The sequence below is a fragment of the Henckelia pumila genome, chromosome 3, assembly GCF_033568475.1.
Source record: "Henckelia pumila isolate YLH828 chromosome 3, ASM3356847v2, whole genome shotgun sequence".
In the NCBI taxonomy this organism is placed as follows: domain Eukaryota; kingdom Viridiplantae; phylum Streptophyta; class Magnoliopsida; order Lamiales; family Gesneriaceae; genus Henckelia; species Henckelia pumila.
The window spans coordinates 103,295,398-103,367,486 of record NC_133122.1 but is presented as its reverse complement, the minus strand read 5'-3'; positions in this window follow the sequence as shown (position 1 = coordinate 103,367,486).

Below are 72,089 nucleotides of genomic sequence, written 5' to 3'. Positions count from 1 at the left end.
TTGGTACTCGATTGTATCTGAGTACAGCTTATCATCCTCAGACAGATGGACAGTCAGAGCGGACTATCCAGACGTTGGAGGATATGCTGCGAGCGGTAGTGCTAGACTTTGGCACTAGTTGGCAGGATTCTTTGCCTCTTGTCGAGTTTTCTTACAACAACAGCTTCCAAGCGAGTATCGGTATGGCGCCTTTTGAGGCTTTGTATTGTAGAAAGTGTCGATCTCCGTTGTTTTGGGATGAATTGTCCGAGTCACCAGATTTGGGACCGGAGATGCTTAGAGATATGGCAGAGCAGGTTAAGATCATTCAGACCAGAATGAAGTCAGCTCAAGATAGACAGGCGAAGTATGCGAATGTCAGACGTCGACCTCTGAGTTTTGAGCAGGGAGACCGTGTATTCCTTAAGATTTCTCCGTTCAGAGGCACCGTCAGATTCGATAAGAGAGGAAAGTTATCTCCGAGATTCATCGGTCCGTACGAAATTCTCGAGAAAATAGGTGATCTTGCCTACAGACTTGCACTTCCTCCGTCTTTATCTGGTATTCACGACGTTTTTCACGTCTCTATGCTGCGAAAGTATCAACCAGATATTTCTCATATCCTTCAGCCTGACGAAGCCGAGTTAGACGAGACCCTGAGCTATTTTGAGCGACCGATTCAGATCCTTGATCGGAAAGAAAAGCAACTCAGAACCAAGTTTATTCCATTGGTGAAAGTGCAGTGGAGCCGTCACGGCATCAAGGAAGCGACTTGGGAGACAGAATCTGACATGAGACAGCGATTTCCGGAGTTATTCGGATGACGTGAGTTCTTCTTACTGTCTTTAGTTCTTTATTCTATCTTATGAGTTATGGTTCTTGTGGATTCGAGGACGAAATCTCTTCTTAGTGGGGGAGAATTGTAACGCCCCGTTTTTTTCTTAATTGAATTTATTTGAGTTAATCAGAGATTACAGATTTCTCGAGCCGGTTTGATTTTGATCAGGGTCCTTTTTGCAAAAATTGGATTTTTCAGGGACTAAAACGCAATTATCGGTTTTTATAAATATTTATAAGGATTTTGGACCCACTCTCTTCTCCATCATCTTCCTCTTCACGCCTCCCTCCTCCATTGTTGAAGAAATCGATTCTTCAAGCTTCCAGATTTCATCCCGAGCTCGATCCGGCCGTTGGAATTTATTTCTGAAGGCAGATTATCGATCACTGCAGTGAGAGCTCTGTTATATTGTAAGTTCTTCTACGATCGGATACATTCTAGTTTTTGGATGTTGTTAGAATCATTCGAGATTCGAGTATGTTGTTCTAGACAGAGTTCTGATCGTTTATTATCTGTCAGTTTTGAAATAGAGCGACGTTCGGATTTGTTATGATTTTTGGAAGCCATTTTCGAAAATCTTGGTTTTGAGATTTGTTGGGTTTGTCTTGTTGTTGTATTAGCATTGAATTGAGTTGTTATCAGTATTGAACTGCTGTCTGCGTTGCCGGTTTGTTCAGTTATAGCCGTTATGCCGTCGGTTTGAGTTTTTGGAGATTTTGAACCGTTTTTGAGTTTGAACTTGGCTTGTAAGTTGATCGTGGTTATTGATCAATCATCTCTTGTATCTGAACAGATTCGTTTGGAGTTGTCAAGCCCAGAGTTAGCAGCCAGAGAATTGGACGAAAAACGGTATAAAGAGTTTTCCTTGAACCGTTGCCTTGTTGTTGTTAGATTGTGTAGTTGTTTATACAATCTCTTTTGTAGCTTATCCAGAGTTGGAACTACTGCATTGAAAGGTAAAAGCAGTCATCGTAGCGGGATAGCATACTCGGGACTGTGGTTCTCGAGTTTTCCCTTTTGAAATCTCATACTTGCATCTACACTTGTACTAGCATGAGGAACTTGTGTATTGTTTGATTGTATTGGTTTTTTTTAAAAGTATTATGTTTTATGTTTCTGTTATGCATTCATCTTGAGCCAATCTTGTTTCATCGGGCAGAACCGCCCTTTTTGTTTAGACGTTTGGGAACTATGATTGAGTGGCCCAGGTCGTAGTCGTTTCGTCTGGTGCTAGCATACTCATTATAGTTGCTCAAAGTCTAGAGGAGTGAGATACAAGGAACCACCTAGATTGGGAGAGTCGGTGAGTTGTTACATGATCTTATCCTCGGGATCCCAAAGGCACAACAGCAATCCCTCGTTATCAGATTTGATATCCCTGTTTAAAGACATGCATTTCATTACGATGTTATTGATTTCGTTATTGTATTGAAAGCATGTTTGTTACTTGTATTACTTGTTATGTTGCTTTTACTGGGAATGTCGTTCTCACCGGTTATCCGGCTGTTGCTTTGTTTTGTATGTGTACTTGGCAACAGGTGGGGCAGGAACAAGCCAGAAGAGGCATGGTTAGCTTCGAGGGCAAGTAGTAGAAGTGAGACTCGGTTTAGAAGTCGAATTAGCATGTTTATCTAGTTTAAGATTGAAGCATGTTAGAACTCGAACTTGATATGTTTTGTTATTCGAATTAGTTTGTATTCGGATTGTAATCTAAAATCGAAGTATGTTGTTGTTGTATCGTTTTAGACTTCTGGTTGTTTTTAGGCCTTCTGAAAGCATGACTTGTTATGGAATGTTTCCCTACACCCTGTTATTGCATATGTATTTGAAGGCATGTCGGACCAAGCGCGGAATCCTTTCTTTATTTTCTGCAGCCTGAGCATTTTCTGCCCAGTCCTTCCGCGCGTGGGCGAGGCGTTCCTCGCGCGCGCGCGAGGCCTCCGTTGGGCCTCTGAATTGTTTGCCCGCGCGGGCGCGAGCCTTTGGTTGGTCTCGGTTGTTGAAGCCCGCGCACGCGCGAGCTTGGTTCCTCGCGCGGGCGCGCGGCGTTTAAAAAAAAAAAAAAAAACTTTGAATTGTTTTACTCTTGGATTCTTGTTCGCTTACTTGTTGTTTAATCCGAGATTAGTGGTTTAGAATCGAGGTCTCACAATAGAAAAATCATCCATAAATACTTCAATAAACTTTTCAACCATGTCATGAAAAATAGCCATCATACACCGCTGAAAAGTAGCATGGGCATTACACAGACCAAACAACATCCTTTTATATGCAAAAGTACCATAAGGACAAGTAAAAGTGGTTTTATGTTGGTCCTCAGGTGCTATAGAAATTTGCATATATCCAGAATAACCGTCCAAAAAACAATAAAACGCATGCTCTGCAATTATCTCAACAATCTAATCAATAAAGGGAAGGGGAAGCGATCCTTACGAGTGGCGTCATTCAATTTCCTATAATCAATGCAAACCCGCAACCCCGTAACAAATCTAATAGAAATCAATTCATTATTTGCATTTTCAATAGCAGCCATCCCTCCCTTTTTAGGCAATACTTGAATTGGACTCACCCATTCACTATTAGATATAGGATAGATAATACCTGCATCAAGGAGTTTTATCACCTCCTTTTTCACTACCTCTTGCATAGCCGGGTTGAGTCTCCTCTGTTTTTGAGTAGATGCCTTGTGCTACGCTTCCATCAATATTTTGTGCATGAACATGGTTGGACTAATCCCCTTAATATCCGCCAAGCTCCAACCTATGGCTTTTATGTGTTCTCTAGTCAACCGCAACAGTTTTTCCTCCTCACAACCTGTCAAATAAGATGAACATATTACTAGAAGTTTATCATTCTTTAATAAATAAAAATATTTCAAATGAGAAGGGAGCAATTTAAGTTCAAGAGTGGGGGGTTCCTCGGTGGATGGCTTCAAAGGTTTTGGAGTATGTTCAAGCTCCCCCATCTTAGTATTGATGAGTCTGTCAAAGGGTAAACTCCAATCCAGATATCATGCCACTTCATGAACTTCCTTGCTGACATGCTCCTCATTAGTTGTTCCTGTCAAACATATTTCTAAAAGATCCACAGACAACTGTTCCTGCAAAGAACATTCAACCAAATCATTAGTAATATCAATTCTGAAACAATCAGAATTGTCTGCAGGATATCGAAGTCCATGAAAAACATTAAATATCACTTTCTCATCATTCATATGCAAAATCAACTCTCCCTTATGTACATCAATCAATGCCTTTCCAGTGGCTAAAAATGGTCTACCCAAAATAAGAGGTATTTCACGATCCTCTTCCATATCAAGCACTACAAAGTCCACTGGAAATATAAACTTATCTACCTTAACCAATACATCTTCCACAATCCCCCTTGGATATTTTATGGATCTATAAGCTATTTGCAGGGAGATAGTGGTTGGCTTAACCTCACCAATTCCTAACTTTTCAAAACATGAATAAGGAATAAGATTAATGCTTGCACCTAAGTCTCATAGAGCCTTGTTAAAAAATGAATTTCCAATGGTGCATGGAATTGAAAAGCTACCGGGATCCTTAAGTTTTGGAGGGAGTTTATTTTGTAAAATGGCAGAACATCCTCCGATAACTTCATAGTTTCAATATCCACTAGTTTTCTTTTGTTATACAAAATCTCTTTCAAAATTTTTGCATAACTGAGCATTTGAGCCAAAGCATATGCAAATGAAATATTGATATGAAGCTTTTTGAAAATTTCTAGAAATGTTGCAAAATGATTATCCAATTGCAGTTGCTTTGCTCTTTGGGGGAAGGGGAGTTTACTCAAATTAATATGATCATTAATAATGGGGTTAGAAGACTTACCTTTCTTGCCCATAGGCGTCGAGTTAGCCTGCTTGGTTGCTTCCTCTAGCCCTTGTTACTTGAGTGACTCACTTGCTTAACTCTTATTGATTTACTCTATTTGCTTAACACTCTGAAGAATAGATATGCGACGTTGTCAGGCAATACACTGAAGGAGTATGAATTTTAAAACCTGATTAGTTGATGTATACCTTGATTATGGCATACAGATTGTGGATATTTTTTCTGAGATTGACTGCAGGTTCAGCTTATGAAAATGACGATGTATTTCCATAAACCTGAAGTATAACCGAAAGAGTCTTTTTGCTATTGCTGTCATGAGATTGAGATGACAAGGAGACCATCCTATATCGAGGGAGCTGCTTTATCAGCTTCGAGAATTTATTTGCTGGGATTGAGGTAAAACCTCGAATCTTTAGCATCATGATAACTCCTCAATATGGAGAATGTCATAAATTTACAGCACGTCAAGATATGGTAAGACTCCTCCAGTGTTGAATGGAATTTCTATGCATCTGAATTGACTTATTCAAGTATAAGTTGTAGGCTTTGGAATGATGTGTAAGACACTAGGAGACCAAAACCAGCGATTTGCAACATTTTATCCTGAATAAATGAATCGACTTATCCCTTTTGCTCACCATTGAGATATACCCAGGTAAGACATTGAATTTATGATGTCCTTGGGATTATGCTAGATGCTTGTAGCAGTATGATGATGGACATACAGATTTTGTTTAGCTACTTAGCTCTGAGATGAGTTGCTTATGCTAAATTGATTGAATCTTGAGAAGTGCATACTAATATCAAACCAGGTGAAATCTAGGTGAAATATCTTGAAATGTACTGAATGATGTGATATTTATTTTACATGACGGATGCTAAGATTGAGTTTATGAACTGCAATGACTCGAAAAGATAGTTAATGAAATGGGAGAATGAAGCTGACATGTTTCTCCTCTACTTATTGAGAATGAGAAAATGAATTTTGATGCCTACCTTAAGTAGCGACGATTGATGTGAAGAGCAATAGTGAATTCAGTTACAGTTGAGCCTTTCTTTAATTCTTTGAAGATATTTGATGCATGCACTTCTTGATTCACATGCTATTGACTCATTGATGAATTGCATGATCTTTTTGAAGCTTCTCATTATTCAGTATCGATTACGAAATCTTAATTCTGGACATTGATATGAAATGAGGTGAACTTTGAATAATTGAATCCGTCAATTTGAATTATTTCTGGTGATCTAGAGTTCCTATTGTACTATCTGAATATGCCCTAGGATGGTGTCCTAATTGATTAGTGTGTGTAGATATCTCATCGTAAAGCCACGCTGTCAACCTTGATTTGGGGTATATTGGGAATAGTACTGATATGGACTTGGATCACCGATGTGATTATTTTTCCTTGACTCGTATTCTTTGATTTATTGATCCTTGATTTGATTTTTATCCGAGTTTTGAAATGCAAGTGAGTTGTTTTCACTTAGCAACGATTTTCGTCCAGAATTTATTTGATTTTACGATCCTACGTTGAGCATTGTCCTTTGATGCTATCTGATTCTTGATTTATCAATTTTCCTTGGTCATTGTTATGTTATCTTTCATCTAATTGGATATATTGATTCCATATATCCAGATATTTTTGGCTCGTAACTGATAGAGACTGATAGTATTACTCGATTTGAGTGTTTGATGAATATCAACTTGAAGCTTGAACAGCATTGATATGAGATCGAACGATTAGAATTTGATTGAGAATGCTAAATTACGATGTGAGATAAGACAATGAATCAGAATGAATGGAATTGAAGTGCATACTCTATTGATTTTGCGCGATATTCTTGATATGGAATATCAGATGTTGAAAAAGCACATGTTCACAGAATGAATATCCATTCAAGTGTCTACCATGTGTATGAATGATTGGGAATGATGAAAGAAAATGAAAGCAGATATGACAGAATTGACTTTAAACTACTTAAATTTACAAGAAATGAAGTAAAAAAGAAGAGATGAGATGAGATGATCTATGAAATAGATTAGCAACTATCGAGTCGAAATATGAGAAACTATGCGAAAGATTTTTCGTTTCCAATTACTCGAATCGTCACGAGTTTGAGATTTACAGTAGAGTATATTTCGACAAATTCAAGAATGTGCTATAGTAGATGTGATACAGATATGAGTAGCTAGCTGTGAAGAAGATACTGATGTGATGAGATTTCAGGAATTGATTGCAATCTATGGTCAATATCGAGACTATAGATTTATTTAATAGATTGTGGCACTGATTTTTCTAAATTCTGAGTATTTGGTTGAATGTGATTGCATTGTACCATCCTTGAACGATGGATTGTCTGAGATGACTATCCATAGTTTCGAGGAAATGCCCAGAACTATAGTATCTGATTTGATACTATCTGATTGATTTTACCACTTGATTTTGATAATTCATGTGACAGTTATGTGAGATGAGAAGAAAATCAGAAATTCTTTGTGTTGAGATAGAATTTTTGAAGTATCAACTATCAGACCCGATATGGTTTGAGAAAAAATACAGAATGTGAAGACTGAATTGTATAGATTACGACAGAACAAATTAGATAATGTTGAGAATTGAATGATTTTAAAGCTGAAACAGAAAGTTCAGCAAGACATAATTGTTCTGAAGCATTGTTTTCTTTTGAAAGAGATTCCAGAAATGATCTGATAATGGATTCTAGTGAGTATTAATCCGGAGATGATAATGTCACTCATTGATGTATACTCTATCTAGTATGAATTGTGTGATACATGAGATATGATCCTTGATCTTCATGTGTCAGTTGAAGAACATCAGCTAAATTTTTATCTGTGAACTGTATTCAGATGAAGTCGATCAACCTTTGAGCTAATCTGAATAATTGATACTGATTGTGATTTAGAAAAAGAACAGTTTAAATGTGACATCATTTAGTGATTACTAAAGAATGAAATTAATATGATTATATAAGTAATCAGAAAAATGAAGAAGAAAATATATCTGAAAAGACATGTACAACACACAACAATGAAATGAAGAAGGGATACTGATCTTGAAGCTATGAGTAGGGTGACAATATAGACTTGATATATGTTCTTTGCAGAACAAGATAGCAGAAGAAATATGTCATCATCGAAAATGAGTTACACTATCTACGATGTTAGACAAAGTTGAGGGTTCCATTAACAGAATTGATCGTACTTCAACCCAGGAAGATCTGATTTGTTCTATGTGTCTATATGAAGGAAGTATCAATGATGTTTTTCCTATGTATTTTCATCAGTCAAGTCAGAGTCTGATATGATTCTGAGATACATTGAGTATATGATAAATCCTTGATTGAGCAAAAGTACAAAATAAAATAGACACAGAATGAAGAGATAGACTGGAAAGATATTATGAAGTGATAGAAGAAGTCTGAGATGGATGATTGAAGTGAGAATTACTTCGGATAATCATTCAGTTTATTAGATTTGATAGACCGATTGAATGTGATTTCGAGGACTAAATCATTCCTTAGAGGGTAGAAAATGTAAAGCCCTGAAAGATTAAGTTATTAATTCTGGAATTGAGATTCAAATCCCGAATTTGGAAAAATATCAATTGGATAATTTATGAAAATTAGAGATTTAATTTCTGAGCAGAAAATATTTAATTTGAGAATTTACGGATTTTGAGATTTAAATTCCGGGATTCTTAAATTAAAATATGAAAATATTTGAATTGGATATTTATGGAATTTAAGAATTAAATTCCGAGTTTCGAGAATGAAAGAGGATTTAATTCGAAGGTGAAATCCGAGCAGGGATCAATTTGCAAATATTTAGAAATTCAAGGACTAAAATGCGATAAGTCCGAAATTATTTAATTTAGATCCGAGATTATTTAATTGGAGAATATATGGAGTTTAGATTAAAATTCTACTATTCTTAAATTATTTAGGATTGAAATTTAATTAAATCGTTTGTTCGGGGACTAGTTTGCAAATAGGCCAAAGTTGAGGGACCAAAGTGCAATTTCCTTGCAAATGGGCTTAAAAACATGTAAGCTGGATAATTTCACTCAGATTTTGAGATCACATTAAGAAACAAGTCGAGAGAAAGGAAAAGATAAGGGTTGAAGCCATTTTCAACTTTCAAAACTTGATATCTTATGATCCGGTTATCCGATTTCAATTTCGAAAATAGCATTGCGATCCTTGCGATGAGAGATTCGATTAGACGTAAGTATTTTTATATGTTCCGCATGTTTTTAAGGTTGGAAGTTGGGAGAATTCAGAAATAATTGTGGATATGTGTTCTTGCGATTATATGAATTGTTATATCGCTACCGAATCGAAGAACGAATGTTGTATATATGTCTTATGATTTCCAGACATGAGTTTGATCCCATGCACATCTGATAGACTGGGATTTTGGATGTAATCTTGCTAGTTTTATATGTTAGATGCTGATATGAGAGTGATATGCAAGTTCGAAATTGTTTCGATTACCGATTTTATTCCGTTATGTCGTCGGTTGCGGTTGCTATGATTTTCAGAGGTTCTCTTCGATTCTATACCTACTTATGTAGCTTATATATGATGTATTATGGCTGATACAAGGTGTAGATGACATATATTTAAATGATAGAGTTGATAGAAATGAATCACGGTTGCCGAATTTTAATCGTCATGTCGTCTAGTCACGATTTGGCTAGTATTGCATTATCTGTGATTGAGCTGAGTTTGAATTGAGTTCTTGCCGATATAAATGGTTTGTAAACACTTTATTTCAGATTAGGATTGAATGATTTTGAGCTTGAGAAGTTTAATTTCGAATCGGCCAAAATTGAGCAACATTTGTGACTTTTTGCCTTGAAGATTAGATGATGAACTTGAGGTGATGAACTTTAGCAGACTTTTGTGATTGTCCATATTTGGAGCATCGCAAACATGACTGACAGGTAAAAGATGACATTGAGAGTCAGGGATTTGATACTCGAGAATGATGATTCTTGAGTTATCCTGAACAAATCACATACTTGTTTATTTACTTGTTCTTGAGTTAGAACGTATGTTATTATCGATCCATCATAGGTAGTGGATCTTTGATTTTGATTTTGATATGATATGAGATATGAAATGATTTTAATGCCAAGGTTTGATGAACCTTATTTTCGAGTCTGATGAGACGACGATAGATGGATATCAATGTCAAAATCGGATACGAATCTTGATGGCAATGATTTGAGATGAATCAATTCTTGATAGCACGCTATATAAATATTTTGATTTAAAGTATTGATTTGAAGTCTTGATTGATATGTTTTGAATTAATATATGCATTATATTACTCTATCCATGAAATGTATTTGTTAGAGTTGACATGTTTATATGTTAACGCATGTATATGTCTTTTATACGATGAATTATATTCTTACCGGAGTTTATCCGGCTGTTGTCTTGTTTTGTATGTGTGCATGACAACAGGTGGGGTAGGAGCTAGTCAGAGATGACATTGATAGCTTGGGAGAGAGTTTTAGCACGGGGTGTCTCGGGTTTGTAGCTGAAAGGATGTACTTAGTTCTGTCAAGCATGTTAGAAAACACTTAATGTAGTCACCCTTACCGAGATCACCTATTAAACAGAACTTAGCCATACAATTAACTTAATTAAATAGGAATCAAAAATAAACTGCGGAAGCAAAATTATACAATCCCAAGAAAAGGAATCTGTAAATACCAAAATATAATACAACCAAATCGAACAGTTGTTGTCACGCCCCGAGACCGAGACGTGCCACTGGCGTTGTTTCAATTTCACACAAATTATAAAACAACCAGCCTCGTAGTACAATATAAACCAAACATGTAGTGACCCGTAATTAATCAAGGTAATTAAGGAAATTAATTACTAAATTTTGCCTAAAATTATCCGAAGTGGATCGGAAGCTCCGAAGCACGGATCGGAAGCCCCGATCGGGATCCGACGTTCCGTTGGAGGATCGGAGGTTCCGTTCTGGCTAGGGCTGGCATCATCACCGACGTCAGAAAGATGACATCACTGCTTACGCACGTGAGGTGACATCGGACGTTCCGATGTCACGATCGGACGCTCCGTTTGCGATCGAACGTTCCGATGAGGGATCGAACGTTCCGATCGCCGTCTATAAATAAGGGGTCCGAGCCCTCATTCTGTGCACCGATTTCCCCTCCTTTCCTCTGGTTTTCGAACCTTCTTACTTAGATCTACGGAGTTCTAGACATCCTATTGGGAATCCGGAAGTTGCCTAGCGATCTCGGCGTCGTAGCGGAGGTGTGCCTAGGTTTTGAGACGATTCTACACCAGCGGGCTGACGACGGACGAAGGTATAATTTGGCCTCCTAAAAATATTTAGGAGTATGAAATAGCTTAGTTAAGGCTTTTAGAGCGTTTATAGTAATGCATGGACTTTTGCATGCGTAGACGCAATAGAGCAGACTTGTAGGCTTTGGACCTAGATGGGTGTGCTAGGAGTTGACCTGCAGTGTTAGAGGTACGTAAGTACTGACCGAGATAGCCGGCATGATATTTATACATTTTTGTTTGATGCATGATGTATGTGCTGTATTGGCTATGTTTTACTATTTTTAGAACATGCATATATTTTTACGGAGACTGCATCGGGTATGATGTGAGTCATGATAGTTTCAATCAGTCGAGGCGATTCTTCCTGAGGATTCGTGTCTTGGGAATATACGAGTACCACGCAGAGTCTCTCTCTTGCCCGGTACTGTGTATTCCAGGCGCCATGAGTAAAGTGATTTAACCCTGATTTTTAAAGTCATGTGCATGCTCATATTTGTATTTATATCATTGCTTCCGTATTGAGCGTAGTCGCTCACGCCCTTTATGTTTCGTGTTTTGGGACACCTTGTGGCGGGTCAGGTTTGTGGGTGGACGGTCCCGGTGGTCCCCAGCAGGGTTGAGGTTGCTATCGTGCAGAGGTAGTTTGTTAGGGATTCTGATACCCTAATTTCGATTTGGTTGTATAAAGAATTATACACTGTTTCTATCGTCGGTTGTATTCTGCCGATTGGATTTGTTGTACTTTGGAATTATCCGCTATTTAACGCTTTAATTATTATTGCTTGTGCTAATCACTCTGATTAGGTAGTGGATCCGGGTAGGTTCGCTAAATTCATTGGTATCAGAGAGCATTGCAACTGGGAATTAGTAAAGCGGATTTTAAGAGTTGTCTGTTGTTATTGACAGATGGCAGATGATGATTACGAGAGTCAGTCTAGCGGTTGTCGTTGGGGTGATCCACCAAGGAGACATCACCGTAGACATCATCATGAGGATCATAGGCGTTTTAGTATGAACCATTTTCTTCAGATGGCTCCTAAGCCATTGGTGGGTGGCGAGGCTCCTGCAGTTGCTGAGGACTGGTTGGAGCGTATGGAGAGTTGTTTTCGGGAGTGTAACGCCCCGTTTTTATCTTAAATAAGTTTATTTGAGTTAATCGGAGATTTCAGAGTTCTAGAGCCGACTTGATTTTGATCAGGGTCCTTTTCGCCAAAATTGGATTTTTCAGGGACTAAAACGCAAATTGTGGATTTTATATATTATCTACACTTAGATTTTTAATTGGGAAAACTCACCTTCCTCCCCAAACCGTGAAGAACCATTGAAGCTTGGGGAAACGCCTTTCAAGCTTTTCCAATCTCGGTTTCCGGTCGATCCGTCCGTTAGAAATTATTTCTGAAGGCAGATTAGTGATCACTGCAGTGAGAGCTCCGTTATATCGTAAGTTTTTCTACAATCGGATACATTCTAGTTTTTGGATGTTGTTAGAATCGTTCTAGATTCGAGTATGTTGTTCTAGACAGAGTTCTGATCGTTTATTATCTGTCGGTTTTGAATTAGAGAGACGTTTGGATTTGTTATGATTTTTGGAAGCCATTTTCGAAAATGTGGATTTTGAGATTGATGGGTTTGCTTTCTTATTGTTGTTTTGGGCATTGATATGAGGTTATATCAGTATTGAACTGCTGTCTGCATTTCCGGTTTGTTCAGTTTATAGTCGTTATGCCGTCGGTTTGAGTTTTGGGTTTCGAATCATTTTTGGTATTGAGTGAAGCCTTGGCTTGTGAATGATCGTGGTTGTTGATCAACTCTTGTATTCGTACAGATTCGTTGGAGTGTGTCGAGCCCTGTGTTAGCAGCATTGTTCGTCGAGAGTTGGACGAAGAACGGTAAAGAGATTTCCTTGAACCGTTGTTTGTTGTTTAGGTTGTCTAGTTGTTGATACAATCTTTTGTTGTAGCTTGTCCGGAGTTGGATCTACGGCATTGAAAGGTAAAAGCAATCTTTGTAGCGGGATAGCATACTCGGGACAGTTGGTTCTCGAGTTTCCCTTGAAATCACATATTGCATTGATACTGGTTCTAGTTTATGGAGCCTGTATTTTGTTGATTATTTGAATGAATTATATGGCTAAGTTCCTTTTGTTTCCATATGCATTCATATTGAGCCAGCACTATTGTTTCGATGGGCAGAACAGCCTTTTTGTTAGACGTTTGGGAGCTATATTCGAGTGGCCTAGGACGTAGTCGTTGCGCCTAGTGCTAGTATACTCATTATAGTTGCTCAAAGTCTGGAGGAGTGGGATACGTGGCACCACCTCGATTGGGAGAGTCGGTGAGTCGTCACGTGATCTCATCCTCGGGATCCCAAAAGCACAGCAGCAATCCTTTGTTATCAGATTTGATATCCCGGTTTAAAGACATGCATTTCATTACGTTGTTATTGATTTTGTTGTTGTCTTGGAAGCATGTTTATTGTTGTATTACTTGATATGTTGCTTTTACTGGGATTATCATTCTCACCGGTTATCCGGCTGTTGCTTTGTTTTGTATGTGTACTCTGCAACAGGAAGGGCAGGATCAAGTCAGCATAGACCTGGTTAGCGTCCAGAGCAAGAGATAGAAGTGAGACTCGTTTAGAAGTCGAATCAACATGTCAACCTAGTTATGTTTTGCGATCATGTTTAGTTATTCGAACTTCTCGTATATGTTTTGTAAGCAAGAAACGATGTAGGTGCTATCGAATTGAATGTTGCTCTTCCCTAAACCTTTCTTGTATTGTTATTGGAATGTCAAATACTCTTAATGCAAGTGTTTAGGTTTTGATTGAGTTTATTACAGTGCCTTAACTTTTCTGGGCGAGGGGACGGTGCGGGCGCGCGGTTGTTGGCGCGGCCTCTTTGCGAGGTATGAGAGCGGGCGCGCTGGGATTTGCGGGGCGTAGGCGCGGGCGCGCTGATGTCAGCGCGGGCGCGCGAGCCTCCTTTTAAAAAAATATATATTATATTGGGTTCTTGGTTACTTATCACTTGTTGTCTAATATTAGTTGATTAGAAACGAGGTCTCACATTAAGTGGTATCAAAGCGTTAAGATTCTTGGTCGAACTAGAGTGAGCGGGTAGATCGAGTCTGCGTGTATTGGCTCCTCGCATGTGTTTGAATTATTTTAACTATGTACTTAATTCCATGCGAGCATGCTTTATTATTGAGAATTATTGAATTACATGGTTATGTGATTTAATTTATAAAGCATGATCTACTTGAGATATAACTGTTTCTGTTATCGACTGGTATCCGGTATTCCAAGCGGTTGTAAGGGCACTGATTGTAGCGATTGAGATATCTCGTGTCCTAACCTTTGATTATTAGATGGGTCCTCGTCGAGTGATAAACAGAAACACACCGCTAGTTATCCCTGCGACTGAGCAGGCTAGCACTGAAGTTGATCAGTTGGATGCTTCAGCAACGCCTATGGAAACCTTGCTGAAGAGGTTTCAGTCGTTCAATCCGCCGTTATTGATGGGTTCAGAAAATCCAGTTGACTGCGAGAGTTGGTTGGTTGATATTGATCAGCTGTTCGATTCCATTGATTACACAGATGACCGCAGAATCAGGTTAGCCATTCATCAGCTACGTGGGGTTGCTAAGAGCTGGTGGATCATGACAAAGAAAGCAATGGAGAGTAGAGGTACGGAAGTTACTTGGACTCTTTTTAAATCTGAGTTTTATAAGCGGTTTTTCCCTATCTCGTATCGCAAAGATAAGGGAGCAGAGTTTGCCAATCTGAGGCAAGGGAATCTGAACATTGAAGAGTACGTGGCTAAGTTCGATAGTCTGTTGCGTTTTGCACCGCTAATTGCCGGAGATGAAGAAGCTAAGGCAGATCAGTTCATCAATGGTTTGAACCCCAACATCTTCACGTTGGTAAACACCAACAGGCCTAACAACTTTGCGGATGCTATGAATTACGCAAAGGGAGCGGAAGCAGGCTTGTGGAGGCAAAGAGGTAACCAGGTAGCACCTCAGCAACAGAGGCAGTATCAGAACCCACCATCTCAGTATCAGAATCAGCCACCGCAGCATCAGAACCAGCAGCAAAGGTATGAAAGAGGAAACAGTGGGGGAAGCAGAAAAGATCAGTACAGAGCAAGAGGTAAACAGTTCAAAAGGCTGGGGAACAGTTCGTCTAGTTCCAGTGGTTCGAAGCAATTCGGTTCAGGACAGAGTTCTGGATCTTCAGCCATGTACTGCAGCAAGTGTGGGGGAAGACACTCACCGGATCAGTGTGTGGGAGTCTTCGGTAATTGTAACACCTGTCAGCAACCGGGACACTTCTCTAAGGTGTGCCCACAACGTAACAGAGATAGAGCTCAGAGTGGGAGTTCGTCTAGACCTACAGCTCAACCCGAGAGGCAGTCGTCTGCAGTGCACTCTTTCCAACCTCAGCAACAGCAGAACAGACAGGGAGGTAGCACTAGTGCGAACCAGCCTCCGAGACAGCAAGCACGAGTCTTTGCTCTGACAGAGGATCAGGCTCAAGAAGCACCTGATGATGTTATAGCAGGTAACTGTTCGATTTTCGGTTATTCTGCTTATGTCTTGATAGATACAGGTGCTTCCCATTCCTTTATCTCTGAGAAATTTGTGTTATTTCATGCTTTTCCAACTGAATTGTTGCCTATAGTAGTAGCTATTACTTCACCTTTGGGTGGAGGAATTGTTTCTGTCAGGAACTGTGAACTTTGTTTCGAGGGGAATTTGTTAGAATTCGACTGTATTGTGCTTGGGTTGTCAGATTTTGATTGTATTGTCGGTATAGATGCTTTGACCAAGTACGGGGAAACAATTGATTGTTTTCTGAAAGTTGTCAGGTTCAGACCTGAAATGGCAGACGAGTGGAAATTCTTTGGTAGGGGTTCTCGATCTAGAATTCTTTTGATTTCAGTATTATCTATGACTCGTTTGTTACAGAGAGGTGCAGAAGGATTTTTGGTTTATGCGGTTGATGTACTGAAATATAGCCCAGCTTTGGTTGACTTACCAGTGGTTAGAGATTTTGCTGATGTGTTTCCGGAAGATGTTCCTGGATTGCCACCCATTCGAGAGGTTGAATTCAGCATTGACTTAGTGCCAGGTACTCAACCTATTTCAAAAGCTCCTTATTGTATGGCACTTGTTGAATTGAGAGAGTTGAAGGAGCATCTTGAGGATTTAATGAAAGAGTGGGTGCCCGGTGAGCCAACTTGTGGCTAAGGGCTTTTATGACTCTATGTATAAACGATCTTTTGTTTAATATAATTTACAATTTTATAATGGCATTTACTTTATCTTTTATCATATTATTATATTGTGACATACTATAAGATGTTTAGATGAAGACCTTGAATATACTATAGTATATGTAAGATGTGGTGGCACATGGGGATGGCTATCATGAAACACATCTTATAGTAACTGTATATTCTAAACAGTTCCTAGTCGATTGAGCCGTCCGTTAATAAGGATAAGGATCGCTCGAGATTGAGACTAGCATTTGCGATGCCGAGTACCACGTTTCATTGGTATGGAACATAGAGATGTTCAAAGCATGCAAATGGATATTCATACGATGAATGATCGAACTACCCTATCCGGATTTTCCAAGTGGTTATCACTTAGCGAGGGATAAAGTCCGCAGTTTTGGTTGTACACCATTAGTCCTTAATACTTGAAACATCATTGAGACTCTATATGCTAGTATTGTACTTTGACTCGTTTACCGACTCTATTGGGGTCATCAGGTGTTGGGATTGGGTACAGTTACGACACATATAGGAGTCGATGCTTTGTTGTCAAGGATTCACCACATACTTACGAGTGTGGATATCCTATGCAATCTGAGGAGATATTAGTGTGACGAATCTCTGGCCAGAGTACATGATGTGTTTTAAGAAATGGTTTCTTAGTAGCACATGCGATGTCACTATTTGATCTTCAAGATGCATTGCATAGTTATCGAATCTCGAACGACTCTCGATTTACCAATGGTTGTTGATTCGATCGGGATATATGGATGAAGGGACCGTACTGTACGCTAACCAAAATCTATTGGTTCTTGCAGGCACTATCAGTGATACCTAGGAAATCATGGGGCGATGTTGCAAGGAGCTCTTACCATGATTCGATGGGCAAGTCGGAAATTGTTGTTCCGAGTCACAAGGAGTTGTGAGCCCACGGCTAGCTGTATTCCTGAACCATTGAGGGTCACACAAGTAATGAATTTTTAATCCCCGTTGAGATAATTAAATTTAAAGAGTTAAATTTAGTGAATAAAGAATTGGGACTTCTTATTTAAGAGTAGAGGAAGTAAGATTTCCTAAAATGACATAGTGATGGACATTTTTGGAAACCACTGAATTCGGATTCAGAAAATTTATCTTAATTTTAAAAGATGCAAAAATTGTTTCTGTGCACATTGGTGAAATTGGTTTATCAATCTGAGTCACGATGAATTTTATATTAATTTTTGAACATGCGGGCTTTGCTTGTCAGGCTTGAACTTAGGACTAATGGGCCCTAAGCTGTTAGCAGCCCACATTATAAATAAGTTATTGCAGTACAGAAATTACATACAACTTACACTCAGATTTTCGAAAACCCTAGCCTCCAGTCTAGGAATTTCGGCCGCCCCCTCTCTCTCTGTCTTAGAGAATTTTCAGTCTGCGAATTTCTAATTTGCAGTCTGAATTAGAAGATTATATCTATTTTATCTCTTCGCAGAAACTTCTGATAGATTTTCTAGTGCAGTCTATCAGAGGGATTAAACTTCTGTTCGTGGACCTGATTGAAGAATTGTTCGTTCATCAGTTCCTGGGATATACAACAAGAGAAGTTTAATCTGTTGGTGTCCATAATCTCGTTTCGAGATTTTAAGGTAAAATTTATATTGTTTAAATTTTATATTATCAATTTTAATCGTAGGAATTTGATACCCATATGGAATCGTTCCATATAAAATTTTAAAATTCCGCTGCATCGGGTATCACTTTCTTTTTGATCCGGAGAACGACCGTGTTCCAACATTTAATTGCCAAGGGATACATCAGACCTAGTGTGTCGCCTTGGGGTGCTCCTGTGCTTTTTGTTCGGAAGAAGGATGGTTCTATGCGGCTCTGTATCGACTACCGCCAATTGAATCAGGCTACAGTTAAGAACAGGTATCCTTTACCCCGAATAGATGACCTTTTTGATCAACTACAGGGTTCTTCTGTCTACTCTAAGATTGATCTGAGGTCAGGTTATCACCAGTTGAGAGTGCGAGAGGAAGACGTTCCTAAGACCGCATTCAGAACGAGGTATGGTCATTTTGAGTTTATAGTCATGCCGTTCGGTTTGACTAACGCTCCAGCGGTTTTTATGGGTTTGATGAACCGTATCTTTCAGCGTTATTTAGATGAGTTCGTCATTATCTTTATCGATGATATTCTTATCTACTCGAAGAACCGTACTGACCATGCAGAGCACTTGAGGACCGTACTGCAGATTTTGCGAGTTGAGCAGTTGTTTGCCAAGCTGTCTAAGTGTGAATTCTGGTTAGATCGAGTTGTCTTTCTCGGTCATATCATTTCTGGAGATGGGATTTCTGTCAATCCCAGCAAGATTGAAGCGGTTATGAATTGGCCTAGACCTACTTCAGTGCCGGAGATCCGAAGCTTCATGGGTTTAGCTGGTTATTACCGTCGTTTCATCGAGGGTTTCTCGTCTATTGCCAAGCCTATTACCCAGCTGACTCAGAAGAATGCGTCTTTTGTCTTGACTTCAGATTGTGAGGCTAGCTTTGTTGATCTGAAGAGGAGACTGACCAGTGCTCCAATTCTTTCTATTCCGAAGGGTACTGGAGGTTTCACAATCTATTGTGATGCTTCTAACCGAGGCTTGGATTGTGTTCTTATGCAGCATAAGAATGTGGTAGCGTATGCATCGAGACAGCTGAAACCGCACGAGACTCGTTATCCGGTTCATGATCTTGAACTAGCTGCGATCGTCTTTGCTCTGAAGATCTGGCGTCACTATCTTTATGGTGAGTCTTTCGAGATCTTTTATGACCATAAGAGCCTTAAGTACTTGTTTTCACAGGCAGAGCTGAATATGAGACAGAGAAGATGGTTAGACCTGTTGAAGGATTTCGACTGTGAAATCAAGTATTATCCGGGGAAGTCGAATGCAGTTGCAGATGCCTTGAGCCGAAAGCTTTGTTCCTTATCTCTTTCTATTATTGGTGTTTCTCAGTTGATCGATGATTGTTGCACTTCTGGTTTAGAGTTTGAAACAGACATGGAGACTATCAGAGTGTTTGCTATTCAAGACGAACCGGAGTTGTTTGTTGCAATTAGAGAAGCACAGAAGTCTGAGCCGAGCATTCAGGTTTCAGTAGAGAAAGTCAGATCTGGGCATCAGTCTGAATTCCAGGTTAGAGATGATTTACTGTATGTGAATAACCGTATTGTTGTGCCTGATATTTCGGAGTTGAGGCAGCGTATTCTTCGAGAGGCTCATTGCAGTCGGTTTAGTATTCATCCTTGAGGTCGTAAGATGTACAACGATCTGAAGATTCAATTTTGGTGTCAGCAGGTGAAAGCAGAACGGAAGCGACCAGGAAGTCTGTTTCACAGTCTATCTGTTCCTGAATGGAAGTGGGATCACATTTCCATTGATTTTGTCACGAAGCTACCACAATCCGTTCTAGGATGCAACGCCATTTGGGTAGTGATCGACCGATTGACGAAGTCTGCGTGTTTATTCCGTACAGGATTACGTATCGTCATGATCAGATGGCTGAGTTGTATGTTAGCAATGTTGTGAGACTGCATGGTGTGCCGAAGTCGATCGTTTCAGACAGAGATCCTAGATTCACTTCTCACTTCTGGCACAGTCTTCAGGGGGCACTTGGTACTCGATTGCATCTGAGTACAGATTATCTCCTCAGACCGATGGACAGTCAGAGCGAACTATCCAGACGTTAGAGGATATGCTGCGAGCGGTAGTGCTAGACTTTGGCACTAGTTGGCAGGATTCTTTGCCTCTTGTCGAGTTTTATTACAACAACAGCTTCCAAGCAAGTATCGGTATGGCGCCTTTTGAGGCTTTGTATGGTAAGAAGTGCCGATCTCCGTTGTTTTAAGATGAATTGTCCGAGTCGCCAGATTTGGGACCGGAGATGCTTAGAGATATGGCAGAGCAGGTTAAGATCATTCAGACCAGAATGAAGTCAGCTCAAGATAGACAGGCGAAGTATGCGAATGTCAGGCATAGACCTCTGAGTTTTGATCAGGGAGACCGAGTCTTTCTGAATATTTCACCTTTCAGAGGCACTGTTAGATTTGGGAAGAGAGGAAAGTTATCTCCGAGATTCATCGGTCCGTACAAGATTCTCGAGAAGATAGGCGATCTTGCCTACAGACTTGCACTTCCTCCGTCTTTATCGGGTATTCACGACGTTTTTCACGTCTCTATGCTGCGAAGGTATCAACCAGATGTTTCTCATATCCTTCAGCCTGACGAAGCCGAGTTAGACGAGACCCTGAGCTATTTTGAACGACCGATTCAGATCCTTGATCGGAAAGAAAAGCAACTCAGAACCAAGTTGATTCCGTTGGTGAAAGTGCAGTGGAGCCGTCACGGCGTCGAGGAAGTGACTTGGGAGACAGAATCTGACATGAGACAATGATTTCCGGAGTTGTTCGGATGACGTGAGTTCTTTTTACTGTCTTTAGTTCTTTATTCTATCTTATGAGTTATGGTTTTTGTGGATTTCGAGGACGAAATCTCTTCTTAGTGGGGGAAAATTGTAACGCCCCGTTTTTATCTTAAATGAATTTATTTGAGTTAATCGGAGATTTCAGAGTTCTAGAGCCGAATTGATTTTGATCAGGGTCCTTTTTGCAAATATTGGATTTTTAAGGGACTAAAACGCAAATTGTGGATTTTTTATATTATCTACACTTAGATTTTTAATTGGGAAGACTCACCTTCCTCCTCAAACCGTGAAGCACCATTGAAGCTTGGGGAAACGCCTTTCAAGCTTTTCCAATCTCGGTTTCCGATTGATCCGTCCGTTAGAAATTATTTCTGAAGGCAGATTAGTGATCACTGCAGTGAGAGCTCCGTTATATCGTAAGTTTTTCTACGATCGGATACATTCTAGTTTTTGGATGTTGTTAGAATCGTTCTAGATTCGAATATGTTGTTTTAGACAGAGTTCTGATCGCTTATTATCTGTCGGTTTTGAATTAGAGCGACGTTTGGATTTGTTATGATTTTTGGAAGCCATTTTCGAAAATGTGGATTTTGAGATTGATGGGTTTGCTTTGTTATTGTTGTTTTGGGCATTGATATGAGGTTATATCAGTATTGAACTGCTGTCTGCATTTTCGGTTTGTTCAGTTTATAGTAATTATGTCGTCGGTTTGAGTTTTGGGTTTCGAATCGTTTTTGGTATTGAGTGAAGCCTTGGCTTGTGAATGATCGTGGTTGTTGATCAACTCTTGTATTCGTACAGATTCGTTGGAGTGTGTCGAGCCCTGTGTTAGCAGCATTGTTCGTCGAGAGTTGGACGAAGAACGGTAAATAGATTTCCTTGAACCGTTGTTTGTTGTTTAGGTTGTCTAGTTGTTGATACAATCTTTTGTTGTAGCTTGTCCGGAGTTGGATCTACGGCATTGAAAGGTAAAAGCAATCTTTGTAGCGGGATAGCATAAAAGAGTGGGTGCCCGGTGAGCCAACTTGTGGCTAAGGGCTTTGATTACTCTTTGTATAAACAATCTTTTGTTTAATATAATTTACACTTTTATTAATGGCAATGACTTTATCTCTCTTCATATTGTTATATTGTGATATACTATTGTTGTTTTGATAAAGACCTTGAATATACTATAGTGTATGTAAGATATGGTAGTGCATGGGGATGTCTATCATGAAACACATCTTATAGTCACTGTATATTCTAAATGGTTCCTAGTCGATTGAGCCGTCCGTTAATAAGGATAAGGATCGCTCGAGATTGAGACTAGCATTTGCGATGCCGAGTACCACGTTTCATTGGTATGGAACATAGAGATGTTCAAAGCATGCAAATGGATATTCATACGATGAATGATCGAACTACCCTATCCGGACATTCCAAGTGGTTATCACTTATCGAGTGGATGAAGTCCGCGGTTTTGGTTGTACACCATTAGTCCTTACTACTTGAAACATCATTGAGACTCTATATGCTAGTACTGTGCTTTGACTCGTTTACCGACTCTATTGGGGTCATCAGGTGTCGGGATTGGGTATAGTTACAACACATATAGGAGTCGATGCTTTGTTGTCAAGGATTCACCACACACTTGCGAGTGTGGATATCCTATGCAATCTGAGGAGATATTAGTGTGACGAATCTCTGGCCAGAGTACATGATGTGTTTTAAGAAATGGTTTCTTAGTAGAACATGCGATGTCACTATTTGATCTTCAAGATTTATTGCATAGTTATCGAATCTCGAACGGCTCTCGATTTACCAATGGTTGTTGATTCGATCGGGATATATGGATGAAGGGAGCATACTGTACGCTAACCAAAATCTATTGGTTCTTGCAGGCACTATCAGTGATACCTAGGGAATCATGGGGCGATGTTGCTAGGCGCTCTTACCATGATTCGATGGGCAAGTCGGAAATTGTTGTTCCGAGTCACAAGGAGTTGTGAGCCCACGGCTAGCTGTATCCCTGAACCATTGAGGGTCACACAGAGTAATGGATTTTTAATCCCCGTTGAGATAGTTAAATTTAAAGAGTTAAATTTAATGAACAAAGAAGTGGGACTTCTTATTTAAGAGTAGAGGAGTAAGATTTCCTAAAATGACATAGGGATGGGCATTTTTGGAAATCACTGAATTCGGATTCATAAAATTTATCTTGACTTTAAAAGATGCAGAAATGGTTTCTTTGCACATTGGTGAAATTGGTTTATCAATCTGAGTCACGAGGAATTTTATATTAATTTCTGAACGTGCGGTCTTTGCTTTTCAGGCTTGAACTTATGACTAATGGGCCCTAAGCTGTTAGCAGCCCACATTATAAATAAGTTATTACAGTACAAAAATTACACAACAGAGGCTCACAATTTTCGAAAAACCCTTGTTGTTTTTATTAAAAGTGGCCGCCCCCTTCCCTCTCTACTCGGGAAAATCCAGCTTGTGAATTTTGAATTTTCAGTCTGGTTTAACGGATCAAATTCGTTAATTCTCTTCGTAGAAACTTCTGATAGGTTTTCTAGTGCAATCTATCAGAGGGATTAAATCTCTGTTCGTGGACCTGATTGAAGAACAGTTCGTCCATCAGTTCCAGGGATATACAACAAGAGCAGAGTAATCTGTTGGTGTCCATAATCTCGATTCGAGATTGGAGGTAAAACTTTATAATTGTTATTTAAGTTTTACACACACAATTTAATCGTAAAGTTTTGATACCCATTATGGAATCGTTCCATATAAAATTTTTAAACTTCCGCTGCACCGGGTATCAATCCTGATTGATCTGATCATCGTTCTCCAACAGTGGTATCAGAGACAGGTTGCTCAGATCAAGCGATTAAATTAATCGGTTGTACAAAAATTTTTAAGCCTCGGTTTTTGAAACAAAATAAATTTTTTTTTAAAAAATAAAATTTTTCGGGCAAAACACGGGCAACGGTTGGATCGCTGCCCGGGGGGCAGCGACTGGCTGCCCGGCCCGAGCCCCTTTGGGGCGCGGGTAGCCCGGGAGCGTCCCGGGCGGCCCGCGAAAATTAATTTTTTAATTTTAAAATTAAAACTTTAATATGTTAAAATTCTATTTTTGGTCCGGTTGAAAATTGTTTTTGATTGGTCCACGAGGCATCGGATCAAATTGTTCGAGTCCGAAAATTTTAAAATTGATTTTTGGATAAATTTGAATTTTTGGAAAATTTATAGATTTTATCCGTTAAATCAGATTTTATGAAATTAATTATTTTTGGTACAATTGATGATAAGATCTGATCTTATGGAAATATTGAGTAAAATATGATTTTATGTATAAAATTGGATTTTATATGTAAAATATGATTTTATTTGATAAAAAGATAAAATATGATTTTGTATGTAAAATAAGATTTTATATATGGAATATGATTTTATCCTTTTAAATTTTATTGCCATTGCATGTTATCCAATAAATTAATTTTAAATTAAATGTTATTGGATAAGGATGATCGATTGCCATGACCAATTTTGTAGGTGTATGTTAGGAATTTACATTTGTTTTTATTGTTGTTGGATTTATTAATGGGCCTGGTTTATGGCCCAATATGAATTGTCATATGTAATAAAAGTGGGCCTGGTTTATGGCCCGTTCCCACCCCTTAAAATGTATCCCCTAATTGTCATGGTTATTTATTGTAAATACATTAGACTTAGTGGGAGATGAAGATTTGAAGATGGAGGTGGGCCCAGCAGACAATAAAGACAGAAGAAATGTAAATTGGAAGCTCAATGTAATAGGATTGCATTGCATACCTGCATATTACCTAGGATTGGACTTAGACTCGTGATTGGCAACCACGGGTCGATTAGAAATGGAATCGATCATCCTATATAATATATGATATTATATTTGTATGCATGTTTTAGACAAAATTGTATGAATCCCGCAAGCATACAAATTTTTAAAATGATGAGACAAATTTTAAAAATTAAAATCCCTCATTTTATATATGATTTAAAATTGATATCAAGATAAATAAAAGAAATTTAAATATTGTTTAAATGTTCCTACCTTCCATCAACGATCAATGTATGAGATGTTACCCGCGGTTACGGTCCGGCTCATATTATTGGGGGGGCCCGTTCATCGGAAAGCTGTACATTGGATCGACACATGTTGTAAGTTGGCCATGGGATCGGCTCATATTATTGGGGGATCCACATGGCGACCGTCCATCACAACTTAATATTGATGGGTCATCTTGACATGTAACAATAAACGGCGTCATATTATTGGGCCCTTATTGGACATGAGGTAAAAACGTGGAGGTTTCTTTGGAAGCAATTGAGCTCTACCTTTTGAAAATTATGGTTGGCTGATATTATTCGGGACCATAGTTTGTCAATTGGACTCCATGTTCCCACTAGAGGGTAGTGAAATCGTTAAAATAGTGGGAGTGAGATTCATAAAATAAATTTCGCCTATTTTATGTCTTAGTAAATTAATTAAACAATCACTGATTATTGTCTGTTTCTTTTCAGTATTTCATAAAGATGAATTCGCGTAATCCACTATTCTCTATCCTCGAACAAAATAAACTGACTGGCGCAAATTATACGGAATGGTTCCGTAAGTTGAAGATTGTCTTGACCTCGGAGAAGATGCTCTACATGTTAGAAAAATCTCCTCCGAAGGAAGCACCAGCTGATGTAAGTCCAGAAGAGTTGGCCAAACTTGATACATGGTGGGACCATGATATCAAGGCCAAATTCTATATGCAAGCCTCGATGTCTGATGAACTCCAGAGGCGATTTGAGGATACCGTGAATGCTGCTGACATTCACGTACAACTCAAGGAACTTTTTGGGGCACAATCGAGAGCTGAAAGGTTCGCTACTGTAAAAGAGCTAATGACGTGTCGCATGCGTGAAGGGACTTCGGTCCGTGATCATGGGGTAGGAGTGATTTGGCTCATACAGAAGTTGGTAACGCTTGATTTGGTGTTGGAGCATGAACTCAACGTGAACTTATTACTTCTATCTCTTCCTTCTTCGTTTGACGGATTTGTGGTGAATTTCAATATGAACAAGATAGAGGTCTCCCTTGAAGAGATGGTCAATATGCTTGTAACATATGAATCCACTTTAAAGAAGGATAAACCGGCTTTCTTGGTGGGCTCCTCTTCTTCTGCTAAGAAGGGGCCAAGTACAAAGGGTAAGAAACGTTCTGCCCCACCCAAGAAAACCGAACCGGAGAAGAAGTACAAGACAAAGGCTTCAAACAGGGAAAAATCCAAGGATGTTTGCCATTACTGCAAGAAGCCCGGTCATTGGAAACGTAACTGCAAGGAATATCTAGAGCAGTTGCGAACTGCGAAGGGTATGTTCTATATTGAAATAAATGTTTCACTTAATACTACTTCTTGGGTATTGGATACCGGATGTGGATCTCACATTTGCAATTATTTGCAGGTGATGACAAGAAGTCGCAAGCTTAGAATGGGTGAGACCCAGCTGAGGCTCGGAAATGGTTCTAGAGTTGAAGCTAAAGCTGTGGGAGATGTTTATTTAATTTTGCAGAACGATTTTAAGTTACTTTTGAGAGATGTTTTATTTGTTCCAGATTTGATTAAAAACATTATTTCTGTTTCTATGCTTGATAGAAATGGTTATTCTTGCAATTTTGTGAATGGGATTTGCAATATTTACAAGAATGAATGTTTGATTGGAAATGGACAACTTGAAAACGATCTATATAACTTAAAATTAAAAGACGTTCCAATAAATTATGTTGATAAACCGGTAACAACAAACAAAAGGAAAATCGATAGTCAAAACCCGGCAAACCTATGGCATGCTAGGCTAGGTCATATTTCCTCAAGGAGGATGAACAAGGTAGTGGGAGAGGGCATGTTTGATATGTCTAATATTAACTCTCTACCTACTTGTGAGTCCTGCCTGAAAGGAAAAATGACTAAATCTCCTTTTAAGGGGAAACCTGAGCGTAGTCAAAATCTGTTGGATTTGATCCATACAGATGTTTGTGGTCCATTTAGAATTGGTACTCAATATGGCCACACCTACTTCATTACCTTTACTGATGATTATTCTAGGTATGGGTATTTATATTTAATGAAATATAAGTCTGAAGCATTTGAAAAGTTCAAAGAATTCAAGGCTGAAGTAGAAAACAAGCTAGGTAAAAGTATTTAAGCACTTCGATCGGATCGAGGTGGAGAATACTTAAGTACCGAGTTTTTGGACTATCTGAAAGAGAATGGGATTCTCTCTCAGTGGAGTCCTCCTATGACACCTCAGCTGAATGGTGTATCGGAGCGTCGTAATCGAACTTTGTTGGACATGGTTCGATCCATGATGAGCTTCACTGAGCTTCCACCTTCGTTTTGGGGCTACGCGCTTGAAACGGCGGTGTTGTTGTTGAACAACGTCCACACCAAAGCAGTGGACAAAACACCATACGAGTTATGGAATGGCAAAGCTCCTAAGCATTCGTACTTGAGGATTTGGGGATGTCCTGCTTACGTGAAGCAGACAGTAGGAGATAAGTTGGATAGTCGATCCACCTTATGTTATTTTGTAGGGTATCCGAAGAATTCAATCGGATATTATTTCTATCATCCTGCTGAAACAAAGGTGTTTGTTTCAAGGAATGCCACCTTCTTGGAGAAGGAGTTCTTATTGGATAAGAAAGGCGAGATGATGGAACTCGAAGAAATTCAAGAAGAACCCGAAATACAAAATAATGATCCTACACCTCAGGAACCATTGATGCACACGCCTATACCTAGAAGATCCGAGAGGACTTCTAGACCTCCCATTCGATATGGTCTTCTTCTTGAAGGGGATCAAGATGAACCCGATGTTGGATGTGATCCAAGAAACTTCAAGGAAGCAATTTCTGATGCGAATTCAAATTTATGGCTTGAAGCTATGCAGTCGGAAATAGATTCGATGCATACAAACCAAGTTTGGTCTTTAGTAGATCCTCCCGATGGAATTGTTCCAATAGGGTGTAAATGGATCTACAAGAGAAAGCTTGGGCCTGATGGTAAGGTATTGACCTACAAGGCACGATTGGTGGCGAAAGGTTATACTCAAAGACAAGGAGTTGACTATGATGAAACCTTTTCACCAGTTGCAATGTTCAAGTCCATAAGAATCCTTATTGCCATAGCTGCTTGGTATGACTATGAGATATGGCAAATGGATGTGAAGACTGCATTTCTTAATGGAAACATTAAGGAAGAGATCTATATGACGCAGCCTGAGGGATACACATCCATGGGAAGCGAGCATAAGGTATGCAAGCTTCAGAGATCAATCTATGGTCTCAAACAAGCATCAAGAAGTTGGAACCAGAAATTTGATGAAACAATAAAGGATTTTAGTTTCATCAAGAACCCGGAGGAACCATGCGTGTACAAGAAAGTAGTTAAGGATGCTGTGACATTCTTAGTGCTTTATGTTGATGACATCCTACTCATTGGGAATGATGTAGGAATGTTGCAGTCAACAAAAATATGGTTATCAGGTAGATTCTCGATGAAGGATTTAGGTGAGGCATCCTATATTCTAGGGATACAGATCTATAGAGATAGATCTAAGAGAATGATAGGACTCACTCAAGCAACCTACATCGACACCATATTGAAAAGGTTTTCAATGGATAGGTCCAAGAGAGGACATCTACCTATGTGTCATGGAGTTTCTCTATCCAAGTCTATGTGTCCCAATACTGATGAAGAGATAGAGAAAATGACACATGTACCATATGCATCAGCCATAGGTAGTATCATGTATGGGATGATATCTACCAGACCGGATGTAGCATTTGCTCTGAGTGTCACGAGCAGATATCAAGCTAATCCCGGTCAAATGCATTGGAAAGCCGTGAAGGACATTCTTAAGTACTTACGAAGGACTAAGAATATGTTCATGGTATATGGAGGAAGAGAACTAAAATTTGAAGGCTATACCGACTCTAGCTTCCAAAGTGACGTGGATGACTCGAAGTCAACCTCTGGATTTGTGTTCATGCTCAATGGCGGTGCTGTCTCTTGGAAGAATTCCAAGCAGGACACCACAACGGATTCCACCACTGAGGCAGAATACATTGCGGCATCAGCTGCTGCTAAAGAGGCCGTTTGGATGAGGAATTTCGTCCAAGAGTTGGGCGTCATTCCTGAAGTTGTTGGTCCAGTCCCATTGTACTGTGACAACACGGGTGCCGTTGCTCAGGCAAAGGAACCAAGGTCTCATCAAAGATCCAAACACGTACTGAGGAAATACCACATCATCCGGGAGATTGTGGAAAGAGGAGACATCACTGTCGAGAGAGTGGCCTCTGCAGACAATATCGCTGATCCACTTTGTAGTAGCCCGTGCCCTAATTGAGTAATTAAAGGATTAATGCTAATTAATTGAATTAGGTATCGGACGGATCGGAAGCTCCGAAGGCACGATCGGAAGCTCCGAACAGGATCGAAAGCTCCGATGAGCGATCGGAGGCACCGATGTTATTACGTCAGGCATGACGTGTGGTTGGATCAGAAGCTCCGATCAGGACCGGAGGCTCAGATCACCCCTATCCGGAGTCATCAAGTGATATTTTGACACGTGGCAGATCAGGATCTTCGGAAGCTCCGATGACAGGATCGGACATTCCGATCGAGGTTCGTACGTTCCGATCAAGGATCGAAAGTTCCGATCGTTGTCTATAAATAGAAGGCCGAGACTTCACTTTCATTTGCCAATTCCGAGTTCTCCTTTCCTTTCTAGTCCTTTTGGAGCTGTTCTAGTTTTCTTAGGCTTGGTCCGGAGGTCGGAGAGGCGTTCGGTAGTCGTAGCGGAGTTGTGCCCAAGTTCTGGAGGCATCGACATCAAAGGGCTAACGACGGACGAATGTATAGCTTTTGCTTCCTATAAATATTTAGGAGTATGCAATAGCTTAGTTAAGGCTTTTAGAGCACTTTAATGATAGTAGTATCATTTGGCAGTGTAGAGCAGACTATAGGCGTGGACCTAGAGTTGGTAGAGCTTGCACTGTATTGAGGTACGAAAGTACTGTTCGAGATATCCTGACTGAGTATGCATGTATTATGTGACCGCATGATTTATATGCCATGATATTATGCTGCATTCATTTGCATCTTGCTGTATCTCCTTCGAGATGTCTGTTAGTAGGGTTGTACCCTATCCTGTTAGTGGATGGACTTCCATCGATTTGGGTCCGGCGTTTCCATGGTTATCTCGGTATGGGAGCCACCTCCTGAAGCGACGGCACAACGTGCTACATACCAGGGCCCGGTCTGTCTCTGTTATCTGATCCTTGACCTCGAGTCTATAGGGAGTTCACTTTGCATGCATGTATACTCATACTCTCGCACTGAGCGTTTTATGCTCACGTCTCGTACTCTGTATTTTTTGGACACCCTATTCCATGGGGCAGGTTTGCGATTGGACGAGGAGGGTGGATCCAGGAGGGGCTAGTCAGTGGTTGGCCAGCTGGAACATCGTCTAGGTTTTATTACTGTTGTTTGGGTTTATACAGCTATTCGATTTGGTTGTATATTATTGGATAATTACAGATTCCTTTACTTGGGATTGTATAATGTTATTGGTTTCCGCAGTCTTATTCTGATATCTGTTTAATTAAGTTAATTGCATGCATAAGTTCTGTTTAGTAGGTGATCCGGGTAAGGGTCACTACATTTATGGTATCAGAGCATGCAAAAGATCTCTTGGGATTTAGTCTCATCTTGAGGTATTTTTGTAGATGTCAAATCGTGACGACCAGAGTTCTCATGGAAGTATTGGTGGGCGTTGGGGAGATGCCGACCGGGAGCCTCGTCGAGAACGGCGTCATCGTCACCATGACGACGAGCGTTTCACTGTGCGTCGATTCTTAGCTATGGGTCCTAAGCCCTTAGTTGGAGGTGAGTCTCCGGAGGATGCGGAGAACTGATTAGACCGCATGGAGACGACTTTTCAGACTTTCCAATGCACCGATGAGCAGAAGGTGGAGACCCTTGGCTATCTTCTGGATGGGCGTGCGCGCAGGTGGTGGAGGTTTACTTCTACACCTTTTGTTGCGGCGAGAGGAGTGGCCACCTGGGCCGAGTTTCGCACAGCTTTCCAAAAGTGGTATTTTCCTCCTGCACTCCGACAGTCGAAGGCAGGCGAGCTACTGAGTCTGCGACAGGGAGCCATGTCTATCGATGAGTATCAGCAAAGGTTCTTTGATCTGTTATCCTATTGCCCCGAGATTGCTGATAGCTCAGAGATGAAGTATAATCTGTTTCTTCAGGGCCTTAACCCTGAGATCCATGACCGTGTGGCGGTTGGTGACGACATGTCCTACGAGGGTTTGGTGAGCCGTTGTCACCAGGCGGAGGACAACATTCGGCGGAACAGGTCTTTCTCTCAGTCGAGACCTGCTAGTTCTTTGGGTCCCCGTGCCCAAACTTTCAAGAAGTCTGGATCTTCTTCTTCCTCTGGTTCTGGAGGTATTGTCCGTTTCGGTAAGAAGGACAAGTGTGATCACTGTGGGAAGAACCATCCATCCGACAAGTGCCGTAGAGCTTCTGGAGCTTGTTTCCGTTGTGGAGAGACTGGTCATATCCGGAGGGATTGTCCACAGTCTGGGGGAGGCGGTTCTGGTTCTGGTTCAGGATCGGGTTCTCAGGCCACCGTTCAGCAGAGGTTGCAGGGACAGTCTGCTGGGAGTTCTCATTTGAGGCCACGAGCTTCTGGCCAGGTGTTTGCCCTGAGACATGATCAGGCTGTGGAGGAGAATGAGAAAGTCATCGCAGGTACATTTATGCTTTATGGTATACCTGCTCTTGTACTTATTGACACTAGTGCATCTCATTCCTTCATTTCTGCACGTTTTGTTAAGAGGCATAAGTTACCATGCATTGCACTAGACGTAGTGATGTCTGTTTCTACTCCGACGGGCCAATCTGCTTTGGCTAAGCGTCTAGTGATGGGTTGCCCTTTAGAGTTCGAAGGGAACATTCTGTTGGCGAATCTCATGGTCCTGGCGATGGACGACTTTGATTGCATTCTGGGAATAGATGTGTTGACTACCTATCGAGCTTCAGTGGACTGCTATCAGAGAATAGTACGCTTTCATCTGGAAGGGAGTGAGAGTTGGTTTTTCTATGGTGAGGGAGCGCGACCCCCGATGCCTTTGGTATCCTCTTTGAGAGCCTGTCGAGCTCTAGAGTCTGGCGGGGAAGGCTTCCTTATCTATGCAGTTGATTTGTCCGCTGAGAGTATTGGGATAGAGAGCATTCCTGTTGTGGATGAATTTCCAGATGTGTTTCCTGATGAGATTCTGGGTTTTCCTCCTGCTAGGGAAGTCGAGTTTGGCATAGAGTTGATGTCGGGTACTTCGCCTATTTCTAGAGTACCGTATCGTCTGGCACCGTCAGAGATGCGTGAGTTAAAGAATCAGCTACAGGATCTTTTGGACAAGGGGTACATTCGTCCTAGTGTATCTCCTTGGGGAGCTCCTGTTCTCTTCGTGAAGAAGAAGGATGGGTCGATGCGGCTGTGCATTGACTATCGGCAGCTGAATCGAGTGACTGTGAAGAACAAGTATCCGTTGCCTCGTGTTGATGACTTGTTTGACCAGCTGCAGGGCACATCAATTTACTCCAAGATTGACTTGAGATCTGGGTATCATCAGTTGAGAGTCCGTGATCAGGACGTAGCCAAGACTGCATTCCGTACTCGCTATGGGCATTACGAGTTCCTAGTGATGCCATTTGGTTTGACCAATGCTCCGGCTATATTCATGGATTTGATGAACTGTGTCTTCAGGGAGTATTTGGACAAGTTTGTCGTGGTCTTCATTGACGACATCTTGGTGTATTCGCGTAATACGGAAGAGCATGTTTCTCACTTGCGGTTGGTACTGCAGACTCTTCAAGATGAGCAATTGTACGCCAAGCTGAGCAAGTGTGAGTTCTGGATGGATAGAGTGGTTTTTCTTGGCCATATCATATCCAGGGAGGGGATTTCTGTTGATCCAAGCAAGATTGAAGCAGTACTTAATTGGTCGCGTCCGACGACAGTTGCTGAGATCCGTAGTTTTCTGGGTCTAGCAACCGTCGCTTCATTCTGAACTTCTCTCAGTTAGCTCGACCGTTGACGCAGCTTACCCGCAAGGGTGTGAATTTTGAGTGGTCCTCCGAGTGTGAGGAGAATTTCCGTGAGCTTCGACGGCGGTTGACTTCTGCGCCGGTGTTGGCATTACCGTCAGGATCTGGAGGGTATGTAGTTTACACGGATGCTTCTATTCAGGGGTTAGGTTGTGTCCTGACTCAGAATGGGCATGTGATTGCATACGCTTCTAGACAGCTGAAGCTTCACGAGGACAACTACCCAGTCCATGATTTGGAATTGGCAGCCATTGTGTTCGCTTTGAAGATCTGGCGTCATTATCTGTATGGCGAGAAATTTGAGATCTTCACCGACCATAAGAGTCTCAAGTATTTGTTCACTCAGGCAGAATTGAACATGAGACAGAGACGTTGGATGGACTTGCTTAAGGACTATGATTGCGAGATTAAGTACCATCCGGGAGCTGCTAATCTCACCGCTGATGCTTTGAGTCGCAAGGTGCGACTATCCGCACTTCAGACTTGTTCGATGTCTAGTGCGATCAGTGACTGTTGTACTTAAGGTTTTACCTTCAAGCATAAGAAAGGTATGCAGAGTATCCAGATGTTTGCGATATTATCTGAGCCAGCTTTGTACTCGCGGATCCGAGATGCTCAGATGTCTGATTCGAAGACCCAGCGTTTAGCTCGTCTAGCTAACGAGGGTAGCTCGTCTGGATTTCATTATCAGTCAGATGGCTTTCTGTGTTTGTCTGGTAGGCTTGTGATTCCACAGGATGAAGAGTTGGGAGAGGAGATTTTATCTCAGGCACATCGCACTAAGTTGAGTATTCATCCTGGGAGCAACAAGATGTACAAGGATCTACGTACTCGTTTCTGGTGGAAGGAAATGAAACGCAGTGTTTATCAGTTTGTTTCGAGATGTTTGGTGTGTCAACAGGTCAAGGAAGAGCACCGACGACCTGGAGGATTGCTTCACATTATGCTTATTCCTGAATGGAAATGGAAGTTTATCACTATGGACTTTGTGACCCATTTGCCGGTATCCCCGAGGAACTGTGATGTTATCTGGGTGGTGGTGGACCGACTCACCAAGTCAGCGCATTTCATTGCCTATAGCCGAGAGTACTCTATGGATCGTATGGCTCGGTTGTACATTCAGGAGATCGATCGACTTCATGGAGTGCCTGTGAGCATTGTCAGCGATCGGGACCCCAGGTTTACTTCTAGATTCTGGGGGAGTGTTCAGCGTGCGATGGGTACTACTCTCAGTTTGAGTACAGCCTATCATCCGGAGACTGATGGTCAGTCAGAGCGCACTATCCGTACGTTAGAGGATATGCTTAGAGCGTGCGTCTTGGATTTTGGTTCAGCCTGGCAGGATCATTTGCCGTTGATCGAGTTCGCTTACAACAATAGCTATCACACTAGTATTGGGATGGCACCTTTTGAAGCGTTGTATGGGCGACGTTGTCGTACTCCACTCTTCTGGGAAGAAGTGGGGGAGAGACAGGCTGAAGGACCGGAGTTTATCCAGCAGGCGATAGACATTGTTGATCAGATCAAGAAACGGATTAAGACTGCCCAGGATCGTCAGGCCAGTTATGCTAATATCAAGCGTAGGCCTTTGCAGTTCGAGGTCGGGGAGAAAGTGTTTCTGAGAGTGTCACCTTTCCGCAAGATTCTCAGATTTGGCCTTAAGGGCAAGTTGTCTCCCAGATTTATCGGTCCGTTTGAGGTCTTGGAGAGCATTGGCGATTTGGCTTATCGACTAGCATTGCCACCGCATCTATCTAGTATTCACGATGTGTTCCATGTATCTCTGTTGTGACGGTATGTGGCGGATGAATCTCATATTCTGCAGCGGTCTGAGGTTCAGGTAGACAAGGATTTGACTTATGTTGAGAAACCTCTTCGCATCCTTGATTATAAGGATAAGGTTTTACGGAACAAAGTCATTCCTTTGGTTTTAGTTCAGTGGCAGCGCCGAGGCACTGAGGAAGCTACTTGGGAGCTTGAGGACAGGATGCGTAAAGACCATCCTGAGTTGTTTTGATTTCATTCTTTAAGTTGTATTCAGTTGCAAACTCTGTAAACGTTTGATTTGAATAAAGAATGTTTCTGATTTCTGTATTTGCATTCGGTACTTAAGATCTGATTTTGAGGACGAAATATCTTAAGTGGGGGAGAATGTAGTAGCCCGTGCCCTAATTGAGTAATTAAAGGATTAATGCTAATTAATTGAATTAGGTATCGGACGGATCGGAAGCTCCGAAGGCACGATCGGAAGCTCCGAACAGGATCGGAAGCTCCGATGAGCGATCGGAGGCACCGATGTTATTACGTCAGGCATGACGTGTGGTTGGATCGGAAGCTCCGATCAGGACCGGAGGCTCCGATCACCCCTATCCGGAGTCATCAAGTGATATTTTGACACGTGGCAGATCAGGATCTTCGGAAGCTCCGATGACAGGATCGGACGTTCCGATCGAGGTTCGGACGTTCCGATCAAGGATCGGAAGTTCCGATCGTTGTCTATAAATAGAAGGCCGAGACTTCACTTTCATTTGCCAATTCCGAGTTCTCCTTTCCTTTCTAGTCCTTTTGGAGCTGTTCTAGTCTTCTTAGGCTTGGTCCGGAGGTCGGAGAGGCGTTCGGTAGTCGTAGCGGAGTTGTGCCCAAGTTCTGGAGGCATCGACATCAAAGGGCTAACGACGGACGAAGGTATAGCTTTTGCTTCCTATAAATATTTAGGAGTATGCAATAGCTTAGTTAAGGCTTTTAGAGCACTTTAATGATAGTAGTATCATTTGGCAGTGTAGAGCAGACTATAGGCGTGGACCTAGAGTTGGTAGAGCTTGCACTGTATTGAGGTACGAAAGTACTGTTCGAGATATCCTGACTGAGTATGCATGTATTATGTGACCGCATGATTTATATGCCATGATATTATGCTGCATTCATTTGCATCTTGCTGTATCTCCTTCGAGATGTCTGTTAGTAGGGTTGTACCCTATCCTGTTAGTGGATGGACTTCCATCGATTTGGGTCCGGTGTTTCCACGGTTATCTCGGTATGGGAGCCACCTCCTGAAGCGACGGCACAGCGTGCTACATACCAGGGCCCGGTCTGTCTCTGTTATCTGATCCTTGACCTCGAGTCTATAGGGAGTTCACTTTGCATGCATGTATACTCATACTCTCGCACTGAGCGTTTTATGCTCACGTCTCGTACTCTGTATTTTCTGGACACCCTATTCCATGGGGCAGGTTTGCGATTGGACGAGGAGGGTGGATCCAGGAGGGGCTAGTCAGTGGTTGGCCAGCTGGAACATCGTCTAGGTTTTATTACTGTTGTTTGGGTTTATACAGCTATTCGATTTGGTTGTATATTATTGGATAATTACAGATTCCTTTACTTGGGATTGTATAATGTTATTGATTTCCGCAGTCTTATTCTGATATCTATTTAATTAAGTTAATTGCATGCATAAGTTCTGTTTAGTAGGTGATCCGGGTAAGGGTCACTACACACTTACTAAGCCCTTTGTAGGACCATTATTTGACAAACATCGCGAAGCAATGGGTCTACGTAGTATGACTAGTTAGCTTTAGGGAAAGTGGGAGATTGAAAGAGTGGGTGCCCGGTGAGCCAACTTGTGGCTAAGGGCTTTGATGACTCTTTGTATAAACAATCTTTTGTTTAATATAATTTACACTTTTATTAATGGCAATGACTTTATCTTTCTTCATATTGTTATATTGTGATATACTATTGTTGTTTTGATAAAGACCTTGAATATACTATAGTGTATGTAAGATGTGGTAGTACATGGGGATGTCTATCATGAAACACATCTTATAGTCACTGTATATTCTAAATGGTTCCTAGTCGATTGAGCCGTCCGTTAATAAGGATAAGGATCGCTCAAGATTGAGACTAGCATTTGCGATGCCGAGTACCACGTTTCATTGGTATGGAACATAGAGATGTTCAAAGCATGCAAATGGATATCCATACGATGAATGATCGAACTACCCTATCCGGACTTTCCAAGTGGTTATCACTTATCGAGTGGATGAAGTCCGCGGTTTTGGTTGTACACCATTAGTCCTTACTACTTGAAACATCATTGAGACTCTATATGCTAGTACTGTGCTTTGACTCGTTTACCGACTCTATTGGGGTCATCAGGTGTCGGGATTGGGTACAGTTACAACACATATAGGAGTCGATGCTTTGTTGTCAAGGATTCATTACACACTTGCGAGTGTGGATATCCTATGCAATCTGAGGAGATATTAGTGTGACGAATCTCTGGCCAGAGTACATGATGTGTTTTAAGAAATGGTTTCTTAGTAGCACATGCGATGTCACTATTTGATCTTCAAGATTTATTGCATAGTTATCGAATCTCGAACGACTCTTGATTTACCAATGGTTGTTGATTCGATCGGGATATATGGATGAAGGTACCATACTGTACGCTAACCAAAATCTATTGGTTCTTTCAGGCACTATCAGTGATACCTAGGGAATCATGGGGCGATGTTGCTAGGCGCTCTTACCATGATTCGATGGGCAAGTCGGAAATTGTTGTTCCGAGTCACAAGGAGTTGTGAGCCCACGGCTAGCTGTATCCCTGAACCATTGAGGGTCACACAGAGTAATGGATTTTTAATCCCCGTTGAGATAGTTAAATTTAAAGAGTTAAATTTAATGAACAAAGAAGTGGGACTTATTATTTAAGAGTAGAGGAGTAAGATTTCCTAAAATGACATAGGGATGGGCATTTTTGGAAATCACTGAATTCGGATTCAGAAAATTTATCTTGGCTTTAAAAGATGCAGAAATGGTTTCTGTGCACATTGGTGAAATTGGTTTATCAATCTGAGTCACGATGAATTTTATATTAATTTCTGAACGTGCGGGCTTTGCTTGTCAGGCTTGAACTTATGACTAATGGGCCCTAAGCTGTTAGCAGCCCACATTATAAATAAGTTATTGCAGTACAGAAATTACACAACAGAGGCTCACAATTTTCGAAAAACCCTAGTTGTTTTTATTAAAAGTGGCCGCCCCCTTCCCTCTCTACTCGGGAAAATCCAGCCTGTGAATTTTGAATTTTCAGTCTGGTTTAACGGATCAAATTCGTTAATTCTCTTCGTAGAAACTTCTGATAGATTTTCTAGTGCAATCTATCAGAGGGATTAAATCTCTGTTCGTGGACCTGATTGAAGAACAGTTCGTCCATCAGTTCCAGGAATATACAACAAGAGCAGAGTAATCTGTTATTGTCCATAATCTCGATTCGAGATTGGAGGTAAAAATTTAAAATTGTTATTTAATTTTTACACACACAATTTAATCGTAAAGTTTTGATACCCATTATGGAATCGTTCCATATAAAATTTTTAAACTTCCGCTGCACCGGGTATCAATCCTGATTGATCTGATCACCGTTCTCCAACATAGCATACTCGGGACAGTTGGTTCTCGAGTTTCCCTTGAAATCAAATATTGCATTGATACTGGTTCTAGTTTATGGAGCCTGTATTTTGTTGATTATTTGAATGAATTATATGGCTAAGTTCCTTTTTTCTCCATATGCTTTCATATTGAGCCAGCACTATTGTTTCGATGGGCAGAACAACCTTTTTTTTAGACGTTTGGGAGCTATATTCGAGTGGCCTAGGACGTAGTTGTTGCGCCTAGTGCTAGCATACTCATTATAGTTGCTCAAAGTCTAGAGGAGTGGGATACGTGGCACCACCTCGATTGGGAGAGTCGGTGAGTCGTCACGTGATCTCATCCTCGGGATCCCAAAAGCACAGCAGCAATCCTTTGTTATCAGATTTGATATCCCGGTTTAAAGACATGCATTTCATTACGTTGTTATTGATTTTGTTGTTGTCTTGGAAGCATGTTTATTGTTGTATTACTTGATATGTTGCTTTTACTGGGATTATCATTCTCACCGGTTATCCGGCTGTTGCTTTGTTTTGTATGTGTACTTGGCAACAGGAAGGGCAGGATCAAGTCAGTATAGACCTGGTTAGCGTCCAGAGCAAGAGATAGAAGTGAGACTCGTTTAGAAGTCGAATCAGCATGTCAACCTAGTTATGTTTTGAGATCATGTTTAGTCATTCGAACTTCTCGTATATATTTTGTAAGCAAGAAACGATGTAGGTGCTATCGAATTGAATGTTGCTCTTCCCTAAACCTTTCTTGTATTGTTATTGGAATGTCAAATACTCTTAATGCAAGTGTTTAGGTTTTGATTGAGTTTATTACAGTGCCTTAACTTTTCTGGGCGAGGGGACGGTGCGGGCGCGCGGTAGTTGGCGCGGGCGCGCGGCCTCTTTGCGAGGTATGAGCGCATGCGCGCTTCCTTTGGCGCGGGCGCGCTGGGATTTGCGGGGCGTAGGAGCGGGCGCGCTGATGTCAGCGCGGGCACGCGAGCCTCCTTTTAAAAACAATATATATATATATTGGGTTCTTGATTACTTATCGCTTGTTGTCTGATATTAGTTGATTAGAAACGAGGTCTCACAGGGAGTATCAGTGTACTGAAGCCCAGAAGATGGAGACTTTAGCTTTTGTTCTAGAGGGAAATGCGAAGAGGTGGTGGTGAGCTACTTCTACTCCGTTTATTTCCGCCAGGGGTACCGCTACTTGGGCTGAGTTTAAGTCTTCCTTTGAGAAGCATTACTTTCCTCCAGCTTTGCGTCAGACGAAGGCGAGCGAGTTGCTGAGTTTGTGACAGGGTACTATGACCATTGATGAGTACCAGCAGAAATTCTTTGAGCTTCTTTCTTTCAGTCCCCATATTGTGAGTAGCTCAGAGACGATGCATGATCTATTTCTTCATGGCCTTAACCCTGACATTCATCAGTTGGTTGTCGTGGGCAGAGAGAGGAACTTCGAGAATTTGGTGAACAATTGTCACCAGGCAGAGGACAGTCTGCAGAGGAACAGGACTTTCGGATCTTCTGCATCCAGACCATCTAGCTCTTTGGGTCCAAGGGCCCAGTCTTTTAAGAGACAGGGTGGTACTTCTTCTTCTTCCATATCTGGCAGTGTTCATCGTTTTGGTGATTCACGACGTTGTCGTCAGTGCAAACGGAAGCATCACCCAGGACTGTGTCCTCATATCACTTGTGTTTGTTTTCAGTGCAGACAGGAGGGTCACATGAAAAGAGATTGTCCCACTTTAGCCGGTACAGTGAGTGGTTCGGGGAGTGTTGGTGGTTCTCAGACCGCTATCTATCAGCCACCGCAGAATCAGCAGCAGCCTTCGTAGCAGCAGCGTCAGCAGTCGCAGCCATCGCAACGACATCATTCTCAGTCTTCTTCGAGAGGACAGTCGTCGCGCCCGCGTGCTCAGGGGCAGGTTTTTGCGCTGAACCAGGAGCAGGCTCAGGCAGACAGTGAGAACATGATTGCAGGTACTTTTAGTTTGTGCGGTTTTCCTGCTTATCTTTTGATCGATACCGGTGCTTCGCATTCATTCATATCAGCTCGGTTTGTTCAGAGGCATAGATTACCTTTTGTTTCCTTAGACGTCTTGTTAGCGGTTTCGACTCCAATGGGTCAGGAAGTTTTAGCTAAGCTTCTTGTTTTGGGTTGTATTTTGGGATTTGAGGGACATCTGTTGAGCGCTAACCTGATGGTTTTAGCGATGGATGACTTTGATGGTATCATCGGGATTGATCTTCTGACTTCGTATCGAGTGGTAGTGGATTGCTACCAGAGATTTGTCCAGTTTTGCCCCGAGGCTAAGGATGCTTGGTATTTCTATGGTGAGGGAGCGCGACCCCCGATGCCAGTGGTTTCTGCTCTGAAAGCCCAACGTGCTTTAGAGTTTGGAGGGGAAGGCTACCTGATCTATGCGATTGATGCATCCTTAGAGGGTCCGGACATGGAGGAGATACCAGTAGTCAGTGAGTTCCCGGATGTGTTTCCTGACGAGATTCCAGGGTTACCACATGTGCGAGAGATCGAGTTTGTCATTGACTTGTTGCCAGGGACAGCGCCGATTTCCCGAGCACCGTATCGATTAGCTCCATCTGAGATGCGAGAGTTGCAGCAGCAGTTGCAGGATCTTCTTGATAAGGGCTACATTCGACCCAGTGTTTCACCTTGGGGAGCCCCGGTTCTATTCGTCAAGAAGAAGGATGGTTCGATGCGTTTGTGCATTGACTATCGTCAGTTGAACAAAGTGACAGTAAAGAACAAGTATCCTCTCCCGCGGATTGACGATCTGTTTGATCAATTGCAGGGTACTACTGTCTATTCCAAGATCGACTTGCGTTCTGGGTATCATCAGTTGCGAGTTAGAGACGAGGATGTTTCGAAGACAGCATTTCGTACTCGATATGGGCACTATGAGTTCTTAGTGATGACATTTGGTCTGACGAATGCTCCAGCTGTTTTCATGGATTTGATGAACAGGGTTTTCCGAGAGCTCTTGGATAAGTTCGTTGTAGTGTTCATCGATGACATCCTTGTGTATTCTCGTAGCATGGATGAGCATGCCTTTCATCTTCGTACTGTTTTACAGACCTTGCGAGAGCATCAGTTGTATGCTAAGCTCAGCAAGTGTGACTTCTGGATTGACCGAGTTGTGTTCCTTGGTCATGTCATTTCTAGAGATGGAGTATCAGTGGATCCTAGCAAGATAGAGGCTATTCTTAATTGGTCGTGCCCGACGACAGCATCTGAGATTCGTAGTTTCTTGGGTTTGGCCAGATACTACCGTCGATTCGTGGAGAATTTCTCTCAGATAGCCAGGCCTTTGACATAGTTGACGCGAAAGGATGTTTCTTTTGAATGGTCTTCCGCGTGCGAAGATAGTTTTTGTGAGTTGAGACTTCGATTGACGACTGCTCCAGTACTATCCTTGCCGACTGGATCTGGTGGATTCGTAGTCCACACCGATGCTTCTTTTCAGTGTTTGGGGTGTGTGTTGACTCAAAATGGGCATGTGATTGCCTATGCCTCCAGGCAACTAAAGACTCACGAGGGAAATTATCCCGTACATGATCTAGAGCTTGCAGCCATTGTCTTTTCTCTAAAGATATGGCGTCATTATTTGTACGGTGAACGATTCCAGATTTTTACTGATCATAAGAGTTTGAAGTACCTGTTCACTCAGGCAGAGTTGAACATGCGACAGCGCCATTGGATGGACTTGCTGAAGGACTATGATTGCGAAATCAATTACCATCCAGGATCTTCTAATCCGGTTGCTGATGCGCTTAGTCTCAAGATTTATTTGAGTTCCCTTCGTACCAGTGCAGTGTCACGAATGGTCGAAGAGTGTTGTTACTTGGGTTTCACTTTCCGTCATAAGAAGGAACAACAGGGAGTTCGTGTTGCGTCTGTGCTTGCCGAGCCAGCCTTGTATAGACGTATTCGTGAGGCACATGGTGTTGATCCCAAGATTTAGAGATTTGCCCGATTCACTGAGGGTGAGAATTCAGCTGGTTTCCATTTTCAGGCGGATGGTTTGTTGTGTCTTTCTGGCCGTGTGGTTGTGCCTGAAGATTCCACACTTAGAGACGAGATCTTATCGCAAGCTCATCATAGTAGGTTCTCAGTACATCCTGGCAGCATGAAGATGTACAAGGATCTACGTACTCGATTTTGGTGGAAAGGAATGAAGCGCAGCGTTTATCATTTTGTGTCCCGATGCCTTGTGTGTCAGCAGGTCAAGGCAGAGTATCGTCGACCTGGGGGTCTACTTCACAATCTCGATATTCTTGAGTGGAAGTGGGAGCATGTGACGATGGACTTTGTCACCCACTTGCCTATGTCTTCCAGGAATTGCGACGCGATTTGGGTTGTTGTTGACCGATTGTCAAAATCCGCGCATTTCTTACCATATAACCGGGATTTCACCTTCGACAGGATGGCACGGCTGTATGTGCAAGAGATTGTCCGTTTGCATGGTATTCCACTGAGTATTGTGAGCGACAGAGATCCTCGTTTCACCTCAAGATTCTGGGGGAGTTTTCAGCGTGCTCTTGGTACCACTTTGAGTTTGAGCACAGCGTATCATCCAGAGACTGATGGACAATCGGAGAGGAATATCCGTACTCTTGAGGACATTCTTTGAGCTACCGTAATGGATTTTGGCCCAGCATGGCACGATCATTTGCCATTGGTGGAGTTTGCTTATAACAATAGCTACCATAGCAGCATTGGCATGGCACCTTTTGTGGCACTTTATGGACGTCGTTGTCATACACCTTTGTTTTGGGACAAGGTTGGTGAGCGGCAGGTGGAGGGTCCTCAGATGATTCAGCAGATGACTGATGCAATAGAATTTATCCGACGCAGGATTAAGGCATCCCAGGATCAACAGGCTAGCTACGCGAACACTCACCGTAGGCCACTTCATTTTGAAGAAGGAGAGTATGTATTCTTGCGTGTATCACCTTTCCGGAAGGTGATGAGGTTTGGTCTCAAGGGTAAGTTGTCACCAAGATTTATTGGTCCTTTCGAGATTCTCGAGAAAGTTGGAGACGTGGCTTATCGTCTAGCCTTGCCACCGAATCTTTCGAAGATTCATGATGTGTTTCACGTGTCTTTGTTGAGACAGTATGTGGCGGATCAGTCCCACATCTTGCGTCCGACTGAGGTGCAACTAGACCACGATTTGTCATATGTGGAGCAACCTCTCAGGATTCTCGACAGGAAGGACAAGGTACTTCGTAACAAGCGCATACCGTTGGTGATGGTACAGTGGCAACGCAGAGGTACAGAGGAAGCTACTTGGGAATTGGAGAGTCGGATGTTAGCCGAGCACCCCGAGTTGTTTTAAGATTTTGACCTCTGTTGTATCGAATGTATATTGTTCAGTTTTAATAAGAGCATTGATTTTGCGTACTATGTTTTCCTTAAGATGTAATTTCGAGGACGAAATTTCTTAAGTGGGGGAGAATGTAGTGACCCGCAATTAATCAAGGTAATTAAGGAAATTAATTACTAAATTTTGCCTAAAATTATCCGAAGTGGATCGGAAGCTCCGAAGCACGGATCGGAAGCCCCGATCGGGATCGGACATTCCGTTGGAGGATCGGAGGTTTCGTTCTGGCTAGGGCTGGCGTCATCACCGACGTCAGCAAGATGACATCACTGCTTACGCACGTGAGGTGACATCGGATGTTCCGATGTCACGATCGGACGCTCCGTTCGCGATAGAACGTTCCGATAAGGGATCGGACGTTCCGATCGCCGTCTATAAATAAGGGGTCCGAGCCCTCATTCTGTGCACCGATTTCCCCTCCTTTCCTCTGGTTTTCGAACCTTCTTACTTAGATCTACGGAGTTCTAGGCATCCTATTGGGAATCCGAAAGTTGCCTAGCGATCTCGGCGTCGTAGCGAAGGTGTGCCTAGGTTTTGAGATTATTCTACACCAGCGGGCTGACGACGGACGAAGGTATAATTTGGCCTCCTAAAAATATTTAGGAGTATTAAATAGCTTAGTTAAGGCTTTTAGAGCGTTTATAGTAATTCATGGACTTTTGCATGTGTAGACGCAATAGAGCAGACTTGTAGGCTTTGGACCTAGACGGGTGTGCTAGGAGTTGACCTGCAGTGTTAGAGGTACGTAAGTACTGACCGAGATAGACGACATGATATTTATACATATGTGTGTGATGCATGATGTATGTGCTGTATTGGCTATGTTTTACTGATTTTAGCACATGCATATGTTTTTACGGAGACTGCATCGGGTATGATGTGAGTCATGATAGTTTCTATCAGTCGAGGCGATTCTTTCTGAGGATTCGTGTCTTGGGAATATACGAGTACCACGCGGAGTCTCTCTCTTGCCCGGTACTGTGTATTCCAGGCGCCATGAGTAAAGTGATTTAACCCTGATTTTTAAAGTCATGTGCATGCTCATATTTGTATTTATATCATTGCTTCCGTATTGAGCATAGTCGCTCACGCCCTTTATGTTTCGTGTTTTGGGACACCTTGTGGCGGGTCAGGTCTGAGGCTGGACGGTCCCGGTGGTCCCCAGCAGGGTTGAGGTTGCTACCGTGCAGAGGTAGTTTGCTAGGGATTCTGATACCCTAATTTCGATTTGGTTGTATAAAGAATTATATACTGTTTCTATCGTCGGTTGTATTCTGCCGATTGGATTTGTTGTACTTTGGAATTATCCGTTATTTTACGCTTTAATTATTATTGCTTGCGCTAATCACTCTGATTAGGTAGTGGATCCGGGTAGGGTCGCTACAAAACCAGTCTATTATCATAAATAAATTCCAAAACATCGTCTTTACAAATTGATAAATCCGAAAATAACAAAACAAATGCGGAAGCGTCTAAAAACTTAATAACAAAATATTAATGCAAAAATCCCAATAATAAAAATAACGAAATTTAGTCTTAATATTCCTCTATCACCATCCCCAAAACATATCTTGTTCACGATCTTCTAAATCATCAACTTCATCATCTGGAAGGGAAAAAGTAAGGGGTGAGTGTTTTGGGAAACACTCAGCAAGTGGGGGCCAATCGATCATATCAAATATATACATATATATATTTATTTCAAAAACTCATAGCATATTCAAAACGTAAACATTTCATATCATGTCTTAACATAGCATAGTATGAACATTATCATAACATAATTGACATGACATAACATAACATAACTTTGGCCAGACACTGAAACTTCTCTCATTATTCGTGGCTAACTGATCAGTCCCCTATATGTAATCCCTCTAAGGGCTGAGGTCATTTGTCGGTTATTCTTACCCACCGCATCAGGGCCATAATATAACATGGTTCGGAAATTTTCTTTCCACTCATAATTTGAGTCATAACAGTGCCAAAACATACTCATAACAAATCTTATCATGAATAAGAATTACATAGCAAAACTCCAAAGATTATCATGAACGATCGAATTTTAAATCATACATAATATTTTAAAACAAAGCCCACTTACCAAAATTATTTGTGCAAACGAAACTTAGTAACTCGAGGAGCAAAGATTGATCTAAAATTTCCCAAAAGAAATTTTCGAAAATCAATCTACTGATTATTCAAAAATTAGGCAGCCTTATTGGATGGTTTTCCTTAAGCTTTAGCCTCCCTTAAATCTTTTGCTAACCTTCGAATTCAAGAAAAACAATATAGCAAACTAATAAACCTATTGGTCAACCACACTTCTCGTGAATGAATAGAGGAAGTGGACAAAAGAAAATGATTTTGAGCATATCTCTAACCTTAATCCAGAAGTTTTGGCAGATTAGTGGAAAATAATGAATATTAATCTTTCCAATTCCCCAAGCCACCTCCTTGGAAACTTGAATTGAAAATGAATTGCATCTGATGCTTCGAAACTTGATAGGTGAGGGAATATATTTAAGTGATCGAAAACCAGCAAAAATTCGTAATGAGTCGGTGACTGAATGGGCGATTTCTTGCTCTTAAATAGGAGCTAAAAAATCAGCTTTGATCTCACGCATAATGGAAGGAAATTTGCAGCTTATACTCCTTGATTTGTTTGCCAAAAAAAAATTGATATGGTGTTATGGTTTAGGTCAATATCTTGCACTCCGAGAAGGAAGGATTTTGGCTTCCATGTACAGAGTTTATTCCTTATTGAATATACTTGGGGCCAACGTCTCAGGTTTTACATCCCTCCCTCCTTATGAAAAGTTTCGTCCTCGAAACTTGGGTTAACTTGCTTTTAAGTGTCGCTAATCTAAATAGTTCAGTCACTTTCTCATGTATAAGCCCTAACCTCTTAGCGAACCTCTTAGATATAAACGAAGGTGCGGCACTACAATCAAATAGAATGTATGCAGACTTATTGATTAGAAGGGTACCTGCCACAACTTTATTTGCGTCATCTGCTTCTTCTTGTGTGGTGGCATACACACGAGCATTGGGCTTAGCTTCCTTCGGTGGATTCTGAGTGGTGCCAGGAATTGACCCCGTCCTTGGCTTCATGGGTTTAGGACAATTAGACATCCGGTGTCATAACTTGCCGCAGTTGAAACAAGCGCCAGTTTTCCGACGACATTCCCCTTCGTGTCGAAGGTTGCAGATAGGACATAGCTTAATCTGTGGGAGATTGGGAGCAGAATATGTTTCCTTGAAAAATTCACAAGACTGGTTCGGGCGCTTGGAAATCTGCTCGTTCGAAGAATATTTGTCCGTCAGAGGTCGTTTGTTGTGGAAGTCATTCTCACGACGCTTGATATCCAATTCAGCTCGGATGGCCGCTCCCATCAAGTCTGCAAAGTTGGCAGGCTGATAAACTGCTAATGCCGACTGGATTCGGCTGCTCAACCCCTTCTTGAACCGGTGCAACTTCAGCTCATCATCTCCCATAATAGTTGGGGCGTAAGACCCGAGCTCATTGAACTTGTAGGTGCACTCCACCACTGTCATATCTGAAGATTGCATTAGATTTTCGAAGTCGCTCAGCTGCTGCATTCGAACCTCCACTGGGAAGTATTGCTTCAAAAATGCAGTACTGAACTGTTGCCATGTGACTGGTCCCACGACTAGCATAGCAGGTGAAACTGCTTCCCACCATTTCCTTGCTTTGTCCTCCAAAAAAGGAATTGTCACCTCCACTTAAAGTGCTTCAGGGACTTCAAGTAAACGCAGTTGGTCCTCCATCTTCTTCATCCAATTTCGTCCTACCTCTGGGTCAGCATCTCCCTTAAACATTTCAATTCGGTTCTTACGGAGCGATTTATAATGGAATTTGACTCCATTCTGAGCAGGTGGAGGAGGTGGCGGATTGCCATTGCCGTTGCCATTTGTATTTCCCATCCCCTGGAGGGTCGTCGCCACTATTGTTGCGATAGCCGCAAGGTCTTCTCTACTAAGACTGAGTCCTTGAGGTGGATTCGAATTATCCCTACGATTGTTGTTGCGTGTTCTTGGGGGTTCTCTGGCCATTTCCTGCAATAAAGTAGTTCTAAGAGTTTGTCGAAACACGATACATAAAGAAGAAAGAAAATAGCGGAATAAATGAATCAATAAATACTCCAAAGGAATAAAAGTTATTTTATTGATTCCCAAAATATCATGAAGGTGAACAAAACAAGCTAAGTCTCAAAATTACCAAAATATCAAAACCATGCTGAATAAAAATCAAAACAATGCTGAATAAAAGAACTAATCTAGGTAGTAGCTCTAGTGCGAGGGATAGTCATCTTCCAAAAATGAAGAAGAATGAATTAAGATCAGAATTTAAACTGATGAACAATTTATCATAGGTTACTCATGCAGTATTGATATCAAGCAAAATTTTCGGGCAAATTTTCAAAAAATGGAAATTTTTGAGATTATCCTAGGATTGAAACAACTGATCAAAAGAAGTATGAAACAATCGACGGAATCAAATTTCAAGTTTCCCACAAAAAGTTATAGACAATACCGATATTTCCAAAAATAGAAAAAACGCGAATTCGAGGGCTCAAACGATCGAATATGGGCTAAAAGCGTCACTGTTCATACAAAGTATGAGTTTGACTCAGAGGGTCGTTTCGGCTTAGGATACACTGGGCTTGGGTCAAATTTTGACAACGTCAAATTTTTCGGTACGGAATCCCATCCGGATTTATGAACCTGGCGGCTCTGATACCACTTTAATGTCACGCCCCGAGACCGAGACGTGCCACCGGCGTTGTTTCAATTTCATACAAATTATAAAACAACCAGCCTCGTAGTACAGTATAAACCAAACCAGTCTATTATCATAAATAAATTCCAAAACATCGTCTTTACAACTCGATAAATCCGAAAATAACAAAACAAAGGCAGAAGCGTCTAAAAACTTAATAACAAAATATTAATGCAAAAATCCCAATAATAAAAATAACGAAATTTAGTCTTAATATTCCTCTATCACCATCCCCAAAACATATCTTGTTCACGATCTTCTAAATCATCAACTTCATCATCTGGAAGGGAAAAAGTAAGGGGTGAGTGTTTTGGGAAACACTCAGCAAGTGGGGGCCGATCGATCATATCAAATATATACATATATATATTTATTTCAAAAACTCATAGCATATTCAAAACGTAAACATTTCATATCATGTCTTAACATAGCATAGTATGAACATCATCATAACATAATTGACATGACATAACATAACATAACATAACATAACATAACTTTGGCCAGACACTGAAACTTCTCTCATTATTCGTGGCTAACTGATCAGTCCCTTATATGTAATCCCTCTAATGGGTGAGGTCATTTGTCGGTTGTTCTTACCCACCGCATCAGGGCCATAACATAACATGGTTCGGAAATTTTCTTTCCACTCATAATTTGAGTCATAACAATGCCAAAACATACTCTTAACAAATCTTATCATGAATAAGAATTACATAGCAAAATTTCAAAGATTATCATGAACGATCGAATTTTAAATCATAAATAATATTTTAAAACAAAGCCCACTTACCAAAATTATTTGTGCAAACAAAACTTAGTAACTCGAGGAGAAAAGATTGATTTAAAATTTCCCGAAAGAAATTTTCGAAAATCAATCTACTGATTATTCGAAAATTAGGCAGCCTTCTTGGATGGTTTTCCTTAAGCTTTAGCCTCCCTTAAATCTTTTGCTAACCTTCGAATTCAAGAAAAACAATATAGCAAACTAATAAACCTATTGGTCAACCACACTTCTCATGAATGAATAGAGGAAGTGGACAAAAGAAAATGATTTTGAGCATATCTCTAACCTTAATCCAAAAGTTTTGGCAGATTAGTGGAAAATAATGAATATTAATCTTTCCAATTCCCCAAGCCACCTCCTTGGAAACTTGAATTGAAAATGAATTGCTTATGATGCTTCAAAACTTGATAGGTGAGGGAATATATTTAAGTGATCGAAAACCAGCAAAAATTCGTAATGAATCGGTGACTGAATGGGCGATTTCTTGCTCTTAAAAAGGACCTAAAAAATCAGCTTTGATCTCACGCATAATGGAAGGAAATTTGCAGCTTATACTCCTTGATTTGTTTGCCAAAAAAAAATTGATATGGTGTTATGGTTTCGGTCAATATCTCGCACTCCGAGAAGGAAGGATTTTGGCTTCCATGTACAGAGTTTATTCCTTATTGAATATACTTGGGGCCAAAGTCTCGGGTTTTATATCCCTCCCTCCTTATGAAAAGTTTCGTCCTCGAAACTTGGGTTAACTTGCTCTTAAGGGTCGCTACTCTAAATAGTTCAGTCACTTTCTCATGTATAAGACCTAACCTCTTAGTGAACCTCTTAGATATAAACGAGGGTGCGAAACTACAATCAAACAGAACGTATGCAGACTTATTGATTAGAAGGGTACCTGCCACAACTTTATTTGCGTCATCTGCTTCTTCTTGTGTGATGGCATACACACGAGCATTGGGCTTAGCTTCCTTCTGTGGATTCTGAGTGGTGCCAGGAATTGACCCCGTCCTTGGCTTCATGGGTTCAGGACAATTAGACATCCGGTGTCCTAACTTGCCGCAGTTGAAACAAGCGCCAGTTTTCCGACGACATTACCCTTCATGTCGGAGGTTGCAGATAGGACATAGCTTGATCGGTGGGAGATTGGGAGCAGAATACGTTTCCTTGAAAAATTCACCAGACTGGTTCGGGCGCTTGGAAATCTGCTCGTTCAAAGAAGATTTGTCCGTGAGAGGTCGTTTGTTGTGGAAGTCATTCTCACGACACTTGATATCTGATTCAGCTCGGATGGCCGCTCCCATCAAGTCTGCAAAGTTGGCAGGCTGATAAACTGCTAATGCCGACTAGATTCGGCTGCTCAACCCCTTCTTGAACCGGTGCAACTTCAGCTCATCATCTCTCATAATAGTTGGGGCGTAAGACCCGAGCTCATTGAACATGGAGGTGTACTCCACCACTGTCATATCTGAAGATTGCATTAGATTTTCGAAGTCGCTCAGCTTCTGCATTCGAACCTCCGCTGGGAAGTATTGCTTCAAAAATGCAGTAGTGAACTGTTGCCATGTGACTGGTCCCGCGACTAGCATAGCAGGTGAAACTGCTTCACACCATTTCCTTGCTTTGTCCTCCAGAAAAGGAATTGTCACCTCCACTTTAAGTGCTTCAGGGACTTCAAGTAAACGCAGTTGGTCCTCCATCTTCTTCATCCAATTTCGTCCCACCTCTGGGTCAGCATCTCCCTTAAACATTTCAGTTCGGTTCTTACGGAGCGATTCATAATGGAATTTGACTCCATTCTGAGCAGGTGGAGGAGGTGGCGGATTGCCATTGCCGTTGCCATTGCCGTTGCCATTGCCGTTGCCATTTGTATTTCCCATCCCTTGGAGGGTCATCGCCACTATTGTTGCGATAGCCGCAAGGTCTTCTCTACTAAGACTGATTCCTTGAGGTGGATTCGCATTATCCCCACGATTGTTGTTGCGTGTTCTTGGGGGTTCTCCGGCCATTTCCTGCAGTAAAGGAGTTCTAAGAGTTTGTCGAAACACGATACTTAAAGAAGAAAGAAAATAGCGGAATAAATGAATCAATAAATACTCCAAAGGAATAAAAGTTATTTTATTGATTCCCAAAATATCATGAAGGTGAACAAAACAAGCTAAGTCTCAAAATTACCAAGATATCAAAACCATGCTGAATAAAAATCAAAACAATGCTGAATAAAAGAACTAATCTAGGTAGTAGCTCTAGTGCGAGGGATAGTCATCTTCCAAAAATGAAGAAGAATGAATTAAGATCAGAATTTAAACTGATGAACAATTTATCATAGGTTACTCATGCAGTATTGATATCAAGCGAAATTTTCAGGCAAATTTTCCAAAAATGGAAATTTTTGAGATTATCCTAGGATTGAAACAACTGATCAAAAGAAGTATGAAACAATCGACGGAATCAAATTTCATGTTTCCCACAAAAAAGTTATAGAAAATACCGATATTTCCAAAAATAGCAAAAACGCGAATTCGAGGGATCAAACGATCGAATATGGGCTAAAAGCGTCACTGTTCATACCAAGTATGAGTTTGACTCAGAGGGTCGTTTCGGCTTAGGATACACTGGGCTTGGGTCAAATTTTGACAACGTCAAATTTTTCGGTACGGAATCCCATCCGGATTTATGAACCTGGCGGCTCTGATACCACTTTAATGTCACGCCCCGAGACCGAGACGTGCCACCGGCGTTGTTTCAATTTCACACAAATTATAAAACAACCACCCTCGTAGTACAGTATAAACCAAACCAGTCTATTATCATAAATAAATTCCAAAACATCATCTTTACAACTCGATAAATCCGAAAATAACAAAACAAATGCGGAAGCGTCTAAAAACTTAATAACAAAATATTAATGCAAAAATCTCAATAATAAAAATAACGAAATTTAGTCTTAATATTCCTCTATCACCATCCCCAAAACATATCTTGTTCACGATCTTCTAATTCATCAACTTCATCATCTGGAAGGGAAAAAGTAAGGGGTGAGTGTTTTGGGAAACACTCAGCAAGTGGGGGCCGATCGATCATATCAAATATATACATATATATATTTATTTCAAAAACTCATAGCATATTCAAAACGTAAACATTTCATATCATGTCTTAACATAGCATAGTATGAACATCATCATAACATAATTGACATGACATAACATAACATAACTTTGGCCAGACACTGAAACTTCTCTCATTATTCATGGCTAACTGATCAGTCCCCTATATGTAATCCCTCTAAGGGGTGAGGTCATTTGTCGGTTATTCTTACCCACCGCATCAGGGCCATAACATAACATGGTTCGGAAATTTTCTTTCCACTCATAATTTGAGTCATAACAGTGCCAAAACATACTCTTAACAAATCTTATCATGAATAAGAATTACATAGCAAAACTACAAAGATTATCATGAACGATCGAATTTTAAATCATACATAATATTTTAAAACAAAGCCCACTTACCAAAATTATTTGTGCAAACGAAACTTAGTAACTCGAGGAGTAAAGATTGATCTAAAATTTCCCAAAAGAAATTTTCGAAAATCAATCTACTGATTATTCAAAAATTAGGCAGCCTTATTGGATGGTTTTCCTTAAGCTTTAGCCTCCCTTAAATCTTTTTCTAACCTTCGAATTCAAGAAAAACAATATAGAAAACTAATAAACCTATTGGTCAACCACACTTCTCGTGAATGAATAGAGGAAGTGGACAAAAGAAAATGATTTTGAGCATATCTCTAACCTTAATCCAGAAGTTTTGGCAGATTAGTGGAAAATAATGAATATTAATCTTTCCAATTCCCCAAGCCACCTCCTTGGAAACTTGAATTGAAAATGAATTGCATCTGATGCTTCGAAACTTGATAGGTGAGGGAATATATTTAAGTGATCGAAAACCAGCTAAAATTCGTAATGAATCGGTGACTGAATGGGCGATTTCTTGCTCTTAAATAGGAGCTAAAAAATCAGCTTTGATCTCACGCATAATGGAAGGAAATTTGCAGCTTATACTCCTTGATTTGTTTGCCAAAAAAAAATTGATATGGTGTTATGGTTTCGGTCAATATCTCGCACTCCGAGAAGGAAGGATTTTGGCTTCCATGTAAAGAGTTTATTCCTTATTTAATATACTTGGGGCCAAAGTCTCGGGTTTTACATCCCTCCCTCCTTATGAAAAGTTTCGTCCTCGAAACATGGGTTAACTTGCTCTTAAGGGTCGCTACTCTAAATAGTTCAGTCACTTTCTCATGTATAAGAACTAACCTCTTAGTGAACCTCTTAGATATAAATGAAGGTGCGGCACTACAATCAAACAGAACGTATGCAGACTTATTGATTAGAAGGGTACCTGCCACAACTTTATTTGTGTCATCTGCTTCTTCTTGTGTGATGGCATACACACGAGCATTGGGCTTAGCTTCCTTCGGTGGATTCTGAGTAGTGCCAGGAATTGACCCCGTCCTTGGCTTCATGGGTTCAAGACAATTAGACATCCGGTGTCCTAACTTGCCGTAGTTGAAACAAGCGCCAGTTTTCCGACGACATTCCCCTTCATGTCGGAGGTTGTAGATAGGACATAGCTTGATCGGTGGGAGATTGGGAGCAGAATACGTTTCCTTGAAAAATTCACCAGACTGGTTTGGGCACTTGGAAATCTGCTCGTTCGAAGAAGATTTGTCCGTGAGAGGTCGTTTGTTGTTGAAGTCATTCTCACAACGCTTGATATCCGATTCAGCTCGGATGGCCGCTCCCATCAAGTTTGCAAAGTTGGCAGGCTGATAAACTGCTAATGCCGACTGGATTCGGCTGCTCAACCCCTTCTTGAACCGGTGCAACTTCAGCTCATCATCTCCCATAATAGTTGGGGCGTAAGACCCAAGCTCATTGAACAAGGAGGTGTACTCCACCACTGTCATATTTGAAGATTGCATTAGATTTTCGAAGTCGCTCAGCTTCTGCATTCGAACCTCCGCTGGGAAGTATTGCTTCAAAAATGCAGTAGTGAACTGTTGCCATGTGACTGGTCCTGCGACTAGCATAGCAGGTGAAACTGCTTCGCACCATTTCCTTGCTTTGTCCTCCATAAAAGGAATTTTCACCTCCACTTTAAGTGCTTCAGGGACTTCAAGTAAACGCAGTTGGTCCTCCATCTTCTTCATCCAATTTCGTCCCACCTCTGGGTCAGCATCTCCCTTAAACATTTCAGTTCGGTTCTTACGGAGCGATTCATAATGGAATTTGACTCCATTCTGAGCAGGTGGAGGAGGTGGCGGATTGCCATTGCCGTTGCCATTTGTATTTCCCATCCCTTGGAGGGTCGTCGCCACTATTGTTGCGATAGCCGCAAGATCTTCTCTACTAAGACTGATTCCTTGAGGTGGATTCGCATTATCCTTACGATTGTTGTTGCGTGTTCTTGGGGGTTCTCCGGCCATTTCCTACAGTAAAGGAGTTCTAAGAGTTTGTCGAAACACGATACTTAAAAAAGAAAGGAAATAGCGGAATAAATGAATCAATAAATACTCCAAAGGAATAAAAGTTATTTTATTGATTCCCAAAATATCATGAAGGTGAACAAAACAAGCTAAGTCTCAAAATTACCAAGATATCAAAACCATGCTGAATAAAAATCAAAACAATGCTGAAAACTAATATTTTAAAACAAAGCCCACTTACCGAAATTATCATGAACGATCGAATTTTAAATCATACATAATATTTTAAAACAAAGCCCACTTACCGAAATTATTTATGCAAACGAAACTTAGTAACTCGAGGAGCAAAGATTGATCTAAAATTTCCCGAAAGAAATTTTCGAAAATCAATCTACTGATTATTCGAAAATTAGGCAGCCTTCTTGGATGGTTTTCCTTAAGCTTTAGCCTCCCTTAAATCTTTTGCTAACCTTCGAATTCAAGAAAAACAATATAGCAAACTAATAAACCTATTGGTCAACCACACTTCTCGTGAATGAATAGAGGAAGTGGACAAAAGAAAATGATTTTGAGCATATCTCTAACCTTAATCCAAAAGTTTTGGCAGATTAGTGGAAAATAATGAATATTAATCTTTCCAATTCCCCAAGCCACCTCCTTGGAAACTTGAATTGAAAATGAATTGCTTCTGATGCTTCGAAACTTGATAGGTGAGGGAATATATTTAAGTGATCGAAAACCAGCAAAAATTCGTAATGAATCGGTGACTGAATGGGCGATTTCTTGCTCTTAAATAGGAGCTAAAAAATCAGTTTTGATCTCACGCATAATGGAAGGAAATTTGCAGCTTATACTCCTTGATTTGTTTGCCAAAAAAAAACTGATATGGTGTTATGGTTTCGGTCAATATCTCGCACTCCGAGAAGGAAGGATTTTGGCTTCCATGTACAGAGTTTATTCCTTATTGAATATACTTGGGGCCAAAGTCTCGGGTTTTACAGTTGTATCAACCCAATAATGAAGAATAAACCTAGACGAAGCTCCACCTGGCCAACCACTGTCTAACCCCTCTTGGATCCACCCGCCTCGTCCAATCACAAACCTGCCCCATGGAATAGGGTGTCCAGAAACACAGAGTACGAGACGTGAGCATAAAACGCTCAGCACGAGAGTATGAGTATACATGCATGCAAAGTGAACTCCTTATAAACTCGAGGTCAAGGATCAGATAACAGAGACAGACCGGGCCCTGATATGTAGCATGCTGTGGCGTCGCTTTAGGAGGTGGCTCACATACCGAAATACTAGTGGATACGCCGGACCCAAATCGATGGAAGTCCATCCACTAACAAGATATGGTAGAACCCTAATAACAGACATCTCAAAGGAGATAGCACAAGATGCAAATGTATGCTGTATATAATCATGGCATATAAATCATGCAGTCACATAATACATGCATACTCAGTCAAGATATCTCGAACAGTACTTTCGTACCTCAAATGCTAGGCGCGCTCTATCAGCTCTAGGTCTACGCCTATAATCCGCACTACAATTCCAAATGATACTAACATCATTAAAGTGCTCTAAAAACTTAACTAAACTATTGTATACTCCTAAATATTTTTAGGAAGAAAAAGCTATACCTTCGTCCGTCGTTAGCCCATTGCTGTCGATTGCCTCAAAACTAGGCCACAGCTCTGCTACGACGCCTGGATCGCTACGCCACTTCCGGATTTTCAATGGGACGCCTAAATTCCCTAGATCTGAGCTAGAAGACTAAGGAATCGAGAAAGAAGAGGTGAATGGTGCGACTGAAACTGAAACTCGGCCCTCCTATTTATAGACGGAGTTCGGGCCGTCCGAACCACGCATTGGAGCGTTCGAACGCGATCGGACCATCCGATCTTGACTTCGGGTCGTCCGAACCCAATAATGCATCATTGCTTACGTCAGTACAATGACGTCATCCATGACGTCTATCGGCAGAACTATTGGAGCGTCCGAACTTGCCTTCGGATCCTCCGATCCTCCACTTCGGATCGTCCGAACTCAAGTTTAGCAAATGCGATTAGTTCCTTAATCTCTTTAACTGGTTCCGGGTTACTACATTCTCCCCCACTTAAGATATTTCGTCCTCGAAATCAGATCTTAAGTACTAAATGTAAAACAACAAGTTGAAACATCTTTTATTCAAAAGCAAAATTTACAGTGTTACAACTGAATACAATACTGAGACAAATCAAAACAACTCAGGATGTTCTGAACGAATCCTGCTTTCGAGCTCCCAAGTAGCTTCTTCAGTGCCCCGAGGCTACCACTGAACTTAAACCAAAGGAATGACTTTAATCCGCAAGACCTTATCCTTATGATCCAGGATACGAATAGGTCTTTCAACATAAGTCAAATCCTTATCCACCTGAACTTCAGACGGCTGCAGAATATGAGACGGATCTGCCACATACCGTCGCAACAAAGATACGTGGAACACGTCATGAATACTAGACAAGGCTAGCCAATAAGCCAAATCGCCAATGCTCTCCAAGATCTCAAACAGACCGATAAATCTGGGAGACAACTTGCCTTTAAGGTCAAATCTGAGAATTCTGTGGAAAGGTGAAACTCTCAAAAACACTTTCTCCCCAACATCAAACTGCAAATGCCTACGCTTAGTGTTTGCATAGTTGGCCTAACGATCCTGTGCAGTCTTAATCCGTTTCTTGATCTGATCAACAACATCCGCTGCCTGCTAGATTAACTCCGGTTCCTCAGCCTGTCTTTCCCCCACTTAATCCCAAAAGAGTGGAGTGCGACAGCTGTTGGAAAAAATGTGTTCAGATCAATTAAGAATTGATACCCGGTGCAGCGGAATTTTAAAAATTTTATTTTTATATATGGAACGATTTCATATCATGGGTATCAAAACTTTACGATTAAATTATGCAAGTAAAAATAAAATCACAATTAAATTTTTACCTCTTCAAGCAACGGCTTGATTATGGACACCAACAGAATTTAATCTGCTCTTCTTGTATATCCTGGGAACCGATGGTTTCACGATCAATCTCCGGAATAAGGTCCACGAACAGAAAATAGAAACCCTCTGATTGATTGCACTAGAAATCAATCAGATGTTTATCGATGAGAATAAACAGATTTGATCTGTTAATTCAGAAAGTGATTTTTCGGAAAAATTACAGACCGAATTTTCTAAAAAGGGAGAAGGGAATTTTCGAAAAATCCCTTAGAAATTTTGTGTAGTGTTCGAAAATTGCAAGGAGGAATTAGTGAGAATTTCGAACCCTACATATGTATATATAATTTCTAGACTAGATTAAGTTATAATTATGTTAGGACTCTAACTCCTTAGGGCCCATAATCCATAACTTAAGCCCAACAAGCCAAGCCCGTTATTATAGAAATTAATATAAAATTCATCATGACTCCGATTGATAAACCGATTTCACCAATGTGCACAGAAACCATTTCTGCACCTTTTAAAGTCAAGATAATTTTTCTGAATCTGAATTCAGTGATTTCCAAAAATACCCATCCCTATGTCATTTTAGGAAATTTCACTCCCTTTAGTTAAGAAGTCCAACTTCTCTTTCATTAAATTTAACTATCTCAACGGGGTTTAGTAATCCATTACTTGCGTGACCCTCAATGGTTCAGGGATACAGCTAGCCGTGGGCTCACAACTCGTTGTGACTCGGAACAACAATTTCCGACTTGCCCAACGAATCATGGTAAGAGCGTCTAGCAACATCGCCCCATGATTCCCTAGGTATCACTGATAGTGCTTGCAAGAGCTAGTAGATTTTGGTTAGCGTACAGTACGGTCCCTTCATCCATATATCCCGATCGAATCAACAACCATTGGTGCATCGAGAGTCGTTCGAAATTCGATAACTATGCATTACATCTTGGAGATCAAGTAGTGACATCGCATGTGTTACTAGGAAAACCGAGTAACCTAAAACACATCATGTACTCTGGCCAGAGATTCGTCACACTATTATCTCCTCAGATCGCATAGGTTATCCATACTCGCAAGTATGTGGTGAATCCTTGACAACAAAGCATCGACTCCTATATGTGTCGTAACTGTACCCAATCCCGACACCTGTTGACCCCAATAGAGTCGGTAAACGAGTCAAAGTACAGTACTAGCATATAGAGTCTCAATGATGTTTCAAGTAGTAAGGACTAATGGTGTACAACCATAATCGCGGACTCTATCTAATCGATAAGTGATAACTACTTGGAAAGTCCGAATAGGGTAGTTCGATCATTCATCATATGAATATCCATTTGCATGCTTTGAACATCTCCATTTCCATTACCAATGAAACGTGGTACTTGGCATCACAAATACTAGTCTCAATCTCGAACGATCCTTATCCTTATTAGAGGACGGCTCAATTGACTAGGAACTGTTTAGAATATACAGTGACTATAAGATGTGTTTCATAATAGTGATCTCTCTTTATTCACTATCTCATCTTACTTACACTATAGTATATTCAAGGTCTTTATCAAAACATCAATAGTATATCACAATATAACAATATGAAGAAAGACAAAGAAAATGCCATTAATGAATGTAAATTATATTAAACAAAGATTGTTTATACATAGAGTCACAAAAACCCATAGCCACAAGTTGGCTAACCAGGCACCCACTCTTTCAATCTCCCACTTACCCTAAAGCCAACTAGTCACATTACGCAATCCCATTGCTTCGAGATGTTTGTCAAACAATGGTCCTGGCAAGGGCTTAGTAAGTGGATCAGCGATATTGTCTGTAGAGGCCACTCTCTCGACAGTGATGTCTTCTCTTTCCACAATCTCCCGGATGATGTGGTATTTTCTCAGTACGTGTTTGGATCTTTGATGAGACCTTGGTTCCTTTGCCTGAGCAATGGCACCAGTGTTGTCGCAGTATACCGGAACTGGACCAATAGCTTCAGGAATTAAGCCCAACTCTTTGACGAAATTCCTCATCCAAATGGCCTCTTTAGCAGCAGCTGATGCTGCAATGTATTCTGCCTCAGTGGTGGAATCCGCTGTGGTGTCTTGCTTGGAACTCTTCCAAGAGACAGCACCGCCATTGAGCATGAATACAAATCCAGAGGTTGACTTCGAGTCATCCACGTCTCTTTGGAAGCTAGAGTCGGTATAGCCTTCCAATTTCAATTCTCTTCCTCCATAAACCATGAATATATTCTTAGTCCTTCTCAAGTACTTAAGAATATCCTTCACGGCTTTCTAATGCATCTGACCGGGGTTGGCCTGATATCTGCTCGTGACACTCAGAGCAAAGGCTACATCCAGTCTGGTAGATATCATCCCATACATAATACTACCTATGGCTGACGCATATGGTATGTGTGTCATTTTCTCTATCTCTTCGTCAGTCTTGGGACACATAGACTTGGATAGAGAAACTCCATGACACATAGGTAGATGTCCTCTCTTGGACTCATCCATAGAAAACCTTTTCAATATGGTATCGATGTAGGTTGCTTGAGTGAGTCCTATCATTCTCTTAGATCTATCTCTATAGATCTGTATCCCTAGAATATAGGATGCCTCACCCAAATCCTTCATCGAGAATCTACCTGATAACCATATCTTTGTTGACTGCAACATCCCTACATCATTCCCAATGAGTAGGATGTCATCAACATAAAGCACTAAGAACGTCACCGCATCCTTAACTACTTTCTTGTACACGCACAGTTCCTCTGGGTTTTTGATGAAACCAAAGTCCTTTATTGTTTCATCAAATTTCTGGTTCCAACTTCTTGATGCTTATTTGAGACCATAAATTGATCTCTGAAGCTTGCATACCTTATGCTCGCTTCCCATGGATGTAAATCCCTCGGGCTGCATCATATAGATTTCTTCCTTAATGTTTCCATTAAGAAATGCAGACTTCACATCCATTTGCCATATCTCATAGTCATACCATGCTGCTATGGCAATAAGGATTCTTATGGACTTGAACATTGCGACTGGTGAAAAGGTTTCATCATAGTCAACTCCTTGTCTTTGAGTATAACCTTTTGCTACCAATCGTGCCTTGTAGGTAAGTACCTTACCATCAGGCCCAAGTTTTCTCTTGTAGATCCATTTACACCCTATTGGAACAATTCCATCGGGAGGATCTACTAAAGACCAAACTTGGTTTGTATGCATCGAGTCTATTTCCGACTGCATAGCTTCAAGCCATAAATTAGAATCCGCATCAGAAATTGCTTCCTTGAAGTTTCTTGGATCACATCCAATGTCGGGTTCACTTTCATCCCCTTCAAGAAGAAGACCATATCGAATATGAGGTCTAGAAGTCCTCTCGGATCTCCTAGATATAGGCATGTCCGTTGAAGGTTCTTGAGGTGTGTGGTCGTTATTTTGTATCTCGGGTTCTTCTCGAATTTCTTCGAGTTCCATAATCTTGCCTTTCTTATCTAATAAGAACTCCTTCTCCATGAAGGTGGCATTCCTCGAAACAAACACTTTTGTCTCATAAGTATGATAGAAATAATATCCGATTGAATTCTTCGGATATCCTACAAAATAACATAAGGTGGATCGACTATCCAACTTATCTTCCACTGTCTGTTTCACGTAAGCAGGATATCCCCAAATCTTTAAGTACGAATACTTAGGAGCTTTGCCATTCCATAACTCGTATGGAGTTTTATCTAATGCTTTAGTGTGGACATTGTTCAACAACAATACCGTCGTTTCAAGCGCATAGCCCCAAAACGAAGGTGGGAGCTCAGTGAAGCTCATCATAGATCGAACCATGTCCAAAAAAGTACGATTGCGACGCTCCGAGAAACCATTCAGCTGAGGTGTCATAGGAGGAGTCCACTGAGAGAGAATCTCATTCTCTTTTAAATAGCTCAAAAACTCGGTACTTAAGTATTCTCCACCTCGATCCGATCGAAGTGCTTTAATACTTCTACCTTGTTTGTTTTCTACTTCAGCCTTGAATTCTTTGAACTTTTCAAATGATTCAGACTTATATTTCATTAAATATAAATACCCATACCTCGAATAATCATCAGTAAAGGTAATGAAGTAGGTGTGTCCAAATTTAGTACCGATACTTAATGGTCCACAGACATCTATATGGATCAAATCCAACAGGTTTTGACTATGCTCAGGCTTTCCTTTGAAAGGAGATTTAGTCATTTTTCCTTTTAGGCAGGACTCACAAGTAGGTAGAGAGTTAATATCAGACATATCAAACATTCCCTCTCCCACTAGCTTGTTCATCCTCCTTGAGGAAATATGACCTAGCCTAGCATGCCAAAGGTTTGCCAGGTTTTGACTATCGTTTTTTCTTTTATTTGTTGTTACCGGTTTATCAACATAATTAATTCAAACGTCTTTTAATTTTAAGTTATATAGATCATTTTCAAGTTGTCCATTTCCAATCAAACATTCATTCTTGTAAATATTGCAAATCCCATTCACAAAATTACAAGAAAAACCATCTCTATCAAGCATAGAAACATAAATAATGTTTTTAACTAAATCTGGAACAAATAAAACATCTCTAAAAAATAACTTAAAATTGTTCTGAAAAACTAAATAAACGTCTCCCACTGCTTTGGCTTCAACTCTGGAACCATTTCCAAGCCTCAGCTGGGTCTCACCCATCCTAAGCTTACGACTTCTTGTCATCACCTGCAAATCATTGCAAATGTGAGATCCACATCCGGTATCCAATACCCAAGAAGTAGTATTAAGTGAAACATTTATTTCAATGTAAAACATACCCTTTGCAGTACGCAACTGCTCGAGGTATTCCTTGCAGTTACGTTTCCAATTACCGGGTTTCTTGCAGTGATGGCAAATATCTCCCGATATGTTCACGTTTGAAGCTATTGTCTTGGCCTTCTTTTGTGGTACAATTTTCTTGGATGGGACATAACGTTTCTTACCCTTTCCACTTGGCCCCTTCTTGGAGTAAGAAGAGGAGCCAACCAAGAGTACCGGTTTATCCTTCTTTAACGTGGCCTCATAAAACACAAGCATATTTACCATCTCTTCAAGGGTGGCCTCTATCTTGTTCATATTGAAGTTCACCACAAATCCGTCAAACGACGAAGGAATGGAAAGAAGCAACAAGTCCGCGTTTAGTTCATGCTCCAAAGTCAAATCGAGTGTTACCAATTTTTCAATGAGCCCAATAATGTGTACCCCATGCTCACGGACCGAAGTCCCATCTCGCATGCGGCATGTCATGAGCTCTTTGACGGTGGCATACCTCTCCGACCTTGACTGAGCTCCAAAAAGTTCCTTGAGGTTCATGTGTATGTCAGCAGCATTCACGGCATCCTCAAATCGCCTCTGGAGTTCATTAGACATTGAAGCTTGCATATAGCATTTAGCCTTGACATCATGGTCCCACCATTGATCAAGTTTTGCCAATTCTTCCGGACTTATATTAGCCGGTGCTTCCTTTGGAGGATTCTTTTCTAACACGTAGAAAATTTTCTCCGAGTTTAGAACAATCTTTAATTTACGGAACCATTCCATATAGTTTGCGCCAGTTAATTTGTTTTGTTCGAGAATTGAGTATAGTGGATTGCGCGAATTCATTGTAATGAAATACTAAAAAGAAACAGACAATAATCAGTGATTGTTTAATTAACTTACTAAGACATAAAATAAGGCAAAATTTAATTTTATGAATTTCACTCCCACTATTTTAACGATTTCACTACCCTCTAGTGAAAACGAGAAACTTGTTTCCTTAGTGGGAACATGGAGTCCAATTGACAAACTATAGTTCCGAATAATATCAGCCAACCATAATTTTCAAAAGGTAGAGCCCAATTGCTTCCAAAGCAACCCCCATGTTTTTACCTCATGTCCAATAAGGGCCCAATAATATGACGCCGTTTAATGTGACATGTCAAGATGACCCATCAATATTAAGTTGTGATGGATGGTCACCATGTGGATCCCCAATAATATGAGCCAATCCCATGGGACTTCCACCCAACTTACAACATGTGTCGATCCAATGTACAGCTTTCCGACGAACGGGCCCCCCCAATAATATGAGCCGGACCGTGCCCGCGGGTAGCATCTTATACATTGATCGTTGATGGAAGGTAGAAATATTTAAACAATATTTAAATTCCCTTTTGTTTATCTTGATATCAATTTTAAATCATATTTAAAATGAGGGATTTTTAATTTTTGAAAATTTGTCTCATCATGCAATTTATGTATGCTTGCGGGATTCATAAAATTTAGTCTAAACATGCATATATCAATAATATCATATATTATTTAAGGATGATCGATCCCATTATCTAATCGACCCGTGGTTGCCAATCACGAGTCTAAGTCCAATCCTAGGTGATATGCAAGTATGCAATGCAATCCTATGACATTGAGCTTCCATTTACATTTCTTCGGTCTTTATCGTCTGCTGAGCCCACCATTGTCTTCAAATCTTTATCTCCCACTAAGTCTAACAAATTTACAATAAATTTCGATGACAAGTAGGGGATATATATTTAAGGGGTGGGAACGGGCCATAAACCAAGCCCACTTTTTATTACAAATGACAATTCAAATTGGGCTATAAACCAAGCCCATTAATAAAACCCAACAAAAATAAAACCAAATGTAAATAACCTAACATACACCTACAAACTTGGTCATGGCAATCGATCATCATTTTATCCAATAATTAATTCAATAATTAAATAATTGGATAACATGCAATGGCATCATATTTAAAAAGATAAAATCAAATTTTATCTTATCCTTTCATAAGATCATATCTTATCATCAATTGTACCAAAATAATTGATTTTATTAAATCTAATTTAACGGATAAAATTTATAAATTTTCCAAAAATTCAAATTTATCCAAAAATAAATTTTAAAAATTTCGGACTCGAACAATTCGATCCGATGCCTCGTGAACCAATCAAAAACAATTTTCGATCGGACCAAAAACTAGAATTTCAAAATTTCAAAATTTTAATTAAAAAATGAATTTTAATTTTCCCGTACTGCCCGGGACATTCCCGGGCAGCCCCCTCCTCCACGTGGGAAAGGGCTGCCCACGTGGAGGTGGGCAGCTTCGTCGCTGTCTAGGGCGGCGTCGTGCGCTGCCCTTGGGCAGCGATCAAATCGCTGCCCTGGGCAGCGCCGTGCCCCGATGCCCCAGTTCCGTCAAAATTTTAATTTTTAAAATTCGTTTTGTTTTCAAAAAACCGAGGCCAAATATTTTGTAAAATCGATTAATTTAATTGTTTGATCTGAGCAACCTGGCTCTGATACCACTGTTGAAAAAAACGTGTTCAGATCAATTAAGAATTGATACCCGGTGCAGCGGAAGTTTAAAAATTTTATTTTATATATAGAACGATTCCATATCATGGGTATCAAAACTTTACGATTAAATTATGCAAGTAAAAATAAAATCACAATTAAATTTTTACCTCTTCAAGAAACGGCTTGATTATGGACACCAACAGAATTTAATCTGCTCTTCTTGTATATCCCGGGAACCGATGGCTTCACGATCAATCTCCGGAATAAGGTCCACGAACAGAAAACAGAAACCCTCTAGTTGATTGCACTAGAAATCAATCAGATGTTTATCGATGAGAATAAACAGATTTGATCTGTTAATTCAAAAAGTGATTTTTCGGAAAAATCACAGACCGAATTTTCTCAAAAGGGAGAAGGAAATTTTCGAAAAATCCCTTAGAAATTTTGTGTAGTGTTCAAAAATTGCAAGGAGGTATTAGTGAGAATTTCGAACCCTACATATGTATATATAATTTCTAGACTAGATTAAGTTATAATTATGTTAAGACTCTAACTCCTTAGGGCCCATAATCCATAACTTAAGCCCAACAAGCCAAGCCCGTTTTTATATAAATTAATATAAAATTCATCCTGACTCCGATTGATAAACCGATTTCACCAATGTGCACAGAAACCATTTCTGCACCTTTTAAAGTCAAGATAATTTTTCTGAATCCGAATTCTGTGATTTCCAAAAATACCCAACCCTATGTCATTTTAGGAAATTCCACTCCCTTTAGTTAAGAAGTCCAACTTCTCTTCCATTAAATTTAACTCTTTAAATTTAACTATCTCAATGGGGTTTAGTAATACATTACTTGTGTGACCCTCAATGGTTCAGGGATACAGCTAGCCGTGGGCTCACAACTCCTTGTGACTCGGAACAACAAATTCCGACTTGGCCAACGAATCATGGTAAGAGCGTCTAGCAACATCGCCTCATGATTCCCTAGGTATCTTTGATAGTTCCTGCAAGAACCAGTAGATTTTGGTTAGCGTATAGTACGGTCCCTTCATCCATATATCCCGATCGAATCAACAACCATTGGTGCATCGAGAGTCGTTCGAGATTCGATAACTATGCATTACATCTTGGAGATCAAATAGTGACATCGCATGTGTTACTCGGAAAACCGAGTAACCTAAAACACATCATGTACTCTGGCCAGAGATTCGTCACACTAATATCTCCTCAGATCGCATAGGATATCCACACTCGCAAGTATGTGGTGAATCCTTGACAACAAAGCATCGACTCCTATATGTGTCGTAACTGTACCCAATCCCGACACCTGTTGACCCCAATAGAGTCGGTAAACGAGTCAAAGTACAGTACTAGCATATAGAGTCTCAATGATGTTTCAAGTAGTAAGGACTAATGGTGTACAACCAAAACCGCGGACTTTATCCACTCGATAAGTGATAACCACTTGGAAAGTCCGAATAGGGTAGTTCGATCATTCATCATATGAATATCCATTTGCATGCTTTGAACATCTCCATGTCCATTACCAATGAAACGTGGTACTTGGCATCATAATTGCTAGTCTCAATCTCAAGCGATCCTTATCCTTATTAGCGGACGGCTCAATTGACTAGGAACTGTTTAGAATATACAGTGACTATAAGATGAGTTTCATAATAGTGATCTCTCTTTATTCACTATCTCATCTTACTTACACTATAGTATATTCAAAGTCTTTATCAAAACTTCAATAGTATATCACAATATAACAATATGAAGAAAGACAAAGAAAATGCCATTAATGAATGTAAATTATATTAAACAAAGATTGTTTATACATAGAGTCACAAAAACCCTTAGCCACAAGTTGGCTAACCGGGCACCAACTCTTTCAACAACGTCGTCCGTACAACGCCTCAAAAGGTGCCATCCCAATTCTAGAATGATAGCTGTTGTTGTACGCAAACTCAATCAATGTCAAATGATCCTGCCAGGCTGAACCAAAGTCCATAGTGCACGCTTGAAACATATCCTCCAAAGTATGGATAGTGCGCTCTGACTGACCATCTGTCTCCGGATGATAAGCAGTACTCAAACTGAGAGTAGTGCCCATCGCACGCTGAACACTCCCCCAGAACCTAGAAGTAAACCTGGGGTCTCGGTCGCTGACAATGCTAACAGGCACTTCATGAAGTCGAACGATCTCCTGAATGTACAAACGCGCCATAAGATCTACAGAGTACTCTCGACTATAGGCAATGAAATGCGCTGACTTGGTGAGTCGGTCCACCACAACCCAGATAGCATCACAATTCCTCGAGGATATCGGCAAATGGGTCACAAAATTCATTGTGATAAGCTCCCATTTCCACTCAAGGATAGGCTGTCTGTGAAGCAAACCTCCGGGTCGTCGGTGTTCTTCCTTGACCTGCTGACAAACCAAGCATCTCGAAACATACTGATACATGTTGCGTTTCATTCCCTTCCACCAAAACCGAGTAAGTAGATCTTTGTGCATCTTGTTACTCCCTGGATGAATACTCAACTTAGTGCGATGTGCCTGAGACAAAATCTCCTCTCGCAATTCTACATCCTCCGAAATCACAAGCTGTAGTAGCCCGAACCCTAATTGAGTAATTAAAGGATTAATGCTAATTAATTCAATTAGGCATCGGACGGATCGGAAGCTCCGAAGGGACGATCGGAAGCTCCGATCGGGATCGGAAGCTCCGATAAGGATCGGAGGCACCGATGATATTACGTCATCCATGACGTGTGGCTGGATCGGAAGCTCCGATCAGGACCGGAGGCTCCGATCACCCCTATCCGGAGTCATCAAGTGATATTTTGACACGTGGCAGATCAGGATCTTCGGAAGCTCCGATGGCAGGATCGGACGTTCCGATCCAGGTTCGGACGTTCCGATCGAGGATCGGAGGCTCCGATCGTTGTCTATAAATAGAAGGCCGAGACTTCATTTCTCTTTGCCAATTCCGAGTTCTCCTTTCCTTTCTAGTCCTTTTGGAGCTGTTCTAGTCTTCTTAGGCTTGGTCCGGAGGTCGGAGAGGCGTTCGGTAGTCGTAGCGGAGTTGTGCCCAAGTTCTGGAGGCATCGACATCAAAGGGCTAACGACGGACGAAGGTATAGCTTTTGCTTCCTATAAATATTTAGGAGTATGCAATAGCTTAGTTAAGGCTTTTAGAGCACTTTAATGATAGTAGTATCATTTTGCTGTGTAGGCGGACTTTAGGCTTGGACTTAGAGCTGGTAGTGCCTACCTGGTATTTGAGGTACGAAAGTACTGTTCGAGATATCCTGACTGAGTATGCATGTATTATATGACTGCATGATTTATATGCCATGATATTATGCTGCATTCATTTGCATCTTGCTGTATCTCCTTCGAGATGTCTGTAGTAGGGTTGTACCCTATCCTGTTAGTGGATGGACTTCCATCGATTTGGGTCCGGCGTATCCACAGTTATCTCGGTATGGGAGCCACCTCCTGAAGCGACGGCACAGCGTGCTACATACCAGGGCACGGTCTGTCTCTGTTATCTGATCCTTGACCTCGAGTCTATAGGGAGTTCACTTTGCATGCATGTATACTCATACTCTCGCACTGAGCGTTTTATGCTCACGTCTCGTACTCTGTATTTTCTGGACACCCTATTCCATGGGGCAGGTTTGCGATTGGACGAGGAGGGTGGATCCAGGAGGGGCTAGTCAGTGGTTGGCCAGCTGGAGCTTCGTCTAGGTTTTATTACTGTTGTTTGGGTTTATACAGCTATTCGATTTGGTTGTATAATATTGGATAATTACAGATTCCTTTTCTTGGGATTGTATAATGTTATTGGTTTCCGCAGTTTTATTCTGATATCTGTTTTATTAAGTTAATTGCATGCCTAAGTTCTGTTTAGTAGGTGATCCGGGTAAGGGTCACTACATTTATGGTATCAGAGCATGCAAAAGATTTCTTGGGATTTAGTCTCATCTTGAGGTATTTTTGTAGATGTCAAATCGTGACGACCAGAGTTCTCATGGCAGTGTTGGTGGGCGTTGGGGTGATGCCGACCGGGAGCCTCGTCGAGAACGGCATCATCGTCATCATGACGACGAGCGTTTCACCGTGCGTCGATTCTTAGCTATGGGTCCTAAGCCCTTAGTTGGAGGTGAGTCTCCGGAGGATGCGGAGAACTGGTTAGACCGCATGGAGACGACTTTTCAGACTTTCCAATGCACCGATGAGCAGAAGGTGGAGACCCTTGGCTATCTTCTGGATGGGCGTGCACGCAGGTGGTGGAGGTTTACTTCTGCACCTTTTGTTGCGGCGAGAGGAGTGGCCACCTGGGCCGAGTTCCGCACAGCTTTCCGAAAGCGGTATTTTCCTCCTGCACTCCGACAGTCGAAGGCAGGCGAGCTACTGAGTCTGCGACAGGGAACCATGTATATCGATGAGTATCAGCAGAGGTTCTTTGATCTGCTATCCTATTGCCCCGAGATTGCTGATAGCTCAGAGATGAAGTATAATCTGTTCCTTCAGGGCCTTAACCCTGAGATCCATGACCGTGTGGCGGTTGGTGACGACATGTCCTACGAGGGTTTGGTGAGCCATTGTCATCAGGCAGAGGACAGCATTCGGCGGAACAGGTCTTTCTCTCAGTCGAGACCTGCTAGTTCTTTGGGTCTCCGTGCCCAAACTTTCAAAAAGTCTGGATCTTCTTCTTCCTCTGGTTCTAGAGGTATTGTCCGTTATGGTAAGAAGGACAAGTGTGATCACTGTGGGAAGAACCATCCATCCGACAAGTGCCGCAGAGCTTCTGGAGCTTGTTTTCGTTGTGGAGAGACTGGTCATATCCGGAGAGATTGTCCAATGTCTGGGGGAGGCGGTTCTGGATCTGGTTCAGGATCGGGTTCTCAGGCCACCGTTCAGCAGAGGTCGCAGGGACAGTCTGCTGGGAGTTCTCATTTGAGGCCACGAGCTTCTGGCCAGGTGTTTGCCCTGAGACATGATCAGGCTGTGGAGGAGAATGAGAAAGTCATCGCAGGTACATTTATGATTTATGGTATACCTGCTCTTGTACTTATTGACACTGGTGCATCTCATTCCTTCATTTCTGCACGTTTTGTTAAGAGGCATAAGTTACCATGCATTGCACTAGACGTAGTGATGTCTGTTTCTACTCCGACGGGCCAATCTGCTTTGGCTAAGCATCTAGTGATGGGTTGCCCTTTAGAGTTCGAAGGGAACGTTCTGTTGGCGAATCTCATGGTCCTGGCGATGGACGACTTTGATTGCATTCTGGGAATAGATGTGCTGACTACCTATCGAGCTTCAGTGGACTGCTATCAGAGATTAGTATGCTTTCATCCGGAAGGGAGTGAGAGTTGGTTTTTCTATGGTGAGGGAGCGCGACCCCCGATGCCTTTGGTATCAGCTTTGAGAGCCTGTCGAGCTCTGGAGTCTGGCGGGGAAGGCTACCTTATCTATGCAGTTGATTTGTCCGCTGAGAGTATTGGGATAGAGAGCATTCCTGTTGTGGATGAATTTCCAGATGTGTTTCCTGATGAGATTCCGGGTTTTCCTCCTGCTAGGGAAGTCGAGTTTGGCATAGAGTTTATGCCAGGTAGTTCGCCTATTTCTAGAGCACCGTATCGTCTGGCTCCGTCAGAGATGCGTGAGTTAAAGAATCAGCTACAGGATCTTTTGGACAAGGGGTACATCCGTCCTAGTGTATCTCCTTGGGGAGCTCCTGTTCTCTTCGTGAAGAAGAAGGATGGGTCGATGCGGCTGTGCATTGACTACCGGCAGCTGAATCGAGTGACTGTGAAGAACAAGTATCCGTTGCCTCGTGTTGATGACTTGTTTGACCAGCTGCAGGGCACATCAATTTACTCCAAGATTGACTTGAGATCTGGGTATCATCAGTTGAGAGTCCGTGATCAGGACGTAGCCAAGACTGCATTTCGTACTCGCTATGGGCATTACGAGTTCCTAGTGATGCCATTTGGTTTGACTAATGCGCCGGCTATATTCATGGATCTGATGAACCGTGTCTTCAGGGAGTATTTGGACAAGTTTGTCGTGGTCTTCATTGACGACATCCTGGTTTATTCGCGTAATACGGAAGAGCATGTTTCTCACTTGCGGTTGGTACTGCAGACTCTTCGAGATGAGCAATTGTACGCCAAGCTGAGCAAGTGTGAGTTCTGGATGTATAGAGTGGTTTTTCTTGGCCATATCATATCCAGGGAGGGGATTTCTGTTGATCCAAGCAAGATTGAACCGGTACTTAATTGGTCGCGTCCGACGACGGTTGCTGAGATCCGTAGTTTTCTGGGTCTAGCAGGGTATTATCGTCGCTTCATTCTGAACTTCTCTAAGTTAGCTCGACCGTTGACGCAGCTTACCCGCAAGGGTGTGGATTTCGAGTGGTCCTCCGAGTGTAAGGAGAATTTCCGTGAGCTTCGACGGCGGTTGACTTCTGCGCCGGTGTTAGCATTACCGTCAGGATCTGGAGGGTATGTAGTTTACACGGATGCTTCTCTTCAGGGGTTAGGTTGTGTCCTGACTCAGAGTGGGCATGTGATCGCATACGCTTCTAGACAGCTGAAGCTTCACGAGGACAACTACCCAGTCCATGATTTGGAATTGGCAGCCATTGTGTTCGCTTTGAAGATCTGGCGTCATTATCTTTATGGCGAGAAATTTGAGATCTTCACCGACCATAAGAGTCTCAAGTATTTGTTCACTCAGGCAGAATTGAACATGAGACAGAGACGTTGGATGGACTTGCTTAAGGACTATGATTGCGAGATTAAGTACCATCCGGGAGCTGCTAATCTCACCGCTGATGCTTTGAGTCGCAAGGTGCGACTATCCGCACTTCAGACTTGTTCG